The sequence below is a fragment of the Rhodamnia argentea genome, chromosome 2, assembly GCF_020921035.1.
Source record: "Rhodamnia argentea isolate NSW1041297 chromosome 2, ASM2092103v1, whole genome shotgun sequence".
NCBI classification, from domain to species: domain Eukaryota; kingdom Viridiplantae; phylum Streptophyta; class Magnoliopsida; order Myrtales; family Myrtaceae; genus Rhodamnia; species Rhodamnia argentea.
In genome coordinates, this window is record NC_063151.1 from 34,552,990 (window position 1) to 34,617,970 (window position 64,981).

At 39.2% G+C, this 64,981-nt stretch overlaps 5 protein-coding genes across 9 annotated transcripts; 3 read left to right on the forward strand and 2 right to left on the reverse strand.

Annotated features, from left to right (window-relative positions):
- Window positions 1-2,520: 2,520 nt before the first annotated feature.
- Window positions 2,521-6,619, forward strand: LOC115735351 (protein TIFY 6B-like). Of its 2 annotated transcripts, none has more exons than XM_048275027.1 (7): window positions 2,521-2,704; window positions 3,830-3,993; window positions 4,385-4,542; window positions 5,689-5,779; window positions 5,884-6,004; window positions 6,077-6,151; window positions 6,303-6,619. In XM_048275027.1, exons 1-7 carry the CDS (start codon window positions 2,617-2,619, stop codon window positions 6,305-6,307), a joined length of 702 nt encoding a protein of 233 aa, XP_048130984.1. In that variant the 5' UTR covers window positions 2,521-2,616; the 3' UTR covers window positions 6,308-6,619. The 2 variants fall into 2 exon arrangements, with proteins under 2 accessions (XP_048130984.1, XP_030522426.1); XM_030666566.2 differs by having other exon boundaries at window positions 6,094-6,151; window positions 6,303-6,610.
- Window positions 6,620-20,159: 13,540 nt separating this feature from the next.
- On the forward strand, window positions 20,160-22,343 carry LOC115735337 (transcription factor MYB20-like). The gene is made up of 3 exons (XM_030666547.2): window positions 20,160-20,483; window positions 20,748-20,877; window positions 21,467-22,343. Exons 1-3 carry the CDS (start codon window positions 20,351-20,353, stop codon window positions 22,110-22,112), a joined length of 909 nt encoding a protein of 302 aa, XP_030522407.1. The 5' UTR covers window positions 20,160-20,350; the 3' UTR covers window positions 22,113-22,343.
- Window positions 22,344-39,563: 17,220 nt separating this feature from the next.
- On the reverse strand, window positions 39,564-45,967 carry LOC115725838. Of its 3 annotated transcripts, none has more exons than XM_030655658.1 (12): window positions 45,470-45,967; window positions 45,276-45,330; window positions 44,528-44,729; window positions 44,056-44,224; window positions 43,878-43,929; window positions 42,359-43,056; window positions 42,127-42,175; window positions 41,890-42,015; window positions 40,827-40,931; window positions 40,635-40,726; window positions 40,394-40,547; window positions 39,564-40,064 (listed from the first exon to the last, which is right to left on the reverse strand). In XM_030655658.1, the coding sequence occupies exons 1-12, from the start codon at window positions 45,673-45,675 to the stop codon at window positions 39,777-39,779; spliced, it is 2,196 nt and encodes a 731-aa protein (XP_030511518.1). In that variant the 5' UTR covers window positions 45,676-45,967; the 3' UTR covers window positions 39,564-39,776. The 3 variants fall into 3 exon arrangements, with proteins under 3 accessions (XP_030511518.1, XP_030511447.1, XP_030511372.1); XM_030655587.1 differs by having other exon boundaries at window positions 44,056-44,230; XM_030655512.1 differs by having other exon boundaries at window positions 44,056-44,729.
- Window positions 45,968-50,947: 4,980 nt separating this feature from the next.
- Window positions 50,948-54,519, forward strand: LOC115726051 (glucan endo-1,3-beta-glucosidase 2). Its single transcript, XM_030655804.1, has 4 exons — window positions 50,948-51,086; window positions 52,696-53,949; window positions 54,059-54,086; window positions 54,180-54,519. Exons 1-4 carry the CDS (start codon window positions 51,017-51,019, stop codon window positions 54,325-54,327), a joined length of 1,500 nt encoding a protein of 499 aa, XP_030511664.1. The 5' UTR covers window positions 50,948-51,016; the 3' UTR covers window positions 54,328-54,519.
- A 4,773-nt stretch (window positions 54,520-59,292) lies between these two features.
- Window positions 59,293-61,509, reverse strand: LOC115736329 (GDSL esterase/lipase At5g37690). 2 transcript variants are annotated; one of them, XR_004014892.2, is made up of 7 exons: window positions 61,241-61,509; window positions 61,011-61,138; window positions 60,780-60,906; window positions 60,344-60,456; window positions 59,915-60,164; window positions 59,486-59,823; window positions 59,293-59,437 (listed from the first exon to the last, which is right to left on the reverse strand). XR_004014892.2 is itself a non-coding variant. In XM_030667982.2 (6 exons), exons 1-6 carry the CDS (start codon window positions 61,476-61,478, stop codon window positions 59,609-59,611), a joined length of 1,071 nt encoding a protein of 356 aa, XP_030523842.1. In that variant the 5' UTR covers window positions 61,479-61,509; the 3' UTR covers window positions 59,293-59,608. The 2 variants fall into 2 exon arrangements, 1 of the variants encoding a protein (XP_030523842.1); XM_030667982.2 differs by having other exon boundaries at window positions 59,293-59,823.
- Between the last annotated feature and the right edge of the window lie 3,472 nt (window positions 61,510-64,981).

Sequence of the window (64,981 nt, forward strand, 5' to 3'; positions counted from 1 at the left end):
TTCTAAAATCTTACTTTCTTCGTTAAGATAGGTTACCTCATAAAGATAGTTTATTGTAGAAGTTGTAGATTTTCGGAGTTCAAGAGGAGAAGCAAGGGAAATTGGAGAATCGGTGCAAACAGGTGAAGATTCCGCAAGGGTTTCCTTAAGAATTGGGTTCTTCTCACCATGCAGGTCCCGACTTAGAATCTTAATGTTAACTCGGTTTTGACAATGAGTGGCATTGATAAACGGAGACAAGTCTGAAGTTGAAGCGGATATGCTATCCTCAACATCAGGCTCTCTCAGCCAATTTAGGGGATTGCCTTTTAGCTTCCGTAGGATGAACCGAATTAACATAAATACAAAAGATCTAAGACTAAATGGTAAAAAAATTTATGACTGAATTATCACAAATATAAAAGGTTTAAAGCTGAATTGATAAGAGTGCATCAGATTTAAAAAAAAAATTTTGACAATTTTTCCCATTTCGGTCCTAACACTCATTGCCCTTATCCAAAATATTCGTGTGCAAGGAGCGGCGGAGATGATGGCCACGCGCTCTCGAGGGGGGCCTGGGGAAAAGATGATGGGTGTTCAAGAAAAGCAAAAAGAAGGACCAGCATTAATTGCCATTATGCTGATATATCTTCTGCAATTTTATTACTAAATGAGGACCATAAGAAGCGCCGCTCGCCTACCAATCTTAGAAAGCTTTTAATTTCTAATTTCGGCATAGAATTAAAAAGCAACCCCAAAAAAGAAGCTCATGTCATGATCACTGACCAGTGATGTCATCGCTCTCATTCCTTTTCTAAAAGCATTATTTTTTTTAGGGATATGTTCCCATGACATTGTAAGAGTCTTGTCGGTTATTTTTTTACCATATATCCACATATCATCACTGCGTGTTTTGCATAAAACACTCATTGATTGAAAAATCATGGAGTCAGAAATAATGACAATACTATCGGACTGTCGGGATAGTAGCTCATATTTTTCTATTTCTTGTTCAAAATAGAGGAAGCATCCCAATAAACACTCGTAGGTGCAAATTATACTTAACAAATGCATCGAAGATACTCATCCCAATTTATTATACGAATAAATTTTAAGAAGTTGGTCTCCATGGTCTCTTCATCGGAAGCATCCATGGAATCAACTCTATATAAGATGAAGCTGCGGTCTACTGTCGAGGATCCTGGTAGCTCTCCAATCGTCTAAAGTGAAATCGCCCTAGCGTATATCGATCTCCATCAACATTCATTTTGTATCTATCCGTGCGTGCTTAGGGAATAATTATCGAATCAGTCCTAGATACCATGAACATTCAACGGTCAAGCTTTAGAACTTTCAATACGATGAATTGAATCCTTCGATATTTTGACAGAAGTTTGAGTTACATTCTTAGCGTTTCAATTTCGTGAATTATGTGCTCCACGATAATGGAGATCGAAGGATGCGATTTCTCGTCCCCACATAAAAGTGGAAGAAGTAAACAAATAATGGAGGTATGGGGCCACCTGTTCTTTTGTAGGTTTGGAAAAGTTAGCGTAGACTGACGAGTCCACCCCGTGGAAAATTATATAAATGGAATAACCGATTCCTAAACCAAGCACGATCACAACGACATAGCAATATGTGGATAAATATCTAAAATATCCTAAATTTATCGTACGATAATCAATTCAGTTTTAAATTTTTTAATTATGTCGATTTTATCCTAAGTATTATTATGACTTATCAATTTAGTCATAAATCTTTCAATTGTGTCAACTCAGTCCTAGATACTTCGATGATTTGTCACTGTAGTCCTAAACATTTATTCGAATTTTCAATTTACTCATTCCAATTAATTTTGACCAAAAATTGTTGAAGAGTCGGTGTAGTCAAAGCCGATCGTCTTGCGTGATATGATTGGTGCTGGCGTGAATAATTTTTATGTTTTTTTTATGTTTTTGTTTTTGTCCCTCCTCCTCCTTTTTTTTCAAACTTTGAGCTAGTGACGTCGCCAACCACGAGGAAAGGCCTTTGCGCCCTTGTGAGCCACAGGCGAGGGTGTCAGACTCTCACCCAGATTCAAGCGAGGGCATTGGGCCCTCGCCTACATCTAGGTACCCTCGCTTGTTGGTTGGCGAGGGTGTCGGGCCTCACCAAGGTCCAGGCGAGAGCAACAAAATTACATGATAACTTTTTCAAGAGCGACAAAATTAAGAATCGGCACTCGTTCTACATCAACTCATTGGCACGGCCAAAAAAGTATGGCGACCAGTGCGTGTGTTGATACTCAGTCGATCGACGACTTATCAATATCAGCGGCCGTGATCATGGTGGGCAATTACATCGAGTTCATAAGCATCCTCAATCACCCGCTGATGATGTTTATATAAATGTGGATCTAAGTCCTCGTCAGTTCCTTCTCGGACTCAATGAATCTGGGGAGATGGAAATACACGCGCCGAATGTTTGCGCGTCAACGGTGACCAACCGGGACTGGCTGGTCAGCAATCACCACGTGCTTTTGGAACAGAAAGCTTGTCCTCCTCCTCCTCCTCCGACGACCAACCCACACCACCAACCTCATTTCTTATCTTTGCTTGCTTTTGTTATCGTTTGTTTTTTTGGGGGGCGTCTGTAATGGAGGACTTTCTGGGGTTGACATGGCAGGAAAATGCACGAGCTGGTAAGAAGAAGAAGAAAGAGAGTGCATCATGCATCGATTCAGGTACTTACTTACCACTGGTTACTCCAAATTTGGTTCTGGTCTCGCTTTATTAAATAAACTGCCGATTCTCTCTCCTGTTAACTTCTGGAATGCTGAATCTGTCGAGACCAGAACTGTCGCATTTGTAATTTGTGGAACTCGGGGGGACAAAAAAAAAAAAAACCATAAGATCCCCCTCTCTCTCTCTCTCTCTCTCTCTCTCTCTCTCTCTCTCTCTCTCTCTCTCTCTCTCTCTCTATGACATGTTACTGCCGAAAATGCGATTGAGTGTAGTGACTGTTGCTCAGATGTTACTTCCTCCATTGTTGTTTTCGGAGCCCCAACTTCAGAACCCGCTGGTTCACTTAACTGGTTATCGTGTTTCTTCTAAGCGTGACCACCTCTGCTTCTTGCGAGTATGATTACTTTTTTTTTTTTTTTCTGTGCATGGTATTGTACTATGGTCCCGAGTGAAAAAAATGGTGTTTATTGGTAAGAACGAAAGATGAAGAGAAAATAGTATTTGTTTATGGAAGATCCAATTTATGGCAACCGCAAAGCATATTTTTAAGACAATGAACTTGGTTATGATACCATGATAAGAAAGAAAGATGAATTGAAAATAGTATTTATTCTCATAATAAATGGTATATGTAACAATGTACAAGAGGAGGGTTTATATAAGCTTAGAAGAGGTGAAGAGTTTAGCGCTCTTCTTACGTGGGACAAAGGGGAAAGAAGAAAAGCCTATAAGTCTATATATTCTAACATTTATGACAAATCGTGCTACCAGCAATTAAAGTTTGGGTTGATACAATTGCGAGACCAAAGAAGAACAGCAATTAATCTCGGCACACCACGGCCTAACTATAACCTTTAGCTAGCTTATGGACGGTAGCATTTATTATACGAATGCTTCCAACGCTTGCGCATTTTCCATCCCCGTGTGTAGCATCTATCGATCGCATGGTGTTTATCCACTTCGTTCCATAAATGGATTAGAGATTCGCACATGGGAGTACAACTTGCGAAAAATGATTTCAGTGACCTCGAATAGAATAAAAATTCCCGTTGCTAGTTAGACTCGGCGAGATGGGAATTTTTCGTTTTGCCTCACTTTGGACTTTTTGAGCAAATCATCTACAGGGAAGCAAGCAAGACGGTGGAAACAGGTCACAAACCGGACTCCCCAACAAATGACTCTCGAAGCAGCTCAACGACAGCTTGTGGGTCATGATCATCCCCTCTTTTTGCCCACGTCCAACCACTACGCCTTTGATTTCAACCGCAAACCCCCTCCTTTCCTCAAGGTTTGCTTTTCCAATCTTTCCTCCTCTTTTAATTTATGTTTGAAACCCCTTCCGGTGTTAAAATTAATCAATGGATGGTGTCCAATGGTTAGTGATTTGTTTTTTACCACGTGTTTCTCTTGGTCTTTGGAAATTTCCTACGAGTTGCCATTGACATTTACGGATTTGTTTCGTCCGCGCAGCCTGTGTACATGGGGTTTAGTTTACGCCGATTATCCTTAAACAAGTTATGCACCAAATCGGAAAGAGAAGTCCGGAAATTATTAGAAGAGCAAAGAGAAGGAGAATATTGCCAACTTAGGAGGCAGAAAATGACGGTCTCATCTCATGGAACCGCAAAAGTTGCCTCATCTTCTGAATGTATTTCTTTCTGCGATTGATTTTTTTGCAGGGAAATCACGATGCGGCATTGAAGTTCCCTTTCCCCAGACAAGTCCATGATGGTCCAGCTCTTGGTGGGATGTCGTCTATCAACCCGCCCTTCATCTCTCAGGCACTTTCCAATGATTTATTAGACAGAGGCTCCCTTGGTCAGACACCTGAAATCAGGTATGTGGTCAGATGTGCCCGTGACTGTTCCTAAAGATTGGGACCATGTCATATAAGATGGCTCTTTTATTGGATTGACCGTTTGCTCATATCTGGATATCTCGTAAATTATATACTAAGAGTTCGTTTGTTTGACGAAAATATGACTTTTGTGAGAGATATTTATTGGAAAGTCATTTTCCAGGAAAATAACAATATTTTTCGGCTTTTAGTTGAGGCCTGAAAAATGAATTGGAAAATATTTTCCGTCGCTTGGTAAGAAAATGACTTTCCTAAATAGACATTCACTATTCGGGAACCAATGAATCCAGCACGGGCACTAGGGTCTCGAGCTTGGATCCCCAACTCCCGGGCACGAGCACGGGCACCGGTCTTGGGTCCACCAAAACCCGATGCTCGGCTCTCGGGAGCACCCAACCAGGACTTCGGAATCCGGACCTAGGTCCTTGGTGCCCGGGCCCGGACCCACCGCCCGAGATCGGGACCCCGATTCTTGGGCCTAGGTTAATTTGGGCCGATCCTGGGACTCCAATACCGATGCTCGAATCCATCGAGGCCGGGCCTCAAACCCAGAGCTCAGGAGTCCATCCCCTCCACCCCGATCCGAGTCCATCGAGGTCAGGCCGGGGACCTTGGCCTCCATGCCCGAGTCCATTGAGGCCAGGGCCCGATCCCCGGCGCACGAGCCTAGCATCAATGGACCGAGGCACGGACGCATGGGACCTAGGCACGAGCATGGGAGTCCCGGGCTCAAAATTCGAGGACCTGAGCATAGCGTTGATGGACCCGAGCACGTCGGTTGGGGTCTCAAGCGCAGCCTAGAAGGACTCGAGTCGGGAACCTAGCTTCGCTGACAAGGGCTCAGAAGGAGCGTCGCAGTTCTTGTGTCCAAGCTCAAAGTTTTTGGTCTAAGCATCGATACCTAGTCATATTTTGGAATAGGATTTTCAAATTTTTAAAAAATGAAATAATTTTCCTGAATTTCAGCTTTGGTTGGAAAACATTCTCCATTGACGTTGATTAGGAAAACATTTTTCGTTGACTCATTTTTTTAAGCGATCCAAAAGCCGAAAAATGAGAAAATTAATATTTTTCCTGAAAACAAACGGAGGCTAATAATGTTGAATCATTGATCCACATATGCAGGAGCGAAGCAATGTTGTCACAAAGACCCCCGCAGCTCACCATCTTTTACGGAGATGGTGTTCATGTGTACAGCGGTATCACTCCCGAGAAGGTCACTCTCTGAGCTATGTTCTATCTCTTTTTGTTCATCTTCAATGTCTTTTTTTGTTTTTCTCTTTTTGGGCGGTGAATATGTTTGTGATTACTCCGATTTAGGCTGAGCTCATAATGTCTATGGCAAAAGACCGGCTGACCGCATGGTCCGCGAGCCGAACGCGACAACATCTTGAAGTCACTGCCGACATTCATCGTCCCCGTGCGACGTACCCACAAGGCAGTATGTTCTCGAAATTAATTGATGGCGATTGGTTTTTGACTACGTTATAGCGAATGGACCTAAATATTGTAGCAACACTTGTGATGCAGCTGTACCGCAAGCTCGCCGAGCAACCTTGGTGCGATTCTTGGAGAAGCGCAAAGACAGGTAACAAAGATTTCGCTTATTAAATCTTCTCTACACTCTTATGGATATCTTATATTGTGATCGTGGAGGAATTTTCCCTTTTTTTTTTCCACTGCAAAGTAATTTTACAACAAAAAAAAAAAAATGACCATATTTCTCGTCTTTGTTGCAGATTGAGCAGTGGCATTTACGATCTCTTAAAGAAATCATCCGAGAGCAACTGCACAAATTAACCTTCTCGGGTTTGTTTACTCATCTTCTTTCAATTAATTACCCATAAATCTCTGGCTATTACCTGGCATGTTATGAGACCGGTAATCCCTTCACAAGCTCGACATCGTCAAGTATACGTAGCTTTTGATATTTCGATGGGAGTACTTGTTACATCTACCAATGTCTTTCATGGTTGTGCTCAAAGGAAAATGTGGCTTTATAGAGAAACAGCCGCACATGCTGCTAATTGATGTTCAATTAGATTAATTTACACTTTACATATCCTATTCCTACTTCGACCCCAAAAAAAAAACATATCCTAGTCCTACTGCTTTGGTCCGAAAACATACTTCTGGAACTAATATATAGAACCGAGAACGTCAAATTGAGCGTGTGTTAGGAAATTTAAAAAGAGAAATGTCGAATCTGCATGACAGTTATTGAGACTATATAGGCATTATTGTTGAAAAAATCCTAAACTTATTGTATGGCGGCCAATTCAGTCCCAAACATTTCAATTTGGCCAAGTTAGTCTTATTTTTTTGCGACTTTTCAATGTAGTCCTTATCAATTTTGGTGGGAAATCATTGATGTGGCCGCTAACCGTCCTACATAGCAAGGCAGGCATTCGCGTTGGCGACTCTTTCAAAAAAATGTTTTAAATTTTGAAAATTTTTATAATGTATTTTATTTACTTTTTCTTTTCTTTCTTTCTACTGTTCATATTCCCAAAAGGGCTAACGGAGGTCGCTAGGCCCTCGGCAATAGCTGGCGAAGCTTCGCAGTCCTTGCCCAGTGGCCAGCGAGGGACTGCAATGGATTTTCATCGATGATTGTGTTATAAAAACTGTCATTTTCGCTTTCGTTTCGTCCGGTCCTGCTCCCATGGGTGGGATGAGCGAAACAACCGAACCAGACCAATATTATATATATTACACTTAATGTTATGTTTCTACACCCTAATTACAGTGTTCTTTCGAGCCTTCCCTAATTTCTAATTCAACTGAAAAGGCGAGATTTTTTCTTTGGAAGAAGAAGGGGAAAGAAAACATGAGGAAAGCAGAGAAGCAAGAAAGGAAAGCGAGATCAAGATCATGAAACACGAGGAGAAGACAACAGTACAAGAACCTCCGACATGTCCACATCTTCACGTCCGTACAGTCTGTCCCTCTCGTTCTCCAACTCCTCATTCTTCAATCCAAGATCAAACATAAGTAATTGCTACACGTGATCTCCGATGCTGGGCATTGAGATCAGCAACAGGAACACGTGATTTGTGATACTTAGCATGGAGAGCAGACGACCTTCTGCTTCGACAGCGAAGGCCTTTCGAGCTCGGAATTTTCGTATAGCATGGAGAGCAGGCGACCTTCTGCTTCGACAGCGAAGGCCTTTCGAGCTCGGAAGTTTCGTATCATTTCGTTCGATAGTGCCTAGCGCTGATTGAGACATAACATAACTAAATATAAAGGATGACATCCTAAGTCGTCTGCTTGTTGTTTCTACTTTGAATTCGGTGTACTGTTCCTCATTTTCTTTCCCCCTTTTCCCCTGTCTTTCCCCAACTTCTTGCCTTACTGCTTAAAAGGCCGATTTCATGGCTCCACTCGAAAATTAGATCAGACTAGTGGCCCGGTCGTCGAATGGATCCAGGAACCAGTGGGCTATTCCCGAATCCCAATTTGTCGAATCGACCCTTTGAGGCTGGTTCCCGATTCCAAGGTGAGCTCCGATCAGCGATCACCCCTACTCATGGGTCCTTCCCTCTAAAGCAAAACGATGCCTCACTACGACTTCAACAAATCACTTAGCCCCGTTCACCTTCGATGCAAGAGCAGTTTAAGAGGGAGCTATTACGCGCACTTTGAAGAGAGGCTACTAACAGACAAACCTCCTGGGCTTCTCTGCATCTCTACCTCCTAATCGGTGAGGGCTTTAGCTAGTGATTCAGGCCATTTCTCTCATAACGATGAAGCTTATCCCTCATGGTTTCATCGTCCGTCAATGATCTCTATTACTCGGAGGACATATCTAATATTTAGAATTTGCCTAGATTTGGTACCGCTAGCGCGGCTTGCATCAAAACAGTACTCTACCATTAGATGTATCTCTGAGCTAAAGTTCGTGTTTTACTTGGCCAACGCGAAAATGGGATTAATTTTATTGCAAGGGAATAAGTCAGACATTTTTTTTAAGTGGGGAGCGGGATTGATGGTTTTTTTGTTTTTGGTTGATTTAGCCTCTCAAATATATTTATTTCAAAGAAAAGTTACAGCGAAAAAGAAAATAGACATAAAGATTTGAGATAAGGTTCCAGCTCTGCTGTAGATTTTTGTCTTTTTCGATTTTGATTTTAATACTACAATTGTGACGTGTCTTTTCACACGCAACCAAAAAATGTACCATTTATTTGTATGTTTTTCGTGATTTGAGGAGTTAAATATCAAATAAAGACATAATTTATTGCGCATCTAATTGGTGTAGGTCATTTGAGACATTTGAAAATACTACATTTACACATCTATATGTTGATACAGAGTCTACGAACTTCAGGCTACTTCCTCTGAAAGTAATCTTAGCAATCACATTTGACATCCGTAAGATGGAATCTTATTCAATGCTCTCAAACAATCGGACACATTGACATGAATGCGGCTATGGAAAATAATTGAGCCAAAAGTCAGAATAATATATGTCACTAAAACGAGTGGTTGCATTATGAATCTTGAACTTTAGCAACTTAGTACAACTTTTTACTTGCGCAACATTTGGTTAGCAACCAAAACAAGTGCATAGCAGCATCACCATTAGTTCTCAATAGGAGTGAGCAAAAGAATAGAGATCCATCGGAATCGGACAAGACCGTACCCAACCAACTGATTTTAGGTGGTTCCTACTGGGTACCAATCTGGTTCCTTGTTCCAATTTGCTAGAACCGACGAGTACCGATTCGATTCTCGGTTCCAAGGGGGAACCACCCATGCAAACCAATCGGACTGGATTTATTTAGATAATAGATATGTTTTTTTTTTTAATTCAAGCTATCTCTCTCAAATAGAAAACGAAAAAAAAGGTTGCTTCTAATTCCACCGGTACAGAGCTAGAAACCAGGAATCGGATTCACGAGTCCATACTGGATTCTCGTGATGAAGTAGTTGAGCTTGTTCATAGTGTCTGGCGTTGCATGAGTTGAACTTAAACAACTTGGAAAGATTTCTAAGAGGTTTTCATCCTTCTTTTTTCCCCTCTTTTGATGTTTTTGCGTGTTACTCTCCAGCTTGGTGAAGTGTGACGTGTTTCAGTACCCTTTTGATTCATCAATCATCCGATGTTCATTGAAGTAAATGTGATTTTTTCTATGAATTCGTCTAAACAATCAGCAAGTGCAACAATGCTCATGTTTGTCTCTTTATCTCTTGAGAAATTGAGAATGGGTTCATTGATTCACTCGCGCACAAATTTTTTTAATTGATGTTAGTACCCGGTAGGATCGGTTCCATGGACTCACCCATGAACCGGACCGGATTAGTGGATTGGTTCTCGAGTGGGTCCGTGGAACGAGCGGGTAGTTCACGGTTCTCATTTTGAGGAATAGGTCTCTAATGGGCGGTTCTCGATTTTAGGATGAAAATCACATATTCTAAAACCGATCACCCCTAGTTCTCAGTATCCTTCTGCTGGTTCATGGCATTTTGACAGCATTGATTGTGTATTGGGACAAACATCCGACCCATTAGCCCGCAACTGTATGTCCACTAAAACTGCCACTTTCAATTCCAAGTCCTAAGGCCAAAAGTTAATCACAAGTGGCCCAAAATTGAGTACGAATATGGAACGCTTTTGATTTTGAATGCTTTATGGGATCTCAAGAAACCAGTGGGGATCAACAGTTTCTGATTTTAACTAGACTTTTAGCGAAAATACATAAAGCTATTGCAGTCAATTCAATCCTAAACCTTTTTTTCACAATTAAGTCATAAAGTTTTTCCATTTGTGTCATGTCATTCCATCTAGCCAACTTTGGCCGACTGACAATAACGTGATGTTGTGGCCACTAACGTGACTATTTTTAATTATATTTTAATATTTTTTTCCTTTTATTTTTTTCTCCTTCTTCCTCTAACCAATAGTCGGATGGGCGACCGGCCAGAGGCGAGGGTCAACGAGGTCAAGCCTCGCAATGGCGAGCCTTGCCCAGCGATTTCGAGGGAGAGGCTGACCTTGCTGGCCTCGCCTCTGGCTGGTTGCCGATTCGGTGACCGACTGGAGGAAAAAGGAGAAAAAAAAAAGAGTTAATTCCTACCAAATTTATACTAAAAAAGCTTTATAACTAAATTGACACAATGACAATAGCTTTATGACTTGTTCTTTTATAATTTTCCCACCAAATTTACATAAAAAAAATTATAAAATTTAAGCTTATGGGCATAAGAAGACGTCATGTATATGAAGAATGAAGATAGGCAACGTGAGATACTTTAACATTCATGTTTGGACATTTTTGACATCTTAGGCCTCCCAGCTATGCTAATAGGATAATCACAACACTCTTGTGCCATCACTATAATTTAATTCATACGCAAGGGGGTCTCGACAATAACCTCGAGAGAGTTAGCTTTGCTGAAATTCGAGCTCTCGACCTCGGTCTGAGAGATTGGACGAAGAAGCATCTCATACAACCTATGAATAATCAAGTAGTACAACCAATGAAGAAATCTGTTCTCAAACTTCGGAATATCTCAACTCCGGTCCGTGTTGATATGAATTAAGCAACGATCAACTAATTTTCTTATGAAACAAAAGAAACTTCTTTTTCGGCTTTTGTCAGTCCATGCTTTTTCTCAGTCGTCCAAGTTGCTTGTCCTGACTCTGAAGCACACGGTTAGGGTCCAGCAGACAAAAAAATTGAACGAGAAAAGTCTTGCAGAAGATGCCTGTCTAGAAGAAGATTCTTATACGACCACAAAAAAGAAGAAGATTCTTCATCGGCTTTCTTTCAGTACGAAAGGATAAGGACGAGCACAAAGTCTTGTACTCAGTTTGGTAAACCGCCGTGGCAAACACGATGGAAGGTCCAATGAATTTTCACCTTAAGCTATCACACTGATCTACATGATCATGTAAGCTAAATTAAGTGCATGGTTGTGCGGTTTAAATATTACGAAAGTGCATGTAACGGATTAATGGCTGGTTAATGAGCTAAAGGGCGCCCAATGCAATTACGCACTTACTTATCGCTTTTTAGCGACACGAACGCAAACACCGGGCTGACTGAAGATCATGACTATGATTTAAACATTAAAATGCTAAGTCACGTCTTCATCTAATAGCTTAAACTTTTAGAATAGTTGATAGTAGCCCAACAAAATCTTACATGGTATCAACAGGCTCCATTTGCCTCCTTAATTAAACATATCCATGCATAGGACTCGGCAAAAGACCAGTTTAAGCATGAGGGGAAGTGATATAAAAAGTAAGACAATTAACCACACTTTGATCTAACAACTTAAGCTTTCAAAAGGAGTACTCAAACTTCGGTCCCCGACAATGCATCGCATCTTTATTGATGTATAAATTCATGCTAGTAAGCCAATGAGCTTGATTATGAATATCTTAATGAAAATTATTTTTTCTTACGTTCCGTTTCTTTCTCGAAAAATGCGATGATTTCGGAAAATATTTTTCGAAAGGCCATTTTTCAAGAAAGTGATGATATTTTCTAGTGTTTGGCTAAGACTTAAAAATGAGCTGAAAAACGATTTCCGTCGTTTGTCAAGGAGTTGATTTTCCTAAAAAAATTATTGAATAATTGAATAATTTAATTATTTTATTTTTTTAATTACTTTCTCTAATTTTTCTCTTTTTTTTCTTTCTTTCTTCCTTCTTTAATTTCTTCTCAGCTGGTGACGGCCACAAGCCACGCTCGGCCTCACCCCAACCGTGCCAAAGGCCGGCGAGCTTAGGCCAAGCCTCGCTCTCTCAAGGCTAAGCCGGATCCGGTGAGGTTCGGCCTCCCTCAAGGCTGGCAACACCAAGGCTCACCTCGCCGGCAACAAGTGACGTCAAGGCTCACCTCGCTCGCTCAAGGCCGAGGCTTGCGTCGCCGAGCCCCGAACTCCCCGACCCACTTGTCATGGGCGATTGCCTTGGGGTGACCGCCGTAGTCAAAGTTTGCGGTCGGTGGAGGAAGAAGCAATAGGCGGAGGAAGAAGGAAGAAGGAGAAAAGAAAACAAGAAAATAAAATGAAAAAAATAAAAAAAATATAGAATTTTTGAATTTTTAATAAATAAATAAAAAGTAAAATTGTAATTATAAAGCAATGAACTGTGAAAGAAAGAAGGAAACAAAGATGAGAAAAATGTTTTCCTCTTCTCAAAACGAGGAAAACATTTTTTCCATTTTTGAAAGAGTATTTTTTATGAGTGGAAAATATTTTTCTAGACTAGCTTATTTTTCGCGAATTAAATATCAAAAAAATCCAAAAGATATTTTTCAAAATATTTTTTCGTGAAATAAACGGAGCCTCAGATGTGACTCTAATTTACAAGAGAACTCTGATATATGTGACTCTAATTTACAAGAGATTCATCGTTCTCCTAATATAGCATTATAGCTCATAACGGATGGATAATGGACAGATGGATGGCACACTGACCCCATGAACAATAATTTTACAACCAAGAGACGCTTACGGCATGCACACGTCACGATGGCATCATGGAAAACGACGATCATCTGTCCAGTCAACAGGGTCACCCCATCTGGGAAAATCTTGTGGGCCTCCTGGGAAATGTAGAATGGGGCCCTCGTACCCTTCGTTTTGTCTAGAAGTTAAAAAACAAAAACAAAAATGAAAAAAAAAATATATAATGTATTCGTAGACTTGGAAAGTGTTTTTTAGCAGACGAAAACAAAGATTTCCTGCGGAAGAATGATTTGTCCGAATGCTTTTCTTCGAACAGTGAAATACGAAGAACAATGACCAATCAAACTCCGCCGCGAAGACTGAAAAACGAGTGCCCCAAAGGTTCTTTTCCCACTCGCAAAGAGACAAGTAGAGGCTGTACAGGCCATTGAAGCCACCACCTTCTCCTCATTATTTTTTTTTGCAGTGTTGACGTGAGAAGCTTCGTCTTGTTTTTGTGCATGATTTAACACGGTACAAGCTCTTATCATTTCCTTTGACTCGAAACAACACTTGTTGGCTAATCATTTTTTTTGTTTATTGTGCACATAAAATCACGTTCTGTAAGTATTGTGTTTGGAAAGTTAATACACAGCTCACCTTACCCAAAAAAAAAAAAAATCACGTTCTATATGTTTTAATTTTGCCAAGGTTGATTTTTCTTACGATAATGGCCTTCGGAATGTGTAGTCGCGAAAAACGGCATCCCAAGATCTCCATAATTACAATCTAGAATGCAGAAATGAGAGGAAAAAGTGATTTGCGCGCCTAATTTCGAATCAATCATTATTGATACGGAATAACGACCGTCCGAAAATCAAGTGCTTCTCCTATATCGCCCTCTGTATCACTAGCTCAACGAGACTGCTCTTTTACTAATTGCATTTTGTAACGGCTCTTTATGTGATGTTATCTGTGCATCAAGTTAGAGGAGATATTTGAGCACTATTTATAAAGTTTTCAGCCACAGGCCCTCTCAGCACATTTTGCTCAGCTCACACAAGCAAGTCCCGTATTAAAATTATTTAGAATCTTTATATCTTACCTTGTTTGACCAATCCCTTAAAATAGTAGATTTCAATCCCACTCAATATAGCCCACATAAGAAAAACTCTTATACGGAAAACATGGTTAAGCCGCATGCTATTCGGCATGCGTTGCATTTTACGTTGATTTCAGTAGATGTTGTGGACTTTGAGAGTGGTGAACGTAATTACGTATCGAAGCTACCCATTTGGCAAATTGCCGCCGCCGTTTGAAATGAGCACATACAAAACACGAGATGGCTAATTAAGAGCAGTACCATTATTATAATCCGGATTAAAACGAGAGGTACCAAACTTTTCTGGAAGAACACGCACTCAATAGTCAATAGGACATAGGGTCGGCTCGCAGATTCAAGGGTAAGTGGTTAATATGCAAGAAAAATTCTGTTTTTTTTTTTTTAATCCAAGTGAAGTAATTGTGAAGCTAGTAAAATGTCGGAGCTCGTTGGTCAATCTTCTTCAATTCCAAGCATCTTTAAAATCTTTCTCTATTGGATTGATGCGGAAAATGATAGTTGAACGATGGTGGTGGTCAATTTTGTGCGAATTCTCAACAGCACATAGTGCATGGCAGCTGTTCTTCACGCGGGATCGAGAAAAAAAATTTCATGTCCATGCAAGAGCTCCACTTTACCAGGGTCGCTGCCGCCCTACCCAAATATGGAAAACGGAAGCTAACAAACTCATCGCCTAATCTCGTGCATAAGAAACTTTCGGTTTATATATTAAGCATATCTACGTACTTTTTTTTTTTATGTGACGCCTGGCGAGTGATTTTGATTTCGTGATGCTAGAAAATCTAACTCAAAAGTTTAAACTAATAGGTGGAGGAAGACCACATGAACATAAAGAGCATGCATGACCTATTCACAATCGATATAGGACAACAAGAACAACTTTTGCACGCGACACTCGATCACTGTTTGACAGCAAAACGTGTGATTTTTAGTTTCGTGACACTCAAATCCCTGTTTGACGAGAGCCACCGAGCTTGTGTTCCTTCGGGAGCCAAACGCTTTATCGTTGGCGAGAAAGTCATTTTTGCACCAGCACCGTTGATCTCCTGACACGTATAAAGAGTCAACTGGCTTCGCGTATAGACTTGTGATTGTTAGAAAAGTTGACTAATATGTGAAGAGAGACCACAATCACATGCATACACAGAACATTCAAATCTCGTAATCAAAGGATGCGAGATATTTCAACAACGATCGTAATTAAATGATGCGGGATATTTCATCGTTAATTAATTATGATTGTGTTATTAAAAAAGAAGAAGAAGAAGAAGGGGGGAGAGAGTCTCCACCGACGGTGCATGTACCCAAAAAAAGTGAAAAAGAAACACAAACAAGATTTTGCCGGAGTCGACTTCTTTGAGCTGGTCAAAGTTAAAGCTATGTAGCAGATATATTAATCCCTCATGACTATTATACAAATCCAGAAACCATCGTAGTCTCTGGGTGTGGCTTTCCAGAACGATAGATTATTCCTCGAAGAAAGACAGAAAACAAGAGACACCAGATACAAGTTGGAGAAAGAAAGTGAAGTTCTTCTAGAGCCTAGATTATAAGCAGCAGACGCAAAAGCAAAACTTGAGTCGCCAATTGATGTGAATCTCCGAAACCCTAATCTTCTCCATCTCAACACAAATCTATGGACCACCATGGGGCAAATCACAACGACTTGGTCGAACCAGTGTTTTGCTTTCTACGAAAGAAGAGGGAATCGGGGGTGAGATTGTTTTCCCACCGACGACTCGCCGTGCTCCACATCAGTGCTTTGTCACTTCGGATGACTGATGGTGTGACTAGGACATTATCTTTGAGATCGTCTAATGTAGACGTGGCCGATTCGTCCGAACCGCTTGTTCCGGTTCCTAGAAAAGGTGGAACCGCCGGTTCCCGAGCCCAACGGCTCTTTCTCCCCAGACCTCCCCATTAAAAAAAAAAAAAGGGTTCGAACCGGCTGTTTCGGGCCGGTTCTGGTTCCGGGTCGGAACCATGGGCCCAATCAACTGGCCGGTTTCAAGCTCCCAGTTCCATTTGGCCATGTCTGATGGTCGAAACCCGCGCTTACAGGAAGTTGCTTCTTTCTTTTGGCGATGAATGTATTGAATGATTTGACATGGCAATAGCCTCGCTAAAAGTACTTGCAGAGAAAACTGGTTGTTCACACACATGCCGAGATCAGAAATAGCACTCTACTATACCTACTTGTATTTAATTTATTTATCGCTTCTTATTGGTAAGGGCGGGTGAGAGTCTTCGGGCCTTGGACGGTGGTCGGCAACCCCTGGTCGGCCCTTAACAGTGTAAAAGAAAAAAGGATAACGAATTAACATAAAATAAATTAATGGAACATTTATAATTTTTCCATATCGGTGACGGCCGTGCAATGTAGGACATCTAGTGTTTACGTCAGCGATTTTTAGTCAAAATTGATTGAAATAACTACATTAGTAAATCATTAAAAGGTATGAACTAAATTAGTACAATTAAAAGATTTGGAAATAAATTGGCCGTCAAACAATAAATTTATAAATTTTTAGACAATTGTCCCTAATTTTTTTTTTTGGTCGGAGACAATTGTCCCTAGTTAACTAGGTGTGCTAATGAACATGAACTTTAGCTCTCCTTAGGGCATGGGCCACCCTATAATATTAATCTATATCCAACCCGATTTATGAAACACCGAAAAACTCTAGCAGAATTTATGTATCCTAAACGAGTATTAAATAGCTAGCACCAGCTGTCATTATGAGGGAAAAGTACCAAAAAAATTCGAAACATTTTACACCGATGCCAATTCAGTCGTAAACCTTTTAATTTCATCAATTTAGTCTTAAACCTATTGCATTGGTACAAATTGAGTCTTTTTTTTTTCCAAGGTACAAATTAAGTTTATCATGACCCATTTTGGCCTGAAATTGCTTAGGTGGACATCGGTCATGTTACGTGCCACGAACGATGCTGACATGAACATTTCTTAATATTTTTATTTTTCTATAATTTGTTGGTTCTTTTTCTTTTACGCACATTTTTTTGGTTGAGGGCCAGCAAGGGCCACCGACCAACCCTCGCCCGATCGGGGCATCACAGCCTCCCCTAATTTGGGCAAGGGTGTCGCGGCCCTCACCTGGCCCTTGTGAGGGTCGGCCGATAGCTCTTGCTTACCCTGATAAAAATAAAGTAAAGAAAGAAAAATAATTCAAAAAAATAAATAGACCAAAAAATTATAAAAATAATTCAAATATATTTTAAAATGTTGTAAAAATGTTCACATCAACACCAACCATGCCTCGTAGGATGGCAAACGTCCATGCCAATGATTTGTAATCAAAATTGGTCGGATAGAATCAATTGGTACCAATACAAAAAGGTTTAAGACTAAATTGGACTAATTAAAAGATTTATGATTGAATTGGTACTAGTACAATAAGTTTAGGAATTTTTTTTTTTTGAACTTTTCCCCATTGCGATTTTCATGCTCTGTTTGATTCACGAAAAATACCAAACGGAAAGTAGAAAAAAGTCCTAAACTTATTGTACTAGTACCAATTGAGTTATAAACCTTTTAATTGGACCAATTCAGTCATAAAACTTTTTGCATTAGTATCAATTGAGTTCATCCGGCCAATTTTTGCTAGAAATTGCTGACGTAAACGCTAGTTGTCCTACGTAGTACGGTCAGCATTGACGTTGGTAGTTTAATGATTTTTGAATTTATGTTTTATTTTTTTATTTTTGTTTTCTTTATGTTCTTTACTCTCTTTTTTCATTGACGGCCGGCAAGGGCCGCAAGTCCCTCACCTAATCTGGGTGAGGCTGCGACGCCCCGATTGGGCGAGGGTCGGGATGCCCTCACCTGTGGCCAACAAGGGTTGGCTGGCGGCCCTCGCCCGCCCTTAGGCCAGAAAAAAAAGTAAACAAAAGAAAAAAGAGAAAAACAAAAAGAATAAGAATTCAAAGAAATCTTAATATTATTAAAAATATGTTCACGTCAACATCGGTCTTGTCATATAAGATAGCGACGTCCACGTTAGTCAAAATTGGCTGGATAGACTCAATTGGTACCCATACAATAGATTTACCACTAAATTAATCCAATTAAAATATTTAGGACTGAATTGGTAACAATGCAATGGGTTTAATATATTTTTAGTGCCTTTCCCAATTGCAATGTTTTCTAATTTGATTTCTTAACAAGTGTCTGGTTATATTCTTTAACAAAATCCTAATTTAATAGGCAAATCAAGAATATTGACCGGTTGAACTTGCATGTAAACCAAAACAAGTTTGAATTTTTCTTTTGGCGTTGTATGCCATTGATCCGTATCATTGACATTTTGCGGGCGGACTTCGGTCTTTATGACGAGCTGAGAATGTTTTCGGACCACACCAGCTGTCCGATTTTGTCTTCAACCGCATATAGTCGCTATAAATGAGTGGAGATTACGATCTCTGTACCAATGAGTAACTACGCTTTGGCTCTTAATGTTTGGAATTTGTCTCCATTTTCCTGCTTGTTCTTTATTTTCCTCAATTGACTTCCTCAATCTAATAAATTATCTCAATGTGCCACGAATTAGGAATTACCCTATCAGTCCTAAACTTATTGTATAGATGTCAATCCACTTTAGTCATATGTAGTCCTTCCGGTGAATTTTTGTTGAAAATCACTTACCTGCTGATCCAATCATCGTCGGCCGTCCTGCGTGGCATACCGTCATATCATTGATTCAGCTGAGAGTTGGCTGGAGGGATTACATTGAAATTTCGCAAGATGGTTTAGGAATAAATCAGCAAAATTGAAAAGTTAATGACTGAATTATCATCCCTACAATGAATTTATGACCGATTGAACAATTTCTCCTATATATTGCAAACAGTGTCACTCGTGTTAAGTTACCCAAATTTCTAATCAACCCTCGACGGCTTTACTAATTTCCTTGTAATCTCTCCGCCAGTCCACCGAATTCCGTAGAATTTGAGGACTCGCAAAATATGGCTGAAGTCAAAGTAAAGGCCAAACTCAACCAATTTAAGTGAAGAGGAATATCATGACATCACAGCCCTCAAGTAGATCGAATGCCACTGTAGATGAATAAGTTATTCACCCAGTTGTCTTGAAATGAATAGCATTGCTATTGCAATGTGATAGGAATTATTTTACAGTTGTGGCGGGCAAGGACATCATGGCCCTTGCCCAAACAAGGTGAGAGCGTCGAGGTCCTTGCCGGACACGGGCGAGGGTGCTGTCACCTGGATCTAGGCGAGAGCCTTACTCCCTCGCCTGTGAGGGCCATGACACCCTTGCCAACCACAGTTATCAAAAAAACAAAGAAAGTAAAGTTTAGATTAAATTTAAACTTCAAAAAAAAAAAACATATTGAAATATTATTAAAAATTGTCAACGTCAATGTCGGCCGTGCCACTAGCGTCCACCATGCCAGCAATTTTCAATTCAAATTGGCCGGATGAACTCAATTAGCAAAACGTAAAAAGGTTTAGGACTCAATTAACACAACTAAAAAGTTTATGATTGAATTGACAAAAGTGCAATAGGTTTAAGATTTTTTGGGATAATTTCCCCGAAAGGAGGTATACACAGAACATCTTTATGTATCAAGAAAGTATGGATGAGCTCACTACTAGGAATTATGCTCTTTTGTAAACTTTGGCATTGCTATCTCAACGAAATAAATGATTAAAGAATGATCCACGATGTTTCAATGCACGAAACATAAAAAAAAAAAAAAAAATGGGGTGAATGGAATGGAAGGGAATGAGCTTCTCGGACACACAGGCGCACCCTTGAAACTACAGCAAAGAATGGGGTGAGGTGGCGCTGTCTGAAGAGGACGTCGCGCGAGAGCTCTCTCCTTACGCGTCCCCCTTGCTGGGTGTTAGTGACAAGTCCCCCAAAGTCAGAATTACGCACTTCCACTCGCAAAAATAGAAAATGAATAATGATGAGCACCAAGCCGTGTCCATCTAGAGAGAGTGAGTTTGAATTTTTTTTGTATATAAAGGGTTTGGTGCCCCCGTGTATTCTATCCAGTTGTGCTGTGCTGTACCCTCTCTCTCTCTCCCTCTCTGGAATCTCTCTGAGGGTGTTTGCTTGGTGGCCTTAGTTTTTCAAGTATTGCTTGGAGTTGCATAGAAACAAAAGGGTGTGGTGAGGAGGGGTTGGTGAGAGAATAGAGCTTTGTCTCTTGTTTTCTTGTTTTTGGTTCTTGGTGGGTGATCGGAGAGAGAGAAAGGGAGAGCCAAAGAATGGGAAGACAACCGTGCTGTGACAAAGTGGGATTGAAGAAAGGGCCATGGACAGCTGAGGAGGACAAGAAGCTCATCAACTTCATCCTCACCCATGGCCAATGCTGTTGGCGGGCTGTTCCCAAGCTTGCTGGTCTCTCCCTCTCTCCCTAACCATGCATCGCAATCTAATCACCCTCTCTTCATGTTGGCTGAAGCTTTCACTCCCTCAGATTTTCTTCGTTTTCAAACTCAAAGCCAAGTGTTCGTTTGTTTCGGTTTGTTGCATAATTCAGTAAAAGAGAGAATCAAAATGGACATTTGTGAAATCCAAATTGGTTGTAATGCATCACTGGTTGGACAGCAATGAGAGAACATGGGATGTTGTCGTGGTGATGATGGGGGGAATATTTTGCAGGACTGCTGAGGTGTGGCAAGAGTTGCAGGCTGAGGTGGACCAATTACCTGAGGCCAGACTTGAAGAGAGGGCTTTTGTCCGAGTATGAAGAGAAGATGGTCATTGATCTCCATGCGCAACTGGGCAACAGGTCATCATCATTGCCTTCGCTTTTCTCTCCTCTTTCCCATGCCATGCTTCCTCTTCTTTTTCACATAAATCTCTCCCTCTCTCTCTCTCTCAAATTATTACTGCTTCTCTTTTTCTCTAAATATCATCACTTGGTTGAATTGCAAAAATGTATCGTATGCAGTCCGGCTTACATCTGGACCTGCAATTAGGCCCCGATGGAATCACCACATCAAATGGTTTCGATACTTTTGAAATATAGATATACATATTTATGGTGCACGTAATACTATTTTCTCGTTCAATCATGAATATGATCCAATGAGGTTACCCGGAGCTCGATTAGGATATAAATTATCACTCTCTTTTCCAAGGCAAATGCTCAAATAAAGTCTTCTAATATTTTATTTATTGTCCCATGTAACGACATCTTTGAAATAATCAATTTAGTAGAGCTAAAAAACGACAATGTAAAACAGTGCTAATTGACTTTTTCCTTTCTTCCATCATGTTTATTCGAGAAAAATAAAGTTGCAATAATTTTGAAAGTACGGCTATTTTGTAAACTAATGTTCGTGGGTCAAATCTGGCTGTGTCATGACTCATGACAGATGGTCGAAAATAGCATCTCACCTCCCGGGAAGAACAGACAACGAGATCAAGAATCACTGGAACACCCACATCAAGAAGAAGCTCAAGAAGATGGGCATCGATCCTCTCACTCACAAGCCATTAGTCGCCGGCAACACAACCGATCAACAACCCCCGCAAACAACCCAGACCCATCACCATGAATCGACTGATCAAGAACCAACCTTATCGTCATCCACCATAGATGCTTCGTCCCAGACAGATCACAACAAGGTCGATCTCGAGTCGCCACCGGCCTCGACAGGGTCTAAAGAAGAAGAAGAAGAAGAAAGAAGCACATTCGATGATGCAATGGAGGCCATCAACAGCTTCCTCTGCTCAGACGATGTCCCACTCATTGACCCATCTCAGATCTTAGTCCCTTCTTCTTCTTCTTCGTCGGCTTCTTCGTACTCAACTTCACCATCATCTTCGTGGGAGGAGAGCAACATATTCGAGCACCTGCAGTTGCCGATCATGGACTGGCCTCATGGCGATTTCGGCGAATATAACAACAGCAACGACAATTTGAGTTTTTGGGACGATGAAGACTTCAGCTGGCACATGTTAATCGATGCTGATCCTGTTTTGGACCAAACGTCTCATTCGTACGATGGACTCTTGTGATCGGAGATTCGGTGGTGTAAATACGCGTTGCTCTAAAATACAGTTACCAGCAGACTAAATAAAAAGTGTTGAGAACCGGGGAAAAACCCTCATCTCTAAAGATTTGTAGCAAATTTTCAGATTTTCATTTTTTTTTTTTTTTGTGGTGGGGGGGGGTTGGGGCACTTTTGCCTTTTTAAAGCATTTCACTTCTATGAAAGAAAATGAATAAATGAGAGAGTTTATGTGGACCACGGAAGGATCAAGAAATGGTAAAAAAATCCACGGTCTAGGGGACCCTTTGCTACTCTTCGATCCAAAGTTTTACTTTTCCGGAATGCACCTTGAAGTCATTTCTACCAACGAAAATAACATGTCTTTTAAGATTCTGACATAGAATTCATCAGACATAACGATTTCGATGTATAAAAGATGTATGCACCCTGTTCATGCCGAAACTTCTTCATTTTTTGATGGGGCCATGATTGTCTCTTTTATTTTCTTTTCATGTTGTGCGATTTCTAATATTCCAATCCACTTATTTCATATGCTAGGATATGGCTATTGATAGTGTAGGAAGATGGACTTTTTATATGTAATTTCATCGATTTGGTGACAAGTGAAGTGACCCAAGTACTTCGATGAAGTAACAATCTTGATAGCTAGTGATGGAGTTACTATATCGACTTCCAAATAATATAATGAGATTTCTCATCCAAAGAGAAGTTGGAGGGATGAAGTCATGAATGACCTAACCTTATTAGTTGTTAAAGCATCTTATTCTAAAAATAATAATAATTGGAAGTCACTTCAGAACATCTAGGACACGAAACCTAGGTACGAGAAAACCTTTTGTAGGCAACAACGTGCAGTAAAATCAAATCGATAGGACCAATCTATAAATGCTAATTGCTTGCAATTGAGACAACCTAATTTGCTGTGAATCCGACAATTCAGTTCATGTCAACGTAGGTCATACCCCACACTAATCCTCGTCTAATCCTCCTTTTCTTTTTTTTGTTTCTCTTGCCTGATTTACATTTCCATCATATCTAATGTATGTAAATTTTTGGCGGCTTGGAGGCTACTGCTAAAGTCCAATGAGGTCTATCTAGGGCAATGACAACTGCAGCCACCGGCATCCAAGTACACTTCGTGTGATTCGACGGCACTTCGCTGCCCTTTCATTTTCCGGTTAATAAAGAATTAACCTATCGCGCTCTTAGAGACTTTCTCTCTAAGTAATTGTATAATGATAATGCACTAAATAATTAGTTGTTTTAGTTGAATAAGCAATCTGATCTGGCATTGCGTATAAACTGTCATTAATGTGGCGGCAAAGTCTGAAATATAGATATTAAAATGGAGGGCTAGCTCCTTACCAAAAAAAAAAATGGAGGGCTAGCTGTTTGTGGTCATGTCTTATCTGGTTAGGAACAGTTCCTGATGGAGAGATTTATAGTATTCTACAATTGCAAAAATAAACGAGGAACGAAAAAGTCAACCGAGTTTTGGATTCTGAAGTAGATGTTTGAATAGGCCTGATGCGTTGACCCGTTCAACTCCAATCAAGAAGATGCAGACGAAAATTTGAAGCAATCGCAATACCGAGGAGCTCGTGCGGGGCGAAATGACCACAAGCGGGGGAAATAGTTGTTAATTTGTGATCGTGACCTCTTTAACTGACGAAATGAATTTTTATTTTCCAACTTCAGCTGCCAAGAAAATCAATTTGAGCTAAAAAAAAAAAAACAAAAGGACAAAAATCATGTGTGACTTTTATTGCTTATTGTTAACGATAATTAGGGATTCTGTAAAATAATTTCTTATGTTAGAGAGATTTTGATAATTATATTGATTGTCCGTATCCTTCAAGTTATGTGTATATCTTGACTGATATGTTATCTTTAAAGCTTATAAATAGGCTCATGTATTCTTATACAAAATATATTGAAATGTACAAGTTCCATATTTCTCTCTTCCACATTGTATAATTTAACTTGGTATCGGAGCTACCGATTCTGCGGAAATCTAGCGCAGTGGGTTTATTTCGCATTCGATGCACCCCATGCACCTGGTGCACTTTGCACCCAGTGCACCCCATGCACCCCTCTATCATCGTCCTCTATTATCGTTGCAAAATAAATCTCAGTGCACCCCTTGCACCCCTCTATCTTTGTAGCAAAATAAATCGTATCACATCCCTCAACGGTGCCCCTGAGTGTCTTATTTCTATTTGAGTAAGCACGGCGGTGATCTTGTTACGACGTCGATGACGCGTCACCAATTCAAGCCTTTATCACGGAAGTGGTTTTCTTTTGATACCAACCGTATAGGCCACATCGCTCAGTAACTCTTTTTCAAGCTAGTCGTATAGGTTGCGTCGCTCAGTTATTGTATCACAAGCTAGCCGCATCGGCCACTTGTTGTTTTCCCTCCAATACTCGACTTTTCACAGGTCATTCGAGAAGCTAATACCACCATCAGATTTGTTTCTCTCGGACCAGCTAGATTTGGAAGTTTCACCACGAACAATCGTTGAACGCTGTCTCATACGCCGACTCACCATAAATCCACCAAGGCTGTTGTTGCATGCTGATTTCATATAGAAACAAGTTTTCGTGGCACTATTGCACTTGATTTCAAACTCAAGCCAACTTAGTCACCTTGAGTTTGAGGGGGGATGTTAACTATAATTAGAGATTCTATAGAATAATTTCTTATGTTAAAGAGATTTTGATAATTATGTTGATTATCCGTATCTCTCAAGATTATGCACATATCTTGACTGATATGTTATCTTATATAGCTATCTAATAAAGCCTATAAATGGGCTCATGTAGTCTTATTCAAAATTTATTGAAATGTACAAGTTTCATATTTCTCTCTTCAGCGTTGTATAATTTAACTTTTATAATAACGTTGATACTCCAGTTCTGGTAATTCCTAAGTGGCTGCTCCAATTTAGATTCATTTATGAAGTTAACGCGTTATTTCAAAAGTTAAGGTCTTAATTAGCTAGAAGTAAATGACTATGCAAATGATATTTTGGATTGGCAAATAAATGGTGTACTTTGGACTGACCGAGCATCTAGGAAGCGCGGACACTCTCCGAAGGCCTCCATGTCGTGTCGGGCTCGTATCGGGCACCAACACGCTATTCCAACACGCACAAGGTCAACTTTGAATATTTTCAATAAATTAGGTGTCAAAATGTAAATTTATCAAAAATATAAATACTTAAGTCATATACCCAACCACTCCAAAATGAATATACCTAGCCAGCCCCAGAAAATTCTAATCGTGAATCCCTAGTAGGAAAAGAAGAAACTCACCACTAATATTTATATACACGTATATATAATAATTTAACATGTATATGTAAAAATATACATTTAATATATAACGTGGCCCAACGTATTGAAATTCTCTATTTTTTTAGAAATAGAGTGTGGTCGTGTCGTGTCGCATGTCGGTGTTGGTGCTACTTAGCCGAGCACCTAATTTACTTGGAGTAGAGTCGCAGATTCATTTAATAATAGCTTTAAATAACTAAAATAAGAAAAAGGTCCGAGTCTATTTATTTGTATAAAAACCAGTGTATTCTTTCCTAAAAAATACAAGTTTCGCCGTAATTTAGCCGAAATAAGAGTCACGTCGCGGTAATTTGCCCTAAAATCATTGTGAAGATTTCCAAAACATGCATGATATGCTTTTGGATGCAACCAGGCAATTAAGCAATTAAAATATCTATTTCAGTAAGTCTTCTATATAATTAACAGATCAATGGATTTTGAGCTCTCCGGCCGGTCTCGAATCTCGAGTCCATAAAAGAAAGGTCAGACCGGGCCAATTCTTTGTTCCTAAATGATCATACATGTTAATCACTCGGAGAATACTAATCAAATGATCTGATGCCTTGGTCAAATAAGTAATCTCCAAGTTTAGTCTTCTTCTTAAAAATAAATTAACCAACTAGTCTCCTGATTAAATTATTATACAAAAAAAACTTTCCCATTTTCAATGCACAGTCTTATTGTTTTAAAAGGGGCGTTTTAAAATTAAATCATAATCTTTGCTAGTAATTTGGTTTTTTTACCAAATAACCCTGGACTTAATCAATAAGCAGGCCATTCATGTAGGGACTAGGAGAAATTGAATACAATAACAATTACTTCTTTATGGCTTGACCCCAAAAGTTTGTGTCGACTGGGAATTTAGCACCTCACGCTTCTTGGGGCGCAAAGTTTAAGCATTTTCACAAGCGCAGATCTATGGATTTTGTTAACAAGTGCCTTATAAATTATAACACCCAATTAAAGAAAAAAATGTAATTTTCACGCATCATCTTTTTTTCTTATTTTGTATAATTAATGAATTTGAAATAATCAAAATCTTTCCTCATTAAGTATACTCAATAAGTGCCCCGAGGGCGATATTTAACGAGACCCACGCATTAGTATTTGTAAATAGTTCATGCGCCTATCGTTATAATGATTTGCAAAAGGCGGATATTATATTGGATATACTATGACTTTAAGGTACTATAAGACGTGTATTAGGTCACCCAATTTAAGCTAACTAAACAATTTTGGTAGGATAATTCCATCATCTTCCTCAGCAAGTATCACAAAAGATTGCTTCATCGTGCAAGCTGAAACCGTAAGATACTAGTAACAGGGACGCGTCCACCCATTCATATGCTAATGAAAGACTGAGTCGGCGTGTACGTTGTGTCGTATCCAATAGCCAATTTCTTGAGCTACTTGAATTATTCAACGCATATGCAAGGTTTAATTGGCATTTACCATAGTTAATTTTCCATTAATTTCTACTCTAAATAGATATTACAAAAGATTTGTGCCATCGATCCGAGTAGGAGATTATTAAATCGGTTTTGTTCGAGTTATAGTACCTTGACTTTCCAATTTTTCCTTGTGCTCGACCAGGGGCTTCGTGAGGAAACACTAGTTAATAGTAAGTCATGGAATCCCTCCACTGTTTCAACAACTCAATGGTGTATCGGCAATTTCCTTTTATAATGAACTATGCCTATCAATTAATTTTAGGCTTCAACATTTGACTATCGGGATAAATGATTTGTACTCCAGATAATTTAGCCAATTGTACTTGTTAAAAGTATCGAAAATTGCTTGTGCATGGGATTTATATGCTCTCTAGATACATGCAGTCTTCCTCCAATTATCAGTTTGAGTTCGTGAAAATTTAACATTCTGTCTATATTTATGAATGAAAAAGAATTTGGAGGAAGATATGGCCAAATATGCTTATGTTGAAGGAATTAAAATTCTAGTTAAAGTTATGGTATTTTCATTCTTAAATAAAATTTACAATTAATAAAATATCTATGGGTGAACTATGGACTCATGTTCAACATGTCATGAGATCATAGGCATACATCGATGTGGATAAAAAAGACTATGCATTGACATACAAATAGAGATTCACTTTGGTCATTGTCCAATTGATCTTTTTATCAATTATTAACAGAGAGACGGATATAGATTATCATATAATCGGTAAAATAACGGCGACTACAAATAAAATCCACCCTTCTTCGTCATCAAAGCAATCTCAACTTCGATTTCATGATCTCAAATGAGGAAAAAAAAAAAAAGTGGACAATCACAACCACCATAATTGAATGACAATGACTAGGACTAACAATCCCATCCGAAGATCACAAGAATTTATCAAGACAAAAGGAGGGTTGACTTTGGGAATACAAATGCGTCGAATGTCCAAATACACAATCTTTGACAGGAAGCGCCGTACGACCCTATCCAATCCGTACAACTAGTCAACGAAGTCCCAACCAAGAACAAAATCAACTTTGAAAAAACTTTGGTCGGGTCAAAGTTGAATGGTTCAACCACTGGGGGATTGCTCTAGTGGCCAGAGAGGTGGGGAGTTCGAATCTTCACCTTTGGGGAGAGTAGAGTGGGAATGCGTGAGGAGGGAGCATGTTTCGCAACCTGCATACGGCACATAGCTCATACAGTGTAGCTTGTATAGTAGAATAAGGTAGGATAGAACTAGGCCAAAAAAAAAGTTGAATGGTTCTACTTCTACGTGTGCTTGTAGCAAGAATCAAAAGAGAAAAATAACATAAATAAAATAGAGAAAATGAGATAAATAAAAAGTAGGAAGAGCATGGGGAAGTCAGATAAGAAAATGCAGTGGTCATAAATCTATTGGCGAAGTTAATTTCTGATGGCGCCTTTCTTAATTGTGATGGTATCATGCCTACCACCACCTTGTTAATGACCTCGTAAACAATTCTAAATTTGCTAGTGTTTTGGTAATTTTAATACTTCCGTATCTGTTTTTTTAGTGCATGTTTGTCACGGCAGTTTATATCCATGGAATATAAATAAGATTTCCGATGAGTTTGATGAGAGTGTTACTAGTACCTGTCTTCAGGATTAGAAACAGATGACTAAATGGATAATATGGAAAATGGATTGATCCAATGTGAAGGATGAGACTAGTAATAGTGCAATCGCAATGAGATGTTAGAATGAGGGTTTTGTTCCAGATAGAGGGTCACTCGCTATTTTTGAAATGCAATTGACTTGACCTAATAGAATGAGTTCAAACAATAATCTCTCAATTTTTCTCAATCAGCAAGTGTTTGAAATTGGGGAAAATTACCCAAAAAAAATTCCTAAACTTATTGTACGATGCTAATTCAATCATAAACATTTCAATTGTATCAATTTTATTCTTAACCTTTTAAGGATTTACCAAAATAGAGCCCATTTGGCCAATATCGACTGGGAATTGCTAATGTGGACTATGGCTATCCTATATAGCACAACCATAAGCGACGTGAGAAATTTTTGCAATTTTTATTTTTTTTTAGTATTTTTGATTTCTTTTCCAACTTTAGTTGCCGACCACCCTCGCCGGTCACAAGTGAATGTCGATAACCACTGGGCAAGGGCTTCCTCGCCCTCATTTGGATCTAGACGAGAGCCAAACACCCTTGCCTGGACTAGGCGAGGGGTTGAACGGCAATCTCGTCGGCCCAAAGTTGGACATTCAATTTTTTTAAAACAATTGTAAAGGTTGTCCATATCAGCAACGATCATGCCACTTATAATGGCAGGCGTTCACGTCAGCGATTTTAGGCCAAAATTGGTTGGAAAAACTGCGCTGGCAAATTATTAAAAGGTTTAGAACTGAATTAGCATAATTGTAAGGTTGAGAACTAAATTAACTGTCGTACAATAAGTTTATGAATTTTTTTGGTAATTTCCCTATGAACATTCCCACCACAAATGCATTCGTGCTTTCAAAGATAGTGATGAAGAAAATGTGAGCACTAGTTCATGCTGGTGTGAATGTATGAACTCTAATTTTTCAGCAAATGCTGCGAGCTTCAAGACCATCAATGCTCTTCAAATTTCAAAAGATAAATGATTAAACGACAGTCTTTAATCTAGTGAAAATAAAAGTCCATTTTAAACCAAAAAATGATAATAAATAATTATAAATTGTTGTGTGGTCCAATCTTTTATGAATTTGTGGGTGTTACTTTAAGAGTGGCTCAAAAACTGTTATACTAGCAAAATCCGACATTTGAATTGCCCAACTCATAATAGATTATCAACCCATTTCTAATAACAAATGGTAAACACCATATAACACAATTTACGATCTTCAAGAATATTTTCGGAACAAATAAAAAAAAAAATAGATCTTCACGGATATTCTATACCTTCGTTGTTACTTTATCTGGAGAAATTCAAAATTATGAACTTTGGTCATTCAAAGACGCTAGAAGATGTCAAGAGTTAGGTATATCTCCATGTGAAAGACAAAATACGAAATTTTAATGGTCCCGCTTGGGTTTTGTTCGGAAGCCACTAATAATTTTGGTAGCTCTGAGGAAAAATCAATAGTCCACGGTCATTATGGTTATTTGATCAAGTGGAGAGACATCAAGACGATATAATGAACGCGTAGACAAGAACTAGCATTGTTCAACTTCTCCATTACCCACTAAGAACAATTTCATTTAGTCTGCCGCATTAAGGGCTGTTTTCTTACTATTTGTTCAAGCCCCATTTGTATCTAATATAGAATTGAAGCTGAAAATTGATCACGACTATAACAACCTGGTTAGGTAAGGGCAAGGAGCGATCGCTAGGGCGAGAAAGTCCAAATAAGAGCAGCTCTTAGTAGACTATTAGGATGTCGAAGGGATAGGAACAAATCGAATTGAATACCTAACATGCGGAAACATTCATGCATGTTTATTTGTAAAACTGAAATCGACTCATAAGAGATGTCTTCTAATATAACAACGTCGTTTAATGATCGAACTTCATATTTAAATAAGCTCGGTTGAAAGTAGTGTCGGGATCGGTAACCTCCTACAAAAGTATAAAGGGCGAAATCGCGAGACTTGATTCGGAGCTGGTCGAATCGGACAATATCTTGAGCGAGTTGATTCGTTACGATCATATACTACACTGTTCATTCTTGGTTAGCGTGCGGCAATCATAAGATCCAAATCTTATCTCTCTATTTTGATTTCCGTTTGGCCTTTCTTCTTCTCGATCAAACTAAAAGAATTCTATCGTGGGGCTCAGCCAGCTAATAAGTGAGAGGGAGCTTCTGTTCCAATCGCCGACATTCGCGTGAAGAAAAAGCAACGCGCGGAAGCGAAGTAAAAGACCTCCGCTAGGGATGAAGACCACCCCAACGTGGCGTCACGTTATGCAATCGTTCCGCACCTTTTCCAATTTCATTCAAGTCAAACACTTTCTTTTTGAACTTGGAAATCTTTGCGTGGCTGATAGGATGATCGTAGCGGACAAAACAATATATTTGCGAGGTCGCTTATCGGGACCGACGAACAGAATCTTGCCACCCACTACCATCTCATTCGATGATTCCTCCTTTCGACACGTTCACATGTCCGACTGAGATGTTCTCCCAGTAACATGATCACGCATAGGATAGATAGCAAGTGTTGCAACCTCATTTGCTTGTGGAAAATGTTTGGTCCGGATGGATTTCATGTCCATTTTTCCCTTTCTAAATGGATGGAATTCCGACATTCTGTCCTTGCTCATGAAATGTTCTTTCTACGCCGCTAATGTACCAAAGTAAAAACCTTACAACGGAATACCCTGATGGGGAGAAACGATTATTGAAGTTGACCTGAGTGGAAAACACATCTTGCAAAGTGTATTAAGTAGTAATGCTTGTAGTTGATGCACTACGACTATGATGAAATGTACAGGAAATTAAGTTTATTGCGGGAAACTAGTTATTTTGACACCATAATGAAGTTTCCATTGATGATTTTAAGGCACATAATATTGAGTTTATAAGAAGAGGAGATTAAGACCCTACTGTGGAGGAGTTTAGACGAGTTCTAGAATCATGTCTTATGAAAGTTCTCATTGCATCAGTAAACCAAAACTAGACAAAAATGTGCCCACCAAGTATAAACGCAAGGGCAACGTTTCAACATCAGATTAATCATGACATTGCAACACACTATTTTGATGCTTACATCCTGTTGAAAGCATGAAGAATATGAGGACGCTTAAGATTCGGGGGGGTATAAATTTTTCGACGATATAAACAATTTAATCATTCGATGCAAGAAAAAGTAGATCTATAGGCGGTTCTCAGAAAGGCATGTATGACATAGGTATGAAGTTTGCATGATAACTAGTTGAGGACCAATCGGGTTTCTTGCTCACTCCAGTTGGTAACATAGGGTTTCTTGGAAACCCTAATTAATGATGCTCTCGCTCGTAATCCTTACGTCATTTTGATGTTGGAGGAAACTAATTGACATAGTCTAATCTTTCATTAGTCCTCTGGCTGAAGAGATTAACTCAAGTTTGGACATTGGTTGACATAACAATTAGCGGCCAACATCTGTTTACCTCATCGCATCATGAACATAGATTAGGACTTTCATAAAACTAATCATGGAGTCCAGACCTTTAAGCAAGGGGAGCTAACCCCAGTGGCCACGCCATTTGACTTCTTTTAAGGAGGGTTTTTCCAACAACATCATGGTGGGGTGGGGGGGATATTTTGCATCTCATTAGAGATAACATAACGTATGGAACGTGAGAAAGGAAGGGTTTATTTAAATAAATACCTTTTCAAAAGTGTATGACAGAACAGAAAAAGGAGGAAAATAAAGTGACCCCGTGTGAAAAGAAGAATGCCAAGTACACCCCAATCATTGTCTCCGTGGTAGGGCTATATTCCATTTTGACAAATCGAAAGTTCAAGAGAAGACGAGTAGTGGAGTGGAGCAAAGTCGGGAAGGTAAAGAGTACCAGCTAGCCAGTTGCGTGTTGCAAATGCAATTTCCAGGATGAGGGAGAGAAGTTTGGTGAATGTGTCGTTCTTTTCTATTTTTTCTTTGTTTTTTGGGTTTATATCACAAAAAATTTCAAATTAGTACACGTGATAAATTTATCATAAATTAATTTTTCTGATCATAAAAGAGGATCCCTATTGGTAACCCAATCTTTTCTTAGAAAATATATTCTATTACCTTCATTGATAATAGCTAAAAACATAGCCCGTACTATTCGTAGAATACATTGAATGTACAGAAATGAATATCATAGAGTTTCTCTTATTCGTATTAACAGCTACTTTCAAATGAACGACATTTTTTTGTCAAATCAAATGAACGATTTGAAGACTTATTGATTCTAACAACTGATTGCAGAGTTGATTATTCGGACCTTAAAATCCTCAAACTGGAACACTTGTGACAAATTTTACCAAAAACCTCAAACTAGTGCGCTTATAATAAATTTGTCATCCCGTTAGTTTTCGTTATAACAAATTAATACCACGAAAAATTTCAAACTAGTATACCTATGATAAACGAAAGGTGAAAACCCCAAACTGGTACATCCGTCAACCGTCACGTGTCATCAAACAAAACTATTTGAGGATAAATTTTAATAGAAACTAACATAGGGTAAATTTGTCATAGATGTATCAGTTTAAGATTTTTGGTTGCCAAAAAATTAGTTTCGAGTAAATTTATCACATGTGTACAAGTTTAGAAAAATTAACAAAAAATGTCTTAAACCCATTGAACTTTTGTCAATTCGAGTCATAAACTTTTTACTTATTACCAATTCAGTCCTATTGGCCAAAAATCATTGACAAAGACATTGGCCATCCTACGTGGCATGATTAACGCCGACGTGGATAATTTTTAATAACATTTCAATATTTTATGAATATTTTATTTTTTTAATTTTTTTCCTTTTTTCTTTTGGTTTCTTCTTCGGTCGCCGGTGCGGGTCGCCCGGGCCTCGCAAATAGCAGGCAAGTCCAAAGCGGCCTTGAACAAGGCTAGCCTCGCCTAGACCATCGCGGTTGTATGCAAGGCTAGCCTCGGTTGTGGCTACGTTAGCCTCACCCAAATCTGGGAGAGGGTCGAAACCCTCGGCTGCGATCGGCGAGGATTTCGCAACCAGCAAGGGCCCAATGACCTACGCCGGCCGCCAAAAAAGAAACATGAAAAACTAAAATAAAAAAAGGAAAAAAATTAATAAAAATTTCAAAAAATATATATTAAAATATTATTAAAAATTGTCAACATTAATTAGGGTGGTGCCACATAGGGTGGCCGGCATCCACATCAGCGATTTTCGGCTAGCGGAACCGAATTGGCAAGAAATGAAAAGGTTTAGGACTGATTCGACAAACTTAAAAGGTTTAGAACTGAATTAACAAAAGTGCAATAGGTTTATGATTTTTTTTTAACAAATGTTCCGTATTAGTTTTAGGTTTTTTGTGATATTAACCTTCTTTTTCCCCCTTGTTGTGTGCTTAACGGGGATAACGATGATCTGTCGTGCTTTTTTTTCTTTCATTTTGATTATGGAATGTCTATCGGTGCGATCGACACATCATTGAGCCGACATCTCATGATACGTATAAATTTAAGCCTGCCTTTGTTGGGGTCTCCTATCAAGAATGGAAGCGGGGCCATCACCATCTCGACATGTTACGAGTTATGTGCATTACATTAAAAGATAAGCTTTTCTAGTTTAGGGACAAAGTTCATGGGGATAGGGCAAAGGGGGCAAAAGAAGAGAGAGCGTGGGCGAGCAAGAATTGGGGTTGCGTGGGGGGGAGGAGGGGATCAATTGTCATTGGGGCGGTCGCAGTATCGAAGGGCCTGTCCTCCCAAGCACGCCCACTGATTATTCCATTGGCACACCTTTAGTGTCTTTTGGGGCCCCACCTCCCACTCTCTCACTCTCACTGAAAAACTTGTTTAATTTCCAATTTTCGGCCACTCAAAACATGAAATCTTGTCCAAACACGAGCGGCCATTTGGGGGAAGTTCCCAATAGTGTGAAAAGGGGAAATGATTGCCTGGACCCGAGTCCACCGAACTGAGTTGACCGCAATCGGTGAATCTCCGGGTCCTTCGTACGAGTCTCAACTAAAATTACCAAATAAGTCATAAACAAATTATATAGATATTAGTTCGGTTTTAAGTTTTTCAATTTCGCCAATTTAGTCATGCTTTAAATTTGTTAATGTAGTCCATTTTAACGATTTTGGCGGGACAATCACTTACGTGGAAGTCGACCGGTGCCGACGTAGACGATGTTTGCCTTTTTTTCTTAAATCCACCTACATAGGCGAGGCCAATGCTCACCAGAGGCCGGCGAGGGAAGCGCTCGCCAAAGGCCGGCGAGGGCGACCTTTGCCTATTGCCGCCGACCGACGAAGGCAAATAGAAACAAAATGAAAGAGAAAAAGAAAAAAAATTAAAAACTTGCAAAAACTATCTACTTTAGCGCGAGCTGTACCACAATGGTCAGCACTAACTGGACTGCTAAGTTAGTGATTTTAGGCCAAAATTAGCCAAAAAGACCCCATTAATAAATTTTCAAAAGATTTTGGACTAAATTGGCTAAATTAAGACATTAAGACGAAATTGGCATCATACAATAAATTAAAAAAAAATTGATACTTTTCTTTGAGCCTCACATATAGTTCCCACATGATCAGCGGTTTTGTCCATTGATCTATTGGATGCAGGTTTGTGCAATTGCTTTTCGTAGTTGGAAACTACATCAAAAATGGCATTACTCAAAAAGTTTGTTGCTTGATAACAAAATTTTTTCGATGAATAAAATCAAAATGTGTAAAATGCCAAATATTATCTGAGGGGCACTTGTTAAGTAATTGATTGGCAAAAGTTTAAAATTTTCATGGAGTTCGAAATCGTTTAACAATTACAATCTTAGAATGCTTATTTAGTTTCGACCACAAAAAAAAAAAAAAAAAAAAGACGGAGCCTTAGTATCCCGTCAAATTTTCCTCATGAGTAGACTATCAAAAAATACGTTAGCGCTACATCCATGTGAAAAATTGACATTTGAAAGATTTCACAAGATCGCCCTATTGCGAAATGCTTGAAGTACTAATTGAATAAACTTTTGACATATTATGAAGACAATGTACACAAACATTAATTTTCTCGGTATCAGTAAAATTGATTTAATAAGATAGAAAACATTCAAATTCAATTGAAGCACCGCGAGATATAAATCATGACCATTGATTTATGCATTTGACTACTGATTGAGAATACTTTGATACTAAAAAGGATTGCGATCCCTTAAATGGATAATGACTTCAGTCGGTTAAATTATTTTATCCCTTTCATGAAAGATTCAGATAACACCAACAGTGCAGAGAAGATCCCAGTTTCTCTGTCGGTTGATGTGTTATAAAAAATTTGATAATCGGGTCGAGAGAGGTCCATCTGTAAAGCGCAAGGCATCGAGTACATTCTTCATGGGGCACAGAGAAAAGCAACAATGGCGATATGGAGATACACTCTGGCAAAGAAGACGGTGATGAACTCGTGAATATGGTGTCAAGGTAGAAAATTTTGAGTTTAAATTTTTTTCAAATCTCTCCTTTATCTCTATTATTAGCTTACCCTTTCAACGAAGTGTTATGATGGCGCACTCATGATAGTTTGAGTTTTCAAAACAATTAGCAGTGATTTCATGAAATCTCACAAAAAATGCTTCTTATATATTTGTAAACGTGGCAAACTTTCCCCTTCATAAATGGCCTCCGAATCTACGATGATGCCGACAAGAACATTTTCACTGGACTGCTTCTACATTGTTCTCAGCTTCGGACGTCAAATAGGAAGACAAAACGTTTTGGAGGGTGCCCACGCTCCTCCATTGTCTTCCATTTCCATCAACATGAACGCTTCGCCTAGTAGTTCGGCGGCAATTTTCCGTCGGGACGCATGCCATACGCAATCCACCAAATGAGCTCGACTCGTTCTTTCTGTTCACTTTCTTAATAGATTTTCCGTCTATTAATCTAATGTCACGGTAAGATATCCGCGTCAATCGCCGTTATGCCTGCATCAGCGTCAAGACGGATCCTTGGTTTTCATGAGTTTGGTATCCGTTCCGGATAAGAAATGAGCAGTTCCTTGATATACTAATATATTACGATGGGAATAGGTTGACGGATATTTATTGGTTGTTGAATATTTGGCACTCGATTTAACTTCTTCCTGCGATCAGGCACATCACCTTATTGGTAGCATAAGAGCCTGATTACAAAGATGTCCTAATCAATGATGGTGATGGAACGTTAAATTTGACCTACCGATTAAGTAAGTACTTCAAGCGAAAAGTCGCTTACCAAACGCTATGAGTTGCTTAAAGGACAATAAACCTTTGATGGCTTGAAAGAGATGCGATGGGGTTTCTGTGAGAATGCATTGCATAACGAGAAGTTTGATGAGAGCTCGGGACGCGGAGAGAGCATGTTAAAATGATGTAGCGGTGATGGAGTGGTATAATCGACCGATCACCACTGTCCACATATTATGAACCTCGTCCTAAATGGAGGGATGTGTGCTTGTCTGCGAGGTTTCAATGGGTCTTCTATTCATGTAATTTCTCTACGCTCGTCGTTTTTAAGTTCTTTTCTTATCGAATCGACAGCATGGTATCAAAACCAGGTTCTACCTCGCATAACACGCGTTGTTCTCGGTCTCGTTTGCACATGAGATGATGAATATACATATCCCGCGTAGTTTGTCACGGAGTTTCGATGAGCCTTACATTCATGCGGCCTATATCCACCTATCGATTCGGATTTTTTGAATTGGACATCAATCCAAATATGCGTAAATTGGGCCATTTCTAATTCAATGAAAGGAGAAAATGAAAAATGTAAAGATGGTGATGGATGGACGAGTGACCTGATACAAGCGTCACCCGTGACGTCACGAGAGCACTCCTCGACATAGGGACACAGCCAATGTTGGCCATAACTGAACTTGTGGACACATTTTATGTTTTTAGGGGAGTTCGATCTTGGAGGATAGGGGCGATGTCAGCGTCGGTGCACGCATTGTTCGTTGGACGAGGAAAGTCTGCGAACCGACCAAACATGGTGAAATCGCAAAAGGGCTTTCGATCAAGTCTAAAGACCAAGAAAGACATCGACATCCCGAAACATCCGCTCCAACCTTCCCTCTCACCTTTTTCCACGTTTATGGAAACAAGGCATCGATGGAAAGGGAACGTTCGGGCTCCCATCGATGTGTTTAGACAAGACGGAAAAATAGTTGTAAGGGGTGAAATGTTCGATTAAGGTAAACACGCTTTGGGTTCGTAACTTGATTTCCTCGGATTTTCGAGGGGAAAATCTCCCTCGACAGTTTGTTGAGTTGCTATCGCCTTATTGATACGGATAAGATAACGTTACAGAAGTTCTCACGACGATTATTTCAATTTGACGGGTATTATGTTTCTCCTACGTCACTAAAAAGAACATACCCATCGAAGAGATAAAATGTTCATTTTTTTTTCAAACTAAATAACATAAGGTACGGTGAACATGGCCCTCCCTCCGAAATTTCTTCGGACGATAAGGCCTCACAGACGGCACCGTGTGCTATCGTTTCGAAGTTCCAACTGTAGCAATCACCTTAAGTATGACCAGTGTTCCGATCATGCAGGAAATTATTAGATCCGAGGCTTGCGATGAGGGGCGGGACCATCTGGGGGAGCCTTCGACAATTCGACCAAGCCCCAACTTCAAGTTGAAAACAAAATAGAACCTGAAATGTGAAGCGTGGGGGTTAGCAGAGCCCGCTCGAACTTCTAGAGAGCCCAGCGATTTGAAGCATTAATCAAAATCATCAGGAAAGAAACGAGTGCTTTAGAAGTTGGGGAAGAAAGGCAATAGGCCCAATACGATGGCCGTCGTTCACTTTGCACGACCAAGACCAGCGCGCGACCTCCCATCTTTCAACGTCGCGGCACTGCCCAGCCGTTGTCGCAGGCCTAGCACCGACCACGCGCCATCTCTCTCTACCCTTCGCCCGCTCCCTCTCCGTTGCTGGTTGCACAACCAAAGCGAAGGTTGCGTGACCACCATGACCCCCGATCACACGACTCGAGAAAACGGCCTCTTAAATCGGGTGTCTACGGCATTTACAAAATATAATGCGTAGGAAGATGACATATTTTTATCCTAGTCGATCTTATCCTGTTTGGTAAAAAAGAGTCTAAAGGTGTGTTTGACAACAATTATGATCCAAAAAATCAATTTTGTACAGAATTTATTTTTTTAGGATTTTGTTCGTTGAATAAGTTTTAGAGAATCAGAACGCATGTTTTCGTGAACAATTTCTGTTCTCGAAAACATTTTCGTTTCTCAATTTTTTTTCATTTAAATCAGATAATTACATCTTGTCACTATAAATTCAATATATATATATATATATATATATATATATATATTATCACTAACAAAATTAATGCATGATTAATTAGTCTATTTACTTCGTCTTTCTGTAATTGTCTGTTTGTTTCAAGAGATATTTGTTTCTTATAATTTGTTAAAAAAAATGATACTACTAAAATAATTTCATTCTATACAATTTTAGTGAATTTTTTTTTTAAAAAATTAAAATAATTTTAAAAAAATGATTATTTTAATTTTTTTAAAAACGTATTTGTTATTTAATTATCTTTTCTAGTTTATTTTCCTTTTTCTCTAGATACGGTCAACGACATACGGCGATAGTGGAGTTGGCTGATCGAGCGACGAGCGACGAACAAGCGAGGGAAGCTAGCTGGTTAAGTGTTCTTCCTGAGACTAGGTTCTTTTTTTTTTGGGGTCGAGGGAACAAGTGAGAGCCTTCCATCAACATTCTCACTTGATCAGTCTTGTTTTTCAAAAGTGATTCTAAAACAAAAAATTAACTTTTTTTTTAATTCTTGTTTCTGCTTCAAATCTATTCCTAGGAACAAAACCAGAAAATCTGATAATCAAAATCACTTACGTTACCAAACCAAACGGATTTCCCATGTTTTTCTGTTCCGGGAACAAAATCAAATAATCAGAATCGCTACCAAACATGTCCTCAACATCCAAAGGCATCCCTATTTCCTTAATGAAATAATCTCCAACAGTGCGAAGTGTACATCTAACAGAACAAACTAATTAATTAGCGTAAGTTAGAGCTCACTTTGCTGATAGTCAGCATATAACGTCTATCTAGAAGAGATTGATTACTCTAGGGTGGTTTGTCATCAGCCAACTTTCAAGGAGTATGTACAATTTGATCATTACGATGAACTAGAGCTCCGCCTCCATTTTAACCTGTGCGATCTCCAGGTTTTCACGTTCCATTGAACTCCGATGTTCTGTTATCTTTCTGATGTTGGTCGGGACAATGCTTCCTCCGTTATAGCCCTCGATCAGCAACTTCCCTATCTTCGCTCTCCATTCGGAAGTGTCCATCTCATTCCTTTGGTCATGAATGACTCTGTCACAATAGTTAAGCATCGTGCCCAAGCCAGTATTTGGTACCCAACCGTATTCCATTAAGACCCGTGCTTCACCTTCAGTCAAGTCTTCCCCAACCTTCAAATGGACAAGGAGATCCAAGAATTTTCAGTCAACGCTAGTCAAGAACGGTTGCATGCAACTATACAGCCATATTATTCGAATCCACCAGTGATTTACATTATATGCCCCAATTTGATCAAAAGTTCAAATGTACTAACAGTTGGAAGAAGTTAGTGGAGAGTTGGCCAGACATGCAAGCTATGCAAAGCAATGAGGAAAATCAAGACCAAATGACCAAGGAGAAAATTACTGAGGGCACCCAATAAAAGAACTGCAAAAGTGCACATGATCATTTTCAGAATCATATAAGAAAGGCTCAATTCGGTAAAACAAAGTGATATTACCGATAGCGCTTTGTTCTCAATTAGGGTCACCCTGCTACAGCTAGTTAGCTTCATGGCAATCACCAACCGCTTAATCTGCCAGTCAATAGGCAGTGAATCAACCAGCTCAAAGAAATATGTGGCATACCCATATTCTGGACGTTCCAGGACTATTCTGAAATTGAGTGGAAAAAAGAATGTACGACTGTGAGGCAGAATACCAAACACAGTTTTAAAGCATGATTAAGGTTGCCACAATCACCTGTTATGCCTTTCAAAGACAAATATAAATGATTGTAGATCCCGGCACCAACCCCATTCGGCTGGCCACTTCCGGAAACGCAGATATCGTGTCTGAGAGAGAGAGAGAGAGAGAGAGAGGCATCAAACAATATGACAAATTTGTATTTGGTAGAGATTATTGTAGAGTGGCCCAGATTATGAAAGTCATTACCTGCTCCACCAGAGAGAGAAGGCAAGCCAGGCAATAACTGATTTTTGCATCCTTCGAGCCCCGCATAGGTGCAAATTTCAAGAAAGATTGGCGCTGAGAGAAAAGCTGTTCCAGCAGGAAAATAAGCATCATTGCAGTTCAACTTCATATAAAGATATTAAATTTTGGCAACAATATGCATTCCTCTGATACCAATGCCCAAGACATGCTACATACTCAAATATCATATGTCATGCAATTAATCAGTCAAAACAACATGATAGAAGTACTAAACATAGTACATATATTTGTGGGAGAGAGAAGAATAAACACGTTTCATTTTTGTGCAAGTTCCCTGATAGAGGACCGTCACTGCATGAGTGCAAGGATTTAGTCAGAGCAGCATTCTCGTCAATCATCACAGAGCATGTAAGAGAAAAATTACAAACTTCATGTCTGTAACTACACATGAAATATGGCTGACAACTTGAACACCATAACTACCATCTGTTGAAAAAGAGGAAAAAAGGTACATCACTACTGACTGGAATCAAAATCCAGCTGATGCAGCACACTAAAAAGAGGTTTACTTCTGCGATGTCAACTTTCAACCATGCAGTCCGACCGAAAGGAATAAATAAATAAAGTAATCAACGATGCAGGCTTTTGAGAAAACTAAGATGATCTCGGCTTCACATAATCACATCTAAAAATGACGTCATTTAAGGAGGAGAACAAGCCACCTCATTCAGCTTTCTAGCATCTTCAAGGCCCCAATTATTTGTTGAATTAACATGATCTTCATCTAGGAGTTTTTCTAAGGGAGAATCATTTTTTTTTCTTTTTCTGGCCAACACTATAAAGATACAAAGACGGGAAAACTACAAATGTACAAATGTACAGCTCAGAATGCAAAATATGCCTAACCCCAACACTATAATCAAATGAGCCAAGAGAAAAATACACTAAACCGATAATAAGAGAAATGAACACAAATGACAATAACACCAAGGCAATTTACACAAGAACAATTGAAGAAAATACTAGTAAAAAAGAAACTCCTGGGTATAACAATTTCACTGACCTTCGATATTACATCTTCAAGCTCTGCAAAGCCGTCATTGATGGAAGATTCGTCCACAAGTTCATTGCACTCTGCCTCCCCATAAAGCTTAATTTCATCAACTGTAACCCCTTGGTCAAGTAACACCTACCAAAAGATAATTCAGAAGGATCTTTTATTTTGCTGGTACAAAGAAAAAAAGTAAAAGGCATTTACCCAAAAAAAAAAAAAAGGCAAAAGGAAGTGTCTTTAAAATACCTTCAGAAGTCCTGGTGCATCTTCGTCCAAAGCAGTTTCAACTGAATCGCTGTACCAAGGAAAAAGATCACTGTAACAGGCTGGAAGCTCATAAAATAATATCTTCCTTCATCTTAGTCATTATTCCTGCTTGTCTCTTTTCTTCTCTATTGAAAACAGATTAGTGATGATTTGACTTTTATGTGTATGTAGGCATGCTTGTATGAATGTATGTACTAATGTGAGCACCTACGTGGCAGTCTTTTTTCTTTTCCGCAGACGCTTAGGCACAGTCAGCTTAACAGATTCTGGAACTGGATGACTGCTTTCACGTACAGAAGAGATGAGTTCAGTGTAACATCTGTATGTCTCATTAGTATCAGCTACAGAGTCCGTGTGTGATGTCAGTAGTTCCAAACGTTCTCGCAGCAGCATATGGTCCACCTTGTCAGATGAAAGATCGTCATAGTCTTGTGCTTCCCTCTTTACGGGTAACATCTTTAAGTGATCCTGAGAAGTATTATCACTCTTGGGCATGGCATGATGATCTGGAGGTTCAATCTTAACTTTGACAGATTGTTTCAGAGCTGCAGCAGGCTTTGTTATCATCTTTGGAGATAAAACAGGATCCTGCCCATTACATAAATTTGACTTGGGCAATTTTCCCTTGGATACAGTCCTGTTTATACATTTTTGAAGTTCCAGAAAATCTCTTGATTTACTTGACAGAGCATTCTCAAATACAATAGGCAATGAAGAAACTTGATTAGCTCCAAAACAACATTGTGAAACAGAAGTCTCAGATGCATCTGTCACTGTACTTGCACATATATCAGCATCACCTAGTTCCAACATGTCACGTGAGTCAACTTCATTAGACACTAGCAAAGACTGGATCTCATCCCTCGTAGTTCCATCAATATTCTTTGCAAAGTCATCTCCTGAAGTACCCTATCCAATACGAAAGTACATGTGTACTGTCATTAAGACGTAAACTTGAATACACTATGACCAGTTTCCTAACTGCTTGACCTTTTGGCAAATTCAATTTCCTAACTTTACATCATGGCAGATACTATACATAATGGCTCGTTTCTCTTCTACAACGTGCTTTCTTTAGCCAACCCCACAAACTGGTATAAGTATAGTTGTTCTTCTTGTTGTTGTATGGCCATTTATAGAGTGCAATAGTAGCGAGCCTTCTGTGCCCTTCCACTTCCATAATCAACAATTGTTATTGACTCCACATTCTTAGAAATCTGAGGCAAAGACAAGCCTGTTTGCCCTCATTTCTCTACTACTTCTAACTTCTACTTATGACTTTCCCTTCATAAATTGACATAAGGAATATAATTTAAATTTTCAAGATTTTCGGGAAACTATAAATGATTCTACATGTTAATAATGGAAAAATTGAAAGGTTAAGGTGTTTCACGCAAATAAAAGTCGAAGTGCGGCTTTCACAAAATTCACAAAAAACCAAAAGTTAAAAGCATAAGTCACTCCACAATATCACCTAGTATCATATATCGTGAAGTTACAAATCAAATATCCAAAAACCATCATAGCCAATTACTACATAACTCGGGCATTATATGAAGTCTACTAGAATTATGTTAGGGAAGTTTGTTAGAAGCCAAGAATATCCTGTTTCCTGAGGGGCAAAGAAGTCCCGAACAGAATCATCTCAACTATTTCAAAACACAGGAATTGTTGCACAAAAACCAAAGTGACAAAACAAAAACGACAGAGATTGAGACAAATTTATTTACTGAAGGATGAAGTAGTTTCTCTTCCTTTACAACTGCAACATCTTGATGGGACCTGCACATAACAACAGGAGCCAAGATTCTAAGTGCCTTCTGTGACACATTTCCTTTGTCTTTTTCCTGACAAATTGACAATAGGAGGCATCTTTCCAAACAAAATAAAGAAGGAAATAACACTCACGTGCGTGGGCTGTCATCTACGTGAGATATGGCAGATTTGGGGCTATCAGCACTTGGAACCTTCTTGCCTGCTAACAACATTTTCTTTCGTAGTAGCAGCGGAACATGTTCGAGTTCGTGTGACCACCCATCATCTTGAATTTCACCATTCCTTTTGTTCAATGTCATTTCTGAATCTAACAAGTGGGACATGTCGACGGCAGAAAGTTTCTGGTTAAGCAAGTCATTGTCATCAGAAGGTTCGATTTTAACTTTACTTGAGGTCAAGCTGTTTGAAACTATCAGATCAGGCGTGGCTCTGGGAACATTATTCTGCATATGAGACTGGTTTTCCCCCAAAGGCAATCGCATAGGTGAGCACACGAAATCAGCTTTTTCTCGATTTTGAAATTTTGCAGGTTCACCATCCAAACAATTATCAGGAAATCCAAACGATTCACTTTCTCTGGAAGGGAATACTGCAGTAGCATCACCTGAGGTATGACCTAGACATACTGCTGTGGCATCACGTGATGTATCAAATGCAACAGTTCCACATTCATCCTGTACATTCTTTTCGTGAACTTTCCCCGACTGATTTAGGCCCTCTGAGGATTTGCCTTCAACAGAACATATCCATATTTTCTCTGACTCAGAACAACACTTATTGCCTGCAAAATCTCTTCCACTGACAACCTGTGATGCCAATTGAAGAACAACAGAAAAAATGTAAAGAAAAGACAAAATCAGTGCATGCATGATCAAAGTAAGTAGCTTAACAACACATTATAGAAACCCAAAAGGAATCAGGAAGAATTATTAAGCTTGAATAAGTCAAAAAAGGGAAGTTAGAGATTGAATCCGACTCTTGAAGGAACTTGGCGATCAGAAAATTGTAATAGCATCTAAAAAATGCATCTGAGATACAAATAAACAGTACAACACCTTCTTTTTTTCTCAAACACAGAATTTCCATCTCGGAAGAACTTCAACTATTATGCCATCATCCTGAACAATATTAGGAGACATTCTTCAAGGAACAGAAACTAAATAGCACATTCAGCCCGCCACAGATTTCTTTTCTGATGGGTAAGTTGAGTTCTCATTCCACACAATTCAAAAACAAGAAGTCGATTCTCAATTAAAACAGAAGATAGAACACAACTGGAGCATCAATGAGCTGTAAAGTTGGAATGACAATAAGCAGCCAGATTCACTGCTAGTCACAAACCAATAAGGTACCTGCATATTGTAGTCCTCCTCTTCCTTCTTAAGAACAAGAGCATCTCCGACAGCCCTGCACAACAAAATCACTCAGTTAAAAAAAAAAAAAAAAAAACCTTTATGAACCCTAGAATTGGCAAATTTCTATAAAGCTAATGAGCACCATAATAAAATACATCAGGAAAAAAAAAGGAAAAATTTTGAGAACTCACACAACTGGCTTTTCCGCTTCTCCCTCAGGGGCGACGCAATTCAGAGGACCGCCACTCGCGCGAGGCCTCGAGTTCATCAGCCAATTCCTCCTCTGCGTGAGCGGCACATGGTCGAGCTCGCTCGACCAAATAGAGCCGCCGGTTTCGCCGTCGGGTTCGAGTCGTGCCACCTTTGCTCTAGCAGATGTTTCAGCGTTGATCCCCATACACCCGCATGATCATTGCACCTCCGATGGCAATGCCCAAAACCAAAAAGAACCTCGTGCCATGAAAGAGACCGAGGAAGCTTCAATCGGCAATCAGGAGGTGAAGGAGACGGAGGAGGAGACCTGTGGATTGGGGCTTTTGGTCGGTTTGAGGATCCGAGTTCCCAGGGCGTTCGCTGGCTCCCTTTTGGCGCGAGAAATATTAGTTTTCAAGCTCCTTTTCATGCCGCCATTGCCAATCACTTCGCTAGCAGAGGAGAGGAGAGGAGAGCTACTAGCTAGCACAAGTGGAAAATTACAAATATGGGTACGGAGAGCACTTATTTTATCAAATAAAGCTTTAAAGTGAATTTTATTTTAACTAATGACTTGAATTTTTTTATTTTTTTAACAACGATACGAAGTGGACTTTATTTTAAATAAGGATCTGAATTATTATCATTATTTTAAAATCATGCCCAGTCAAAATGCATTTTTATCTATTTACCTTTTTCGAATTTTTTTCTTTATTCTTTTTATATTTTTTTCTTTTCTTTTTATTTTTCTTTTTCTTTTTTCTCTCCCACTCCCACTCCCTCACCATAACCGACGTCAGGTGAGGGTCGCTCTGGCTTGGGCTGGTGAGGCCAGGCGAGGGCCGCCCTCACCGGATCTAACTTGAAACACCTTTGTGAGCATGATTTCAGCACGCACCAACTCCAGAGAAGAAGAGCTAGTAGTAAGATCTCAAATCAAATCGCCATGGAAGCGTCTCCATTCCGAGTCAACTCAATGTCTAGCCATCACTTCATGCTCTCGGCCTCACCAAACCTATGCCGCACTCGTCCCAACTCCGATGCCTCCGCGTTCTCCTCCGCTATGATCGCCGCCAGAATCTCTCTTCGCCAAATTTTGCGCCCTTGAGTCGAGTCCTTATTTAAAATAATAAGGGTACTTCAAACTTTTATTTAAAACAAAATCTACTTCTGGCAGCTCTTATTAAGCCTAAAATATCTATTCCGTATAAGATTCATAATTTAAAAAAAAATAAGCGCTTATATTGCTTATAAAAATAAACACACAAAAAGTTATTTCACCATTCATGAAAATATTTTGAGAAAATTAGTACCGATAGTGAAATATCTTTTCTGTTAATTATTTCAAATATTTAAAAAAAATGTTACCCATATTATTCATTTTCGCCGAACAAATGGGTATTCTTAATTATTTTCTAATGTTCTTAATTATTCATATGGTTTTTCCTTTCCCTCACCAAAGGATAATTATTTGTACGATGCATTATCCGGTTTATTCTTGTCCACTGTCGCTGCATTTGAAGTATGCCGTACCCCATTTGGATTCTCTTATCGTAGCGATCATCGAAATATACACCGGTGATCGGTTTTAGAATGAGTAGGTTCCGAACATGAAATTTGTAACTTAGAATCTCCTATATTATAATTGCTTCTCAGTTTTTGGAACCTGGAACCTATCCTATTTTTTCTGAAACAGTTCTAAAACCTTCCCTGTTTTTTGGTTCGGTTTCGGGGTCGATCCGATAACCTCTTCTTCTTTTTTTCCTTTTTATAATTTCATATTTTACAGCAAAATAATACGAGCAATCAAATGGCTTAAAGTAAAATATGATCGACATAAACCCCTATCTATCAAACACTAGTCATGTACAACTATAAACAATGAAATGCTCAAACACGTAACCACGTACTATTATCAACAATAAAAGGTTTAAACACATAACATAAAACATGAATTATAAAACTCCACTCCCATTCATCAAAATAAGTTTTTAAACGCCATTCTCCATTTATGCATAAAAATATTGCTCCAGAGAGAGAGATAGAGAGAGACAATGAATGGAAAAAAAATAAATGAAGCAAAGTAAGGTTAGACTCGATTTAGAGAAATTATGTTGTTTTTACAGTAGCTAAAAATCGATACCAAAATTGTTTCGATCCTCGCGTGGGTCTTCAATTGAAATCGGACCTGTTCAAACCGGTTACAAAAAATTTGAACCTAGAATCTAACCCGTTCACGTTGGAACCGAGAATTAGACCTATTTTTCGGCCGGTCCTGTCCGATTTTTGGTTCCACCCAGTCCGGTTGCACACCCCTAGATATCATAAGCCTATCGGCTCATGCAAAAACTCGTTCATTCCAACAGTACTATTGATTTAACTTGCTTGAATAATAGAGCTTTAAGCTCCGTTTGTTTCGTCGAGAATATTTGAAAAATATTTTCCTAAAAATAATTGTTTATATCGCTTAAAATAATTAGTCAATTAAAAATATTTTCAATATGTACAATAATTTGTGTCTAGACTTTTTCGTGATTGATGAAAATATCTTTATACATTCATTTTTGTAAATGATACAAGTAATCGTTTTTAGAAAAGTGTTTATCAAACCGTTCATTTTTTGCAAAACAAACAGAACATTAGTATTAACTGATTTGGTTGTAAAAATAGTACATGATTGCAACATTGTAACTATTACATTTTAACATGACATAGACGTAATAGATATTGCACTGTTTGTTTTAAGGAATGCAATACCTATTAGAATGTTTGGTTTCTGAGTACTAACTGTGATAAGGGGGAAACACCATCAAGATTCCCAAAGTGTCTCTAGAATCAAAATTATTAGAAGTACAATAACTATTGGTTTAATAGTCGATTATGAGTTTAATCCCACATATGTATTAGCGATGATAACGTATTACATCACATATCTTTTTATTCTTAACCATGTGCTTATGACAGTAATTGAAAGTGGAGTAACATAACTTATGATTATATCGACATAGATGTTCTATTATGGGCATTAATATTTTAGTAGCCACGAGCCCTATCTGTTATCAAGGCATTTTCTATCTACTGTATGTTAGCACTGTCGCACTATAATAGATTTATTTGCTCCGGATGGTAACACAAGGCTTTCTTTAATTTTCATTACGGAAAGCGAAAGGGGTTTCATTTAGTGCGAGATTGCTTTGCATTTATAAATAAGGACAGGATTGCAGCTCTGTACGAGGCTCGTACCATTAATATGAATATTGTTGAAATTTGTTTGCAAAACAAATGAAAAGTTACCTTTTTTAATCCTACATAGGATGAAAAGAAGAGTGCAAGTCTTTTTATTAGTTAAAATGCTACTATGGTCTTTCAAAATAAAGAAATTGGCAATTAGGCTAGACCTCACTATACTCACGTGTGATTATGTGATTATTAAGCGCACTTTGCCCACTTCCGCAGTTGCGGTTCGGAATTGGCACCATTCATCATTTTTTTTTTTGAAATTATAATAATAATTAACTATTGAACTCTACCGAAATAGTGTGATTGTTCGCGTAGGAGTTGAAGTTAATTTTTTATTGATAATTCTTAATTTCAATTTATTTATTAATTTCTTTCGACTTCCGAAAGGTTACAATCTTTCGAACATGAAGAGCTGCAGCTAAATTTTTTAGATACGAAAAGTTGCAACTTTTAGACAAGAAAAAAAAAATGTTTTGGAACAATGAAAATGCATGATTGAATAAACTGCTTTTCGGACACGAAAAGTCACATGAGAATTAACTACTTTTCGAATGTGAAAATGTGTGTTATATTCTCATCACATATTCAACTCTTTGTTAGTTTTTTCAAAACTTCACTTCTTTGATTTCAGATTTTCATTTCTTTTCAAAAAAGAAATGGTCTTCTTTTCGGATTATTACCTAAAGAGTTCTTAGAGAATTATTGGAATTGCTATCTAATAATCTTGCTTGAGACTTTATTGTATCCGGAAGGATATTCGCTGGTAACCATTAACAACGTTGTTGGACATATAATTCCTTAAAGAAAGTGTCATCACGCCTCATAATCCGATTCTATTGTTCATCCTATTCCCGATGAAATTTCCCAACAAATACTACTTAAGGTTATCATTATATTGTGAAATCTAGTTTGTTATCCATCGTGGCATCAGTATTTTAGAAATCTACTAAAAGTCGCACTTTGTCTAAGCTCATTTAGCTCTAACAATCGCTCTCCACGTTCAGTAGATCGAGTTGCTCCGTATGAAAGATTCCAACTACGAAGAAGTTGAAGTTGGAAGGAAGGGTTTGGAGGAGGGAGAGAGAGAGAGATGGGGCTCAGTTGAGATGACGCCCACAATGCTTGTAGGTAGAGATGTAAGATGGATTTCATAGGTGAATTGAACATCTTTTATCTCTGATTAGATGAAATTTTATTCTATTAAGTTTTTTATTTGTTAGATTGTATGCTTCTTTGTAATCTATTTGCAAACTCAGCAGGAAAAACATTATAGAATGAGAACATATCCTCTCCTTGCTCTTTTCCTCTCGGCATCGCGAATCCTTTCACCTCCCTAAGAGATCACCCGCAGGCCTAAACAATCACCAATTTAATGTTAGAGTAATTGAATATTAAGCTCGTCTTTATTTAACAGTTTAAGCTTTTAGAACGGTGGACAATGATCTCACAAAATCTCTTTATTGTATCGTAGTATGAGATCCTAAATTCAAATTCTTTCGGGCAAAAAGACCATATTTACAACCTGCATTACATTACAATTGAGTTCTACTCAAATTGGTTACTAATAAAGTTTTAACCATTGACAATTAAGATGAGACATCGTACTGCAAATTGCTATTCTTGAGAGATCATAAATTTGCGCGTAAATGCATATCAATGACAAAGACAAAAAGACAAAAAAGGAAAAAGGAAAAAGGAAAAACAAAGGGAAAAAACAGAGACAGATCATGTGACCGTTGAACTTCAGAGCTCCCTGATCTTTGTTTGCTTAAATGCTTTTGTACCGTACTGTACCATTACTATCTGCTGTTCAATTCAGTGTTTCAATTTACACTCTGCTCCTTCTCATGTAGCTTTTAATTTTTTCCCCCCCTTCCTCCTGAAACTCCAGAAAATTTTACTCAACAAAGAACAATACATGGGTCGAATCAAACAAGCCAGGGGGAGGAAGAAAGGTGGGCGTTGTAACGGCTAGCTCGTAGCTATCCAACAGGTAGTGCCTTGCCTTGGGTTCCTTGACAACAAGTCTTTTCACACAGGCTCACAGCCCATGATTCCTCAGCCGTTGGATCTTCTGACAAACTTTCCACGTGATCTGTGGAAGCCATTCTTCTCTCTCTCGTTTTTGTCTGCTCCTTTACCCCACTTTTTCTCTTCTAGAGCTCATCTTTCTCATATCATTCTCATCTTCACTCTCATACCTCCCTCCCTCCCTTGCTCGCTCTCTCTCTCTCTCTCTCTCTCTCTCTCTGGGTTGTGCTTACTTCTTTATTTTGTTAACCTCAGATTTTTGCATTGCATCCACCATGGCTGTGCCCCCTTTTGTTCTTCTTCTGATTTTTGTGGGTTGTGCTTCCACTGTGACATCTGACCAAGGTGGGTTCATCAGTTGATACCTAGCTCTGATTTCTTTTACATACTAGTCTCTGCTTCTTTGTTTGTATGCACTGTGTTTTTGCTCGATTTGAGCATGGCTTCTGGGCTTGTGGGCATTTGGAATTTCTCTTAAAAATGCAATCTTTTCACTCTGAGCGTGCTCTTCCATTTTTCTGTTCTCTGCACGTGTTTGTTGCTCCTCCTCCCGCACGGCTCTCTGAAGGATTTTCTAGCTTATTGGGGGGAATTTGTAAGAGAGATTTGGTATCAACTGAGTGGTTTTACTTTAAAAGGAAACAAATTTAGATTGGAGAGGCTTTAGCCTTCAATTTGACATGAAAAAGCAAAAGAAAGTGGGTTTTGAGTGCTTGTTTACTCTGACTCGAATGTTTGGTGGGTTAGCTATTATATAAATAGGACTAGTGGAAGTTTGACGGGCCTTTTAAATATAAGCTCAAGTGCTTTCTGTTCTTTGTCTTTTTTAATAAATCGATGCAAATTGCAATGCGGAGTCACAAAGACAACAAGGGCAAGTAAAGGAGCTCCATTTGCGTGATACTCGAGGCTGTGCTCGTTTATTTACTTCTGTAAAAGAAGCCACGACTCTGGACTGGCATGGTTTAAGTAACTTGCCCTAATTGATGCAAGGGAACTCATTTAACGGCATACTAGACATCGCCTGGAAGCTCAAAAATTCTAACTTGGAGTGGACTATTTTTATTTTCTTGAGGTATTATTGTTGTATGAGAGAATAGGCCATCTTCTTCCGGCAAATGGCCAGGTTGGCCCTTGAGGGTAGTATTAACCTCTCAGGATTATAATTTGTGCGCACTTCAGGATGTATATTGGCAATAGCTTCTAAAGTGCATGTGCCCAGTATATGGTGACCATTGATGATTCCCTCCAGTTTAACCTGATGCCTTCTTTTGTCCTTAGAACTTCACATTCTGTTGGGTTCAGACAATAGTTTCTGTCTTGCTCCTCTCTTGCACCTGGATATTTGTCTTAGTTTGTGTGGTATGCCTTAATGAGAGAGCACACCAAAAAGGTAATGGGGAACTCGACGATTGAGCAATGGACGATCTCTTCCATGCTTGTCATGCTTCAGGAGTTTCAATGTTGCCATGTACTCTATTTACTCGAGAAATGGCATTAAGCATTCTTCATCTTATTAATTCCAGTTGCCAGCAATCTTTCATGTTAAATTTGCTGTCCTTTGAAAGAATGCGAGGCATATTTTTTTTGCTTATGTCTCACTTATTCAGACTTATGTAGACATCTTTGAGGATAGATGATCAAACATTTGTCCATAAATAGCAAGTTAGTGAGTCCTTGTCCTGGTTACTCTTTGAATGGAAGACTTTTTTGAAAAAATCCCGAAGCTTAATTGATCGACTATTGCATGAAGTTCAATGTACTGTTCAAACCATCTTCCAAATGAAGTTCATGTTACTAAATTAGAGCAGGGACAATACAGGGACATGGGATATGCTGTTTGTATGTCTGATGCATGACCTTTGAATGATATATCTTGGACATGAACTTGGATGGATTCAAATTGAAAGCAGAGAGCATTATATCCTTGGTGTTTTTATTTTTGTTCTTGCAGATCCATTCATAGGAGTGAACATAGGAACGGATCTTTCCGACATGCCACATCCAACTCAAGTAGTTGCTCTCCTCAAGGCACAGAACATAAGGCACATCCGCCTGTACAACACCGACCGTGGCATGCTTGTTGCGCTAGCAAACACGGGCATTCAGGTCATCGTTTCAGTCCCCAATGAGCAACTCCTTGGAATCGGCCAATCCAACTCCACAGCTGCCAACTGGGTCTCTCAAAATGTCATAGCTCATTACCCAGCCACCAACATCACCGGCATTTCTGTGGGGTCCGAGGTTCTAACCGCACTCCCCAATGCAGCTCCCATCCTGGTAAATGCCCTAAAGTTCATCCACTCCGCTCTAGTTGCCTCAAATCTTGATCGTCAGATCAAAGTTTCCACCCCGCTTTCCTCGTCCATAATACTGGACTCTTTCCCGCCTTCCCAAGCATTCTTTAACAAATCCCTGAACCCGGTTTTGGTCCCCATGCTGAATTTTTTGCAATCCACGGGATCGTATCTAATGCTCAATGTATACCCTTACTACGACTACATGCAATCCAACGGTGTCATTCCCTTGGATTATGCGCTCTTCAAGCCTCTGCCATCTAACAAAGAGGCAGTGGATGCAAACACTCTTCTCCACTACACGAATGTGTTTGATGCTACGGTCGACGCAACCTACTTCGCGATGGCTTTTCTGAACTTCACCAACATTCCTGTTGTGGTGACTGAAACAGGGTGGCCGTCAAAGGGTGATTCCAATGAGCCGGACGCCACACTGGTTAATGCCAACACGTATAACAGTAACTTGATAAGGCACGTGCTGAACAAGACCGGGACACCCAAGCACCCTGGCATCGCAGTCAGTACTTATATTTATGAGCTCTATAATGAAGATACAAAAGCGGGTCCGCTATCTGAGAAGAACTGGGGATTGTTTGATGCAAGTGGGAGCCCCATTTACATATTGCACTTGACAGGGTCAGGATCGGTTCTGGCGAATGACACGACGAACCAAACGTATTGTACTGCGAAGGAAGGTGCTGACCCGAAGATGCTGCAGGCTGCTTTGGATTGGGCCTGTGGAGTCGGCAAGGTGGATTGCTCGCCACTGATGCAGGGCGAATCATGCTATGAACCGGACACAGTATCTGCGCATGCCACCTATGCATTTGATACGTACTATCATCAAATGGGGAAGGCTCCCGGATCTTGTGATTTCAACGGGGTGGCTGCAGTCACCACCACAAATCCTGGTAAGACCTCAGTCCGAATGTCTACGCGAAAAGATTCATTCTTCCTCTGTATTTCCATGGGATCAAATTCTGACATTTCTCACGATCTCTTTGGTTTCCGCCCGTGTAGGTCATGGTTCTTGCATATTTTCAGGAAGGTAAACACATGCTTCATGATAAATATCTGTCACCTCTGCAACTTGGATACAGTTTTAGATGATTAACTGACTATGCTTTTACTCTACTTGCAGTCTCGGTAGGAACGCGACATCAGTGAATGTGACGGCCCCGTCTATGAATTCAACGACCTCGGGATCGCCTGCTGGAAATCACTATACCAGCATGTCTTGCTTCTTATTGTGGATGAAAGTCCTGGTCTGGATTGCCCTGTTCTTGTAAAATGGTACATATATCTAGGTGAAGAAGATTCAGTCTGTTTCTGAAGATTATTTTGTTATTAGACCGGATGGTTTTAGGGAAAGTCATCCGGTCAAATTTTGTGCAAATCAATCAAAGAAGCCTCGCTAGAAACTGAAAAATGTAATTCTTTTCAGGCAGATTCGATTGTTCTCCTCTTGTTATCAACTTGAATGACTTTCATATCATCTCTTGTTCTAGTTTTCCATTTTGGAGTTAGAACAAATCGCGTGTCATCTTACTTCGTCCTGCGATGTTCTCTTATGATCGAATGGCTGTCACGTTATTTGGGCTCCGTTTGTTCGACGCCCAATTTCTAGTGTTTTGAGAAAAGTAAATTAATTTTCGATCTTTCTTGTTAGGGCTGCTCTCTCTTATCCTCTTGCCCTCAGTGCATTCACCCGTCTGTCTTTGCCTGCAAATCTGCCTTCGACAAAGCTTGAGACCATCACCTCCGCCGTTGGACCCACCCCTGCCCTGGCCGATCCTTCCTCTTCCCTGCTTGGCGCCTCCTTCTCCGACGCTGATTTCTTCCTCCAGCCCCCAATCCTCTTCCTCGACTTGGCCTACGGCAAAATCGTGGAGCCCACTCCCAAATGTGCTTTCAATCTCTTCTCGCACCGATGGAGGTTTGCGCTCGATTTTGAGACTGTTGCAATGCGTGAGTCTAGCGAGCGGGGAGGAGGCCCTCAAGCTCGTTGTGCTTAGGGTTGATAGATCTGGTGAAGTCAGCGAGGCAAGGTCAACCTCGCCCGAATCTCTTGAGGGTCTCAAGCCTCGCCGATCATGGGCGAGCTCGTTCCTCGCCTATGACCGGTCGCCGGTTGTTGCCTTGGCCGGCGATCAGTCGTGAAAACAAAAACAAAAATAAAAAACAAAACCAAAAACAAAAAAAAAATTGAATTTTTTAGTGATTTTTCCTAAGGAAAGGAAAATCAAATTGGATTTTCCGTACATGAGGCAAAAAACATTTTGTAGTTGATTTTCATATTTCAACCCAACAATGGAAAATATCATCATTTTCCTGAAAAATAACTTCTTGAAAAAATATTTTTTGAAAATGTCACATTTTTCATGAAACAAACAGAACCTTAATAAACTTAATAAAATAATTAAATAAATTTAATATTTATCTTTTTATAATTGTTTTTAAATAAATTTAATATTGATCTTTTTATAATTTCGAAAACAATGGTCATAAGGATATCTCAAGTGCCAAAATTTGTGTACAATGCTCACTTTGGTACCAAAAATTTTCATTGACTCACTTAAGTGCTAAATCGGAGAAAAAATTATCACTTAAATGCCAGCAACGAGAGATTGCAACAAAAAAATATACGTGACATTCATATTTAAAAATTTTTAGTCATATGCCATTTATAATTAAAAAACGTTCACATGGACTCAATGTGGAAATTTTATTTAAAAAAGAGTCCACGTGGAAATTTTATTAAAAAATTCAATGCTAAACTTAAAAAAAAGTCAAAAATATAAAAAATATAAAAAAATATAAAAAATTCTCACCATTGCCAGGATTTTTTTATTTACATATTTATATTTATATTATATATATTTTAGTTTTTATCTTATTTTTCAGTTATTTATTTATTTTTTAAAACTTTTATATTTTTTTATTACTTACTAGGATCATCTAGTAAGCCACGTAAGATTTCGGCAAAGTGGTACTTGAATAATTGTTTTACAAAAAAATTGACACTTAAATGATTTAAAAAAAATTTGACACCAAAGTGAGCGCTGTACACAAATTTAGTCATTCCGTTGAAAATAATGATATAAATGGTTCTTGAACTTTAGCCTAATGATCAAAGGCCAAGAATCATATTAAAAAAATTAAAATTTTAGGTACAACATTGCACATTGGGTTAAAGTCCAGAGACCATATTGCACGTTAGGCTAAAGTTTAGGGGCCATTTGAATCATATTTTCATTATTTATTTGGAAAAATTTCAAATAAAGGTCCGAAATGCCATCTATTTCTCAAATAAGCACCTGAAGTGCGCTTATTTTCTCAAATAATGATATGAAGTGGATATTATTTCAAATAAGAGCACAAAGTGGATATTATTTGAAGTATAAATTGGCCATGACAGGTCTCAAATAATGTTCGACCTTTTGATTGGTAAGGGCGTTTTTTATCCTTTGCATTTTTTATTTTTTTTTTATTTTTCTATTTTTTTTCTTTCTTTTTCTTTGGCGCCCAATGAGGGCTAGGCGAAAGCCGCCTTGCCCATGCGTGGCTGACAAGGGCCTGGGCGAGGCAACCCTAGCTAGTAGCCGGCGACCTTCTTCGATGGCATAAAAAAAAACGAAATGAGAAAAGGAAAAAAATAAAATAATTTAATTATTTTTTGACAAAAATATTCTTGATCGGCCAAAATATTTAACCGGCTAGTAAGATTAGACTCTTATTTAATGATATAATTATTTCATATTTTTATTTAAAATAATATTCATTTCAAATTCTTATTTAAGAGAATATATTATATAGGCCCTTTCTATCCTTATATGAATTTTGTTTGCGAAGGTGCCAAATTCCTCCGGAGAAGTTTGCGGGTAAATACGGCGTTATAAATGGTGAAGGCACCCGCACCAAAGCCCTAATCGGCTCATCTAAGCAGCCGCACTCTCCATGTTCCTCAATGATTCCTTCCTCTTCTTCATCGTCTCCATTTCTTCTCGAATCGGACTGTGGAGCTTCCTCTATGGATCTCTCTCGATCTCTCCATTGCGTGAACGAACCAAAGGCATCCACTATGATTCCTGGCGCTTCTTCCTGAATAGCGCAAGGAATACGAAACGATGCGATAGAGACTCTCATGGCGCCTCATGGACATGCGGCTTCCTTGTTCATGTGTGGCTGTCGCATTTTCTCGTAGGTTCCACATTGCCGTCGCCCCATCGTCAGATCTGATGTGGTCGCGACGGTTCGAGTCCGGCTACTTTCGATCGACTGAGGGGGGCGAGCGTCTGTCGATGAGGAGTAGAATTCTGGGAGAGACCGATTAGAATGTAGATTTGGGTGGTCATTGCATCGTCTTATTGCGTCTTGTGGTGCGAGGGACTTGATATCGATGCTCAGTGATGATTGTTTTGCTTTAACCACACTGAAGAGTGACGGAGGAGAGAGGTTGGACCCGGCATCATTTTCCCTGGAGAATAGCACTTTCTAACTTTCTGGGTTTGGTTTGTGCATGAGGACTCTTTTCTCATTTTTAGAGACTAGATGAATGTACTGGCCTGCACAGGAAGTGGGATCTTGCCTATTGTTTTGGCTTAAATGACGCGGGGGTCCGCTCCCAAAATTGTCACTTTTGTGGAAGACGTTGGCCTTTGATCTGAGAGCTAGGGTTACTAATTCTAATTACACGGTAGGATTTTTGAAGTTTTCTTACCTATTCGGTTGAGCTGGATTTTTGGAGCAAAGCTATGTGGTCGTTCTGATCTTATTTTTGACATTGGGAGTTGGGGATATCAGAAAGCACTTGGTCTGGTGAAACTGTTGACCACTAGTGTAATCTTGAGCTAAGAAAGATATCCTTTTCTGTCGATGAACTAAGAAAGCTTGATTCATGAACCTTGTGCTGTAATCTTGTGGAAGTTCATCAGTAAGATAGGAAATGCATCCAGCTACCTCCCTCCCCGTTTTTCAAGCGGCGCAGGCAAGACATGACCTTATGGTGGTCCAGAATGCTGCCTTGTTTGGGTTATTATACATTGGCTTGTATAGTCGGTAGTGGACTGCTTTCATTCTTTGTTCTGGAAAAAAACCTCATATGGTTGCTCGATGATGATCATTTTGCTTTAACCACACTGAAGGTAACTGGGTAAGGTTGGACCCCTCCTTTTACTCAAGGAATAGAGCTTTTCCGTTCTTTCACTTGTAGTGCTTGGTGGTGCATGAGGACTCTTTTCTCTAATGGGGAGGAATTCTCACTCTTAGAGATGAGAAGAGTGCATTAGCAAGCATTAGAAGTGGGAATCGACTCTTCTTTTGGTTCAAATGCTAGAGGTCCTCCTCCCAATTATGTTACTTATGTGGAAAAATTTGGCCTTTGACTGAGAGCAAGTAAATTACATCTTTATGTGATTGCTTTTTGTTTTTAACTTTAAAAGAGGTTTAAGCACGCAAACTTGCTAATCGTTGTTTCAGTTCTTTGAGCTACTAGTTGACACTGTCGTCACCCTGCATTTTTCTCAAGTCTCTAGAACATTTTTATGAGCCTTGCAGGAATTTATATACTTGTTGCTGGGATTCTCAAGCGTGTTTTTGTGCCGCCTGTTATTTTGGCTTAAAATTGGAGCTGCTCCATCATGTGCTATAACAAGGCTATCATCATGTAAAGCGCCACTGATTTGGAGGGTCAGGCTCCACAATTTTAACTCTTAGGTAGAAATCTCAGGATTTTGGAACGCCTCATCCATGGAGGTTCTCCATTCTCTGCCATCATGAGTTTAACTGCCTAAAAGCCGCATTTGTGAAGAGAGAGATCCGTTAAAGGAGATATGGATGACAGTCATGGTCTCTGAAAATTTTATGCAAGTCAATTCAGTTTGTGATGATGGATGTTATTCACTTCCTTCGGAGCCAACCATGAACCTTGGAGTTCCAGTTCATTCAATTCACATTTGCATTATGAACCTCAAATTCCAGTTCGTGCAGTTCATATTTGATCTGCGGTGGTCTGGTTTCAGAGGTTCCTTTGCTAGTTAATCCTCCAAAACGTTAAATGCTGGATATCATTCACCTTTCTGCACGAGAACTATGAAACAGGATAATTCCTGCCGATTCTAACGTTTGGAAATATATTGTAAACTTTAATTTATAGAAGCTCGTTGAGTGCTCTTGTCGTGAACAGCTGTAAAATTCTACTAGTTATTTCTTGGCCGTTCACTTTTTTCTGAATGAGTAATGGGCCAATGGCAATGTTTGAGTAAGTTGCGCAAATCATTTTCAAGAATCTGCTGGAGCAGAAACATCGACAAAATACTCATCTTGTATTATCTAACAATGGCTGCATATGTTCGCATTACAAGCACAGGAGCAACCCTTGGGTATAAGTCACCTCTTACTCTGTGAACAGAGTATTTTTTTTGAAGTCTATTACTCCGCGAACATAACACTGGCAACTGTAACTGTAATTAGTTGTTCTCGGTTTGACCTTCGAGTTTTCGATACATTACTTTGCTAATACTCATATGATGTAGGAGCCCGCTAGCCCAGACGAATTCAACAGTTGCCTCATCAGCGAGTGGCTGCCGGTGCCGGTGCAATGGAAGGGGAACTGGAAAATAAGCTGGAGAAAAGCTTATCAGCAAGAACTGCATTGGCCGCATCCGAGGGATGGAAAGCATCCCAAAAGACATAGTCATGGCGGTTTTTGCATAACTTAGAGTTTGGCAAGCACAGGCCGCCTAGAGATGCCACATTGCAGCATGAAGTGTTGGAGACCTTAAATCCTGCATGAACATGATGGAAAGACCTAGCTTGTCATTTGTCTTTCTCGAGAAGTTCTTCTTATCTTTCCTTTGAAAAGAGAGGTTTAATTACCATATTTGGCGGGGTTGTTGATCAACTCTAGGACTGCCTGATATGTGTCAGCGAATGTGAGTCCCGCAGTTGGGAGCCGTTGATTCAGAGAGGCGACTAGCTTCTGCACTCTGGCATTGAACGCGAGAACCCATTCATTGACTTGATGCAGGCACTGGCCTTGCTTTGATTTCACCCTCTGAGAAGGGATACAGCCAAGAGGACTGAGCCCGTGGAAGATAATCTTCCGTGCGCCGAGTTTGTACAGCCTCTGGCATATGGAAATTCTCTGTGAGGTGAGTCTAGAAGTATAAAGGGCATGCATCTGCTTAACAAATGAAGTTACAAAGCCAGAGCTATTGCTAATTCCACTTTGTGTTCTCTCTATCTATTACTAAAGTAAGTTGGTTCTTCCCCAAGTGAGAAGGATGTCGGATCGATCTAATTTACCGTGAGTTGCTGATCTAAGGTGGAGATCAAGAGTTCCAGGAACTCGTCATGCGTATATTGCTGACTATCAGGTAAGAACGGCTGCAAAAAATTGTTGACATAGTCATTGCTTCCTGTAAATAACAATCGCAAACGAGATTAGTGTCCATAAAGTATAAAAATATTTGAGGCACGATGCATCATTTGACAAAGAAAATGTTCTCTTCTTCTGTTGCTACTCTGGTATCAATCTCGAAAGGTCATGGCTCTGCATCCAAAAGATTGGATTTTGCTCTTGTTCATGTCGAGGAGCACTTATCTAAACTGATTCAGACGATGTCGCAGCTCTATGCGCGGCCTTCTTATTTGCTTTACGAAACATAGGAACTCTAATGCAATCCTAAGCAAATATGATTTGCTTATGTGGCAGAGGTGCTGAGTAGGGAGAGTTGAATACCAAGGCCAATGAAGTAGAGGGCTTTATTGCAGAGCTTGTTTGCAGCTACCTCTCCAATCTTAGCGCTGATCGCGTCTTTGGTCTTGTTGAAGTAGTTGATTTGATCATCGAATGATAGCCTCTGGATCTACAAAACAGAAAGCCGCAAAGTTACACGAACTGATACTCGGTGAAGAACATAAGTGACCTCAAATGGAAACAAACTATTTAGTGTTAGAAGATGTTCATTACAAAGTAGAGCCCAGTCTCGTTGAGGATCCCTGCTCCACCAGATGCATAATTGACCCCTTGAAGAAGCGCATCATCGTTCGGTGACAATGACAGATACGGCGGCGGCGATGAAACCCCAAGCTTTGCAGCTGTCAATGTGAATTTATAGCACAGATTAAATTCTGGGAAATTGCTGATACTGACAGCGAAATTATCAAGCCGAGAACAAGACAGGAGATCAGTGAAATTACAAAAAATGTCACCAATGGTCCTCCCATTTGTGAACCTCCCAGTTGGCTGTCCACCCTCAAAGTCTATGCCGTAAAACGGGTAGTTCGACTTTGCCAGAGAGTACCGCAAGTGATTGTTGTTCCCGACTTCTGTTAGGGAGTCGCCGAAGATGAATGTGACCAGCACGGCTGAAGCATCCATCGCCATAGAAGCCATCACGGCGAAATAAGCAATGAAAGCAAGCTTCGTTCTCGACATTTTCGGGCTTGGTCTGGGATATAGGAGTGGTCCAGGGGAGTAAGACCGGTTTTATAGCTGCTGATAAAAAAAAAATTCAATGGAAGGACGTCATGCCCTGTTCTCCAAGTTTGCTACTTATTAGGTGAAACTTTTTCCGATACTATTGAATGATTCTAGCAAACAGTCGAGCCGATATCCTAATTGTGGGAGCTCAGTAGAGGGCCACTTAATCTTCAATTGGGCGAAAGACTACTTCTGATTTTTCATTGCTTGATGGTGGTTAGGGATGGTCTCAAACAGCAGTTGGCCTACTGTGACTCCTGGAGTCAGAATTGGTAGACCTGTGAAGATCTTTGCCATAGTCTTGGCATAGTAAAGGCAGTGACTTAGTTTCGCCCAATGAAGAAATGTGGTTGGCAAGCTTAAAAGGGTTTATTGCTAGTACAAGATGGGTGTGCCTGGAAGTTGTTCTTGTGATTTAAGTTGATCGCAGTTGGTGCTTTTCTCCGTTTCTTGATTGGTTCCTACTCCAGAAATTAATAGTGGGTTCACCTATAATCGAGAAAACGTACATGCATTCTAACCAATCTTAAGTACGTGCAGGGTGTTTGGAAACTGCACCGGGGAAAGCCATTTTCTCAGACCGAATAATGGAAAAACAAATTCAAGAAATGCTAAACTCATCGATCAAGATAACAAGCACAGATTGATCTAGCATGGCACAGTCGAGAATTCGGGTTTGCTTTCACTCTCGGCCATGAAGCTAATCCCTCGACTTTCGCCTTTGATTACAACCTGAAGTTGCTTACAACCGTGCGAAGCTGAGACTCCGCTCCAACCCCGCCATGCATTTTTTATATTCTACCGTAGGATTGACGGAGGCATGCTTGCTGTCGAACAATTGTACTGTTAGTTCATCTGCCGCAGAGTCCAACTGTACGCAGTACGCAACAAGCTGAAAACTGTTTGGGAGACAAAGAATCACAGGTTGAGTGTTTGGCCCAGTGATTCTCCTGTTATGGCGTTGCTTAGTTTGGGTCTTCAAATTTTCCTTCATCCCTAAGATTTTGTTTCAGATTCTGGTTCTTTACGATCTCGTGCTCTCTGGTCATGAACATGTGAAACGAAAACAACGCGGCGGGCAGTACGCAATGCGAGCTGAGTGATGTGTCGACGTATTCGTGGCGAGACTCAAAGATGAAGGTTTCGCGAGTTTGCTTCGAATCTGTCCGACTGAGAAAGATCAAGGTGAAAGGAAGGGATCAACCGGACATTTAATGGTCAAGGTGAGAGTTAAAAGGGGAAAGTGTTAAAAAAAAAAAGTTCTGCATCTAATGCATCGGTGCTAATTCAGTCTTAAATCTTTTAGTGGTGTCAATTCGGTCTTAAGTATTTTGCATTTGTACCAATTAAGTCTATTTGAACAATTTTAGCCGGAAATCACCGACGTTGACGCCGATTGTCCTACATGGCATGACTAGTGCCGACGATGGATTTTTTTAATATATATATTTATCATTTTCTTTTATATTTTTAAATTTTTTTGGTTTTTGGTTTTTTTTCTTCTTTTACTGTGCACTTTTTGTTAACGAGGGCCAGCAAGGATCATGGTGCTCACCTAGCGGTTGGCAATGGTCACCGGCCCTCAATAAAAAAACAAAAGAACTTAAAAGAGAGAGAGAAAAATAAGATAATAAATATTTAAAAATATATCCACATTAGTGGCGGACACGTCACGTGGGACGGCCAGCATCCATATCAATAATTTCCAGCCAAAATTGGCTAGATGGATTCAATTGGGACAAATGCAAAAGGTTTAATACTAAATTGGCGCCAATAAAATATTTATAACTAAATTGGCATAACTACTATAGGTGAATGACTTTTTGACACTTTTATGGAGAGCTAAAAGTTTCACGAGTAGTTTGGATCAAGGTAATAGAGGAAAATCTGATGGATGTGGCAGGTTATATAATTATATATCAACATTTTTTTTGTTTCACAGAAAATGAATTATTTAAAAAATATTTTCATAAAAATGACCAATTGTATTGCTCACAAAGATGAGGGAATGAAAAATATTTTCATCATCCACTGAAAATATTAAGATATTAATTGTTGTCAATAATAAGAATAATGTCCATTGACTAATTATTTTAAGAGATACAAGCAATCGTTTTTGGAAATTTTTTTGTCCAAATTATTTATTTTTCACAAAACAAACGGACTTTAAGTACAAAAATCATTTCTGTTAATCCTATGTTAAGCTGGTACTTTAAGCCATATATGTATTTCTAGTCGTATTAAGCTAAAAGTGCACTGAATTCTATTTGCATAAAATGCATGTTATTAGCTAGTTGCATTCCACGCGTAAATTGTTACATAAATGAGTGGCGTCTTGAATCTTTTTAACAAGGAGTTTACTAGCATAGCCATCCATTGCCAAATTATAGCGGACGATGCTATGCCAACCACAAATCCTTTTGTAGCTGGCACATAGCAGTAAAAAAAAAAAAAAGAAATTGTGTTTTTTTTTTTTTTTTTGTGACTGACATAACATGGTCGCTATGTTACTGAGTAACATGATTGTTATACAAGCATTTCCCTTTTGAACAATGGCTCACATATTAGAAAAGTTCCTATGGAAAGATCAGAGGAAAAGAATATGCTAAATGTATGCAACAAATTGATAATACAGACAAGAAGTACATCTTAATGATGAGTTGTTGCAACACAAAAAATTTTTTTTTTTTTTTCACAAAAACAATATATATATGAGTTTGTTATATATCTATTATTTTGGCTTTTCTAGATGCCTATTAAGAGATTGTTCACGATACATCTTATAATACCAAACATTCTTCTCAAAGATGTAATTATATGCATGACTATTCTCAAAACGTGTCGAAGGTACGAGTTTATCGCTATGATATAAAAAAGCCTAGCGATATAACTTTTCTAACTCGCTCAATCTAAGAAAGCATGTATCACGAGAATCTTAACAACATATAAATCACGCATATTGGATGTTATGTGAAAGTGATAAGTTCAGAAGGAGTCGGTCATTTAAACTCTCAACCGATGGGCGAGGTCTGCAAATCAAGTTTGGTTAAGTAAGATTAATATGTGATAAAAGTCAAAAATAAATAAGTGAATATGTGATATACTATATTGCTTTTCATTGCCAAATAATTTATTGTGTGCTTGGTTTGAAGGATTGGAATCTTGAACCCGAGTAAGTCTTTAAACCGCTTTCGTCTAAATTCTAGGACTTAAAATTCAGGGGTATTTTATGGGATGAAGGGAAGAAAAATATTTTCTCTCAACCTAAGATGGTGACGGTGAGGAAGGTAGACTCTACGTCATTTTCGGATCGCTACGACCGGATAGATCGTATAGTAGCGTTCCGTATCTAGAGTGAATTATCGGAGTTTTCATTCCTGCGTCGTTGACCCGTGCTTCATATAGTGTTTTTGAATTGATTTGTTAGCGACATAGGAGCATTCCCAATACATTCCACC

What these genes read in the sequence shown, in the direction of transcription:
- LOC115736329 (XM_030667982.2), bottom strand. Translation starts at nt 61,478, where the DNA reads ATGTCGAGAACGAAGCTTGCTTTCATTGCTTATTTCGCCGTGATGGCT. An exon ending in GACCATTGGTGACATTTTTT is followed by an intron (nt 61,139 to 61,240) that starts GTAATTTCACTG and finishes TCACATTGACAG; the next exon opens with CTGCAAAGCTTGGGGTTTCA. An exon ending in CCTCTACTTCATTGGCCTTG is followed by an intron (nt 60,457 to 60,779) that starts GTATTCAACTCT and finishes TGTTATTTACAG; the next exon opens with GAAGCAATGACTATGTCAAC.
- LOC115735337 (XM_030666547.2), top strand. Translation starts at nt 20,351, where the DNA reads ATGGGAAGACAACCGTGCTGTGACAAAGTGGGATTGAAGAAAGGGCCA. An exon ending in GGCTGTTCCCAAGCTTGCTG is followed by an intron (nt 20,484 to 20,747) that starts GTCTCTCCCTCT and finishes AATATTTTGCAG; the next exon opens with GACTGCTGAGGTGTGGCAAG. An exon ending in CATGCGCAACTGGGCAACAG is followed by an intron (nt 20,878 to 21,466) that starts GTCATCATCATT and finishes GACTCATGACAG; the next exon opens with ATGGTCGAAAATAGCATCTC.
- LOC115726051 (XM_030655804.1), top strand. Translation starts at nt 51,017, where the DNA reads ATGGCTGTGCCCCCTTTTGTTCTTCTTCTGATTTTTGTGGGTTGTGCT. An exon ending in CACTGTGACATCTGACCAAG is followed by an intron (nt 51,087 to 52,695) that starts GTGGGTTCATCA and finishes TTGTTCTTGCAG; the next exon opens with ATCCATTCATAGGAGTGAAC. An exon ending in AGTCACCACCACAAATCCTG is followed by an intron (nt 53,950 to 54,058) that starts GTAAGACCTCAG and finishes CCGCCCGTGTAG; the next exon opens with GTCATGGTTCTTGCATATTT.
- LOC115725838 (XM_030655512.1), bottom strand. Translation starts at nt 45,675, where the DNA reads ATGGGGATCAACGCTGAAACATCTGCTAGAGCAAAGGTGGCACGACTC. An exon ending in AGGAGGACTACAATATGCAG is followed by an intron (nt 44,730 to 45,275) that starts GTACCTTATTGG and finishes TTGGCATCACAG; the next exon opens with GTTGTCAGTGGAAGAGATTT. An exon ending in ATGCACCAGGACTTCTGAAG is followed by an intron (nt 42,016 to 42,126) that starts GTATTTTAAAGA and finishes ATCTTTTGGTAG; the next exon opens with GTGTTACTTGACCAAGGGGT.
- LOC115735351 (XM_030666566.2), top strand. Translation starts at nt 2,617, where the DNA reads ATGGAGGACTTTCTGGGGTTGACATGGCAGGAAAATGCACGAGCTGGT. An exon ending in TGCATCATGCATCGATTCAG is followed by an intron (nt 2,705 to 3,829) that starts GTACTTACTTAC and finishes AATCATCTACAG; the next exon opens with GGAAGCAAGCAAGACGGTGG. An exon ending in AACCCCCTCCTTTCCTCAAG is followed by an intron (nt 3,994 to 4,384) that starts GTTTGCTTTTCC and finishes ATTTTTTTGCAG; the next exon opens with GGAAATCACGATGCGGCATT.